Source organism: Macrosteles quadrilineatus, unplaced genomic scaffold, assembly GCF_028750875.1.
Source record: "Macrosteles quadrilineatus isolate MER2022 unplaced genomic scaffold, UCM_ALF_1.0 Scaffold_5__1_contigs__length_97177068, whole genome shotgun sequence".
Lineage (NCBI taxonomy): Eukaryota > Metazoa > Arthropoda > Insecta > Hemiptera > Cicadellidae > Macrosteles > Macrosteles quadrilineatus.
In genome coordinates, this window is record NW_026542598.1 from 2,841,155 (window position 1) to 2,913,243 (window position 72,089).

At 32.5% G+C, this 72,089-nt stretch overlaps 1 protein-coding gene across 2 annotated transcripts; it reads left to right on the forward strand.

Moving 5' to 3' along the window:
* Positions 1–22,298: 22,298 nt before the first annotated feature.
* Positions 22,299–55,273, forward strand: LOC128994701 (zwei Ig domain protein zig-8-like). 2 transcript variants are annotated; one of them, XM_054419428.1, is made up of 7 exons: positions 22,299–22,395; positions 44,570–44,909; positions 46,258–46,421; positions 47,565–47,775; positions 48,609–48,736; positions 52,145–52,313; positions 54,260–55,273. In XM_054419428.1, the coding sequence occupies exons 2-7, from the start codon at positions 44,867–44,869 to the stop codon at positions 54,376–54,378; spliced, it is 834 nt and encodes a 277-aa protein (XP_054275403.1). In that variant the 5' UTR covers positions 22,299–22,395; positions 44,570–44,866; the 3' UTR covers positions 54,379–55,273. The 2 variants fall into 2 exon arrangements, with proteins under 2 accessions (XP_054275403.1, XP_054275404.1); XM_054419429.1 differs by having other exon boundaries at positions 54,263–55,273.
* Positions 55,274–72,089: the final 16,816 nt, after the last annotated feature.

The window sequence follows — 72,089 nt, forward strand, 5'->3', positions numbered from 1 at the left end:
ATGCTTACGTAAAATATTTTCAGGAATACAGGTTTTCCTGAAATATAACATGCAGCAATAATTCAAGTTCCTGCGGGGGATTCCAAAGAGGTTTCGGCCCAAGTCAAGGGTCTATATAACAAGAGCCTCCCCCGTTATCACTGCTCCTTTATATGAACACAAATCCTTGTTCTCAAGGGTAAAATATATCATGTGCATATCCATTGTGTTTGATGACATTTCTAGACTGAAGCAAATGTTTTCATTAGTATTTGGACATTTTCTGTGTTTTTGAGCCCGATAAAAAGAATAATAAGCAGGTATTTATTGACGACAAATAAATTTTAAATGTAGGCTAATACATTTTTTATACAAAAGTTACAGTACGTTTTTAATTTAATTATTATGTAAATTCATTTTAGTTTTCACATGAAATACATTTTGTCATAACGTCAAAATGTAAGCTTATTCCTAACAATGTGTGCTCTGTGTCATAACATTTTATTTAATGATGAAATATTAAATTAGGTACAGTATGTGGTTTTATTTATAAACTGAATTTTGATAGAATAAGTATATGCTAAATCTGTTACTTTTTCATTCGAAATGTTTACATAAAGCTGCATTTGTTCATGCATAAGAATCTAACATTTATTGGAAATGTTGTATACCATCGGTGATATACACTCGTATATAAAACACGTTATTTTTATCCCTAATTTAGAGTTAAAATATTTTAATCTGGACAATAAGAAGCTATAACAATGATTGTTATTTTGAATCTAAATAAAAGGATTAACATCATAAAAATTATAATGGTTAATCAAATTTTACTTCTCTATACTTATTTAATACTCAAGCATATTTTTTGTGACAATTACTCCTTCGAAACTACTGAACCGATTAAAATGTTTTTGGTGTCATTGGAAAGAGCGCAACATGAAGTTGTGCAAGAAACATTTTTTTTTAAATAATTTAAGAGTAAAGCCTTGTGACCCTTTAAACTTTTTTATTTCTTCATAAGATTTACATGGGAAGCAAACATTGTTATGAAACTCCAGCTGTTGTCAGAAATTAAAAGTAAAAAGAAGATCATAATTGTAAACAGTCAATACGTTTTTACATCTTGCTACAAACATTTACTGACTTGGTTGAAATGAAATATTTACTATTTGAATTTGGATTTCATTTCTTGGTAATCATTGAAAGAGCCAATCTGCAATCTATGGAAACATAGGAAAGTTATGCAACACCACCAAGGAGAAGAAATAGAAATAATGTTTTTTTTTATTCATAATCGTTATTATAGACAACCTAATGCGGATATGAGTAAGGCTATTTGTAGAAAACACTAAAAAACAAGATCAGCTTTTGAAAAATTATAAGATATTATAAGAAATGTTGATTATATTGATCTGTTATGTACATTTGAGTATTTCCATAATCTTTGAGTCGAATCTTTTAAAGTCATTAGAAATTATGACTGTTATTCGCTTTAAAATAACGCCTGTAATACTTAACAAATGCTCGAATTCGAGCCACAGGGACACTAGTATTTCCCTAAAAATCAAACTAAGTTACTTTACTTATACTTTAAGTTACTTATAATGAAGAAAGTTTAAATTTTCTAAAATATATTGAAAACACATCTTAAAAGTATAATGTCTCACAGTCAAAGAGCATTCCCACCGTGGAGCATGTTTCTGCATCGGCTACATAACACACAACAAGAAAATAAAACAAAAATAACAAATCAAATATCTTCAATAGATAGAGGTCTTTAATATCAAGAGTTTGATTTGTAAAGACAAAGCATTGTGACTTTATTTCACCATAGTTAACGTAAATAGGTAGGTAATTTTGTAGAAGCCTTAAATGTTATTTTACATCACGAAGTTAACATGTATTTCAATTTACAAAAATAGTTGTTTACCGTTAAAGAGAATTTCCAACACGTTGAGCTTTGCCCTGTTTCAACTATTTTACGTTTGTAGCAGCGGTGGCTTAAATGGATTGAGTGTGAACAAAATCCAGTTTACGTTCTGGGAAGTACACATTGTAAATAACAAATATATATAAATCATATTGGTTGGTAACCTATTTCGATAGAATTCTGTCAAGTTTTATTTGTACCACATAATATTTTTTGTGCAACTTAATTATGTCATGAATCATTTTACTTTCTAGTTAAAAAATAAAACTACACATTCTCTTTCCCAGAATTATTATCATTGACTATTAAAACTTAACAGTTTATTAGCAAATGAAAATTCAGTTTTTACATAAGAACATTAATATATCACGAATTGTGGGGTGGCGAATAAACACGAAATAAACTGATAATTACAATAAACGTATTTTAATTTCAATAATATTTGCTAAAAACAACAAAAATAAAGTTCGAGAAATTTACTTGTAAATTATTATAAATCTATATGATGTAATCTATGTAATCTATAGAGAAATCTGTCAGAATCCAACATGATAAAAATATATCACAGCTGGCTTGTATTTATTGCTCAGTTTTATCATTTTAAAAACTTAATTTATCATCGACTTTGATCAAGTTGTTTGTGCTCCACAAAGCATTATTTCTAGGAAGTGACAGAGTATAAAATCGATGTAACCATTTAATCATCCACTTTCTGTTTGGTAAACAAAGGATTTAGTCTACGAAAACGACAAAGCAGGACCCAATTGGGATGATCTTATCACTGTCCTTTTTGTAATGGCCAGCATTATCCCCTTGCTTTCAACATTTGTCTTGCTTGTAGTTTTTCTTTTATCCTGTGTTTTGTAATCAATATGATTATTTTACAACTAATAACTGTCACTATATTATGCACAGGTTTTAAACAGCTGACTACAACCTATGAAATGGCTCCCTTATTTTTACAGTCTGAATGAGGCGTTGACTCAGCAAAACAAAACAAAAACTGAATATAGAGTAGATGTCAGTAAATTCTTTTGAAGATAAAAATAATTGGTGAGGTATTATCTCCGATTGTTGATTTTGCCCTGATCATAAAACGAGCCTTTACCTCTATAACCTCGATACGTTTTGACGAAGTTTACTTACTGAGCCGTGACTATTTCCACCGGGCGAATGTCACGACTCATGATCAATGGTTCAAGTGTTTTTTTTATAGTAGGCTAGTTCAGTGTTTCGCACTCCACGACCCCGAACAAGGCTGTGGGTTTTGTTCTTATTACTCCCACCGCCGACGATTCAGAGGCTCCGAGACTTTCGTTAGCGCTGCTTCGGCATAAATTTTGCATCGTCTTTCATCTTAATTTTGTAGTATGTTTGCGTTGTATTTTTGCCTTTTTATTACTTGTGTGAAGATATTCTCTACTATGCAGTAAATTAAGAGCGCCCAGCGCGCTTGATGGGTAAGTTTGGACTATTTTCTTATACTTAGGTTAGTGCACATGTTGCACTAGGTCTGGAACCTAGTCTTGGGGTCGTGGAAGACTTTTGATAGTTAGTTTCCCTGTTCTCTGTTGTTTTGTATAATTCAGGGCTTTGCCCGAAATGCTAGGCCTAGAATTGACTGAGAAATGTTTGTTGGAAAGCCGCTATTTGAGAGAAACTGCCAAGTCAGTTTTGGGTCCTTCTGACTGTTTTGTGGTAGGCCTAGGCTTACAATTTTTGCTCAGTAAATGTAATTGTCTTAGGCTACTACTCTGGTAGTCTTTTGTTTCTGTGTCCCGTACAATTTTTTAGTGTTGTTTTGTCTTGTAAAATGTTTAGTTTGTGTTACCCAGTCATGTAAGGTTAAAGTCTTTTATTTTGCTTTGTCCTTGCCAAACTAGTTAAATTAAGTTGAATTAACTGCTCTTAAAGCTCCCCAGAAAGTTTGAGTCATTTTACTCAAGTTTTAAGAAAGTTACAGTAATTTTTAGTTTGGCAATTCTCCATTCAGGTTTGAACTGGGTAACCAAAGGGCCTACTGGTTTCTGCCTTTGAGTTAAGGTTTGGGATGGTCTGGAGAAGCTGCTGGAACATTTCCCCCAGCTTTTAAGACCATTCCGAACAAATTCGGATCACAACTTTTGGAGAAATTAGCAAAAATACATGAGTCGTTGCGTTAGGCCTAAATTTTTGTATGGAACGTTTTTTGTCAATTTTAAAGTTTTTTTCTGTGTTTAAGTGTCAATTGTTCTCTGTTAACTTGTTCTTCTGGCCACTTTGGACCAGGCAATTTAAATATTTTCTCTCTATTGGTGAAATTTATCACTGTCACATACCCGTCTAGCCTGCTGACACCTTTACCGCAAATATTAATGTTACCGTTCTTGTACTGTTTAACCTGTTAATTGTTATGTTTAAAATATTGTTATTGTTTGAAATGTTTTATATTGATAGAGAGCTGTGATAGAGAGACAAACCTTTTAAAAAATTTAGAAACTTGAAAATGATATGTTAGGCCTAAAGCAGTGAAATATTGGAACTAAATGTAAATGGTGAAAGATGTGACAGTGAACCTTGCGGATATGGACTCAGTCTATTACTCTTACTACTGTGTTTCCTGGGTTTTGTCACTCAGGGCCCGTGAGGAGGAACATGGAGTACCGGTAGTCTGCATCAGCCTTGGCGGAGTGGGAATTACAACTCTTGGCCACCCCTGGATCTTGGCCCCCCTCTTCCGTCATGCCTGCTTCCCCTCCGGTGCTGCTCGCCCAGAAACATGAACTAGTACCGCAAATTCCGCAAGTTTTAGGCCTAATTAATTATTGCTAACCACCGTCCTGGACTTGGAGATTTCGTTACCTATTTGTTAATTTGTGCACAGAGATTTATTAATTGTTTTTCTTTTTAAATTTTAAATTCTTTAGCCTAGGCTACTTGTTGATCTTTTTTAAATTTTATAATTTTATTAAATATTCTATTGAATTCTAATTTGGGGCCCCTAAAGTTTCTATAGTTACCAGATGAAATGAATTTATTAAAAGAGTCATTATATATATCATGTTGTAATTTGTTAATTTAAAGTTTTTTGAAAGGTAAAAGCTAGTAAGATTTATTTTTGAAATTTAGCCTATTTGAAAATGATTAAAGAAATAATTGTAAGTTAGTAGGGTAAACGGGTATCAAAATTTTTAAAGTTTAATTGAGAGTATTTAATTCATGTATTATTGTTAATTATTGTTGTTGATGTTATTGTTGTGTTTTTTTTTTTTAAATGGTTAATTACAGCTCGTTTCTCTCAAATGGCGTGTTGTTCTTGAGCCTCCATCCATGGTTCTCATTTTGTTATGTAAAGTTTTGTGAGCCGCTCCTCGGGCCTGCGCATGGAACACGCTTCCTTTTCGTTAGTCTGGGTGCAGGCGCGAGGGCATGGTTCATCTGGTAGCAGAGCGTGGTTAGTGGGTTGCGTCCTGGGTGCCTTGTCGTGAAACTTGGTTTCACGACTTTGATACTTAGAGATGCGATCACTGTCCGCGTTCTGTTTTTTGTTTTGTTTTGAAGAGCCGTGGATGGATTGGTTTCTTGGAAATGTTCTGGCCTGGCAGTTTTGGAAAAAGGTCTTGTTGTTGTTGTGGTGGGGCGTAAACACATTTTTATTAGGAGCTCGCCCTTTGGCCGAGGCACCGGGTGGAATCGGTGGTAATGACTTGCATCCTTCGGGAGCAAGAGTGTCAAAAGCATGGTCATGTGTCAAAAAAAAAAAAACTTCGTCAAAACGTATCGAGGTTATAGAGGTAAAGGCTCGTTTTATGATCAGGGCAAAATCAACAATCGGAGATAATACCTCACCAATTATTAAGCCTGCAAAATGACAAACTACAACAAATTGTGTATTAAATGAATGTGATTTTTGATACCCGCTCGGGGTATGAAACTTCCAACGACGAGGACGTATGAAACTACAGTTTTGTCATAAAAAGCCATAGTAAATTAATGACTTGTATCTTTAGAAGATATAAGAAAACAACTTACCATTGATTAGAATACCTAACACAGTTTCATGATATTTTACCGTCAGTCAAACAAGTTATAGCTCACTAGGTTAAAGGATAGAAATTTCGTACTTTTTTGCATTACGTGTACCTATGGTAAGAATTTGAATTAACTTGTAAGTAAAAGGCAGATTTTGTCGAGGGAAAATTGCTTAGCACGCACCCATATATGTATTTAAACAATAACAACATTCATTTTATATTTAGAACCAAAAGTAAGTAGATATGAAGCTAAAGCTTCACAATATAAAATGTATGTTCATTTTAGCACTACATGTATTAGGATACTAAGGAGTAAAAACACGAATTTTACACGGGCGTAATGCTGGACAACCAATTCTAAAACCTAACCGTTTTAGAAACCGCTAAAGCCCCGTTCACAGCTTCACCAAACACACAACTAATTGAAAAGCTCCCAGACCTTTGCAACCCGCACTTTGTGTAATCTGTTTGTTGTTTTTAACTAAGTTGTTTACCATTTCATTCGTTACCTATTTTTCCGCTTAAACAAGCACAATATTTAATTTGTTTGTATGTTTAGAAAAAGTCATTACACATAGGCCTAACGAATTTTCCTTATTTGATTTAGTAATTATTGTGGCACAAAAATTTCTTATTTAATTTACTATTTTATATTATATATACTAATTATATATACTAATTTTATATTTACAATATAAGGCTATTAGTAGTAAATATGAGTAAATAATGGGTACTAATGACGTTTGAATGAAGAGTAAAACCTTTATAAATACTTCTTCTCAGTAATGTGGAGGTATGAAGTAGTTTAGGTGTTGCCCTGGTTCTGTAAATAAATCAAATTATTTATTTCTCTTTGTTGTCAAATATTTTTTACACCAAAATTAAATTAAGCTTAGGCAAAACACTTAGATTACTTTAAAAAAATGAATGTTTTATACTTTTATATTCATAAAATGAATACAAAAATAAAATACTCATCTAATGTCGTAATCCATATAGTTTATACAGATTTTTACCAAAACTAACCCAATTAAGCATCTTAGTTAATATTGTGCTCAACGGGTACGCATCTGGTACACTTAACTAAAATTGACATGCAACAATAAAAAACCTACGAATGAACAAAATATAATGATTTCCTCTCCAAGAACAGCAAAAACCTAATTAACTAGTGATATCTTAAAAAAAAAAAAAAAAATAGTTGAACATTCAAAGTCCAACTTATTGTTTATATGATTACTTTAAAACATTTAAATAATAATTTATTGGTGAATGTTGACTTATGAAATGACTCCACGTATAATAAATCGTTCACAGTTTAAGGGTTTTATCCCGTAGTAAGATATGGGATAAGGGTTGTTGGAATATGGCCAGTTGTAGAAGCCAAATGAACTTATCAGGCACCTATGGTTGATGCGTTAAAAATATTGTATGACAATAACATGAGACTATCAGTTTATGTTTTTAAAGTAAAAATATAATCATTTTGTATATTTTCATTTTGAAATTTCCATGCGGTTGCAAGTGCCGACCAGTTCTTTGTTTAAGATTTTTCGTTTTTATGGAAAGTAAGAGGTACACCATATTTATTTGGTGGTACAAAATGGATCAAAAGTTTAAAATAAAATATGATTTAAAATTATATTTTGATAAAAAGAACCTGGAGGGTCAGGTAGACAGAGCTGTTCTTCAATCAGATCAAAACCGATTCTCATCACATAGGCTTTGGGAGTTTTATTATGGCAAATTAAACGTAAAAAATAATTGTATATAGATAAATATCAAATAAGTACTGGGAATCAATGTGTTACATACCAATCCGAGAATCGTATATTTGACAATCGTTTTTGTGTGATAAAAACCACATGTTCCATATAGACCAAATATTTTTGGTATGATGATAAACGACCTGGTCGGTTTAGCCAAGCTCGGGGGCGTTCCTTTCAGTGAGGTTGAGGTGATACATTGCGAGAGGTAGGACGGTGTTTTTTATCAAAGTATTATTATAAATCCAACCGAACATATTTAACAATATAAGAACAATTAATACAAGGCCCTATTCCTTGCGTTTTTTGTACTCAAGTATGTTTGGTTAAATGATATAAATTATATAAACTACTTTCTATTACTACAAAAACAGTTTTGTCAGGCTTTCAATAACATTTGTATGAAAAGTTTAATGTGGAACATATGGTGTCAAACTTAAAATAAGTAGATGAATAAGCTTTTAGGGATTGAATTTATAATAAAACGGATTAAGAGAAATAAAATTACAAAATGCAGTTCCTAAAACTACTTTTTACTTAATCGTTTACCATTTTCACTATAAACTTATTTTTGTAAGAAATGAACAGACACACCTTTAAGCCCTCAACCGGTTAAGCAGTTCGGGTGGAAAGATTTTTGCGTCGAACTCGTAAACATTCAAAATATATAAAAAACAATTGGTATTATTATCATTTTTAGTGAATAGTATGTTGATTCAAATAGCAAACCAGTTTGCAACTTCAGCTTATTTATAGCTTCATTATTTGGGGAAATAACTCAGTTAATTGTTTATAGTTATTTATTTCTTTTAATTTATAAAATTTGTATTATATTCTTATTTTTTTGTTTGGTATTTTCATTTATGTAAGTTTGATTTTACATGCATTGCGATATGATTTGCAGATATATCTTTAATATAACTTTCATTTACACATCAATATTGTTATCATTAACCGCAAATGTAATTTCACTAGTTTGATATAAAGTAAGGATTGCAATTATACAATTAAGTTTTAACATTGTATACTATCCTTATTCTGAATTAACCTCTACTAAATTGTACATTTGTTATATAATATGTGTGATGCCACTCCACTGCCACAATTATTTCAATCACCTTATATGTTTTGTTTTATTATTAAAATTGTTTGATTATAATTTATTAGTCCCAGCAAACTAAGCCACAGCAGTTTTACTGATTTATAATCTAGTGGATGGCACTGAATTTCTTTCATGTAAATTCAATTACCTTTTTACCAGAATGATTCCTTTTAGTGCATCCATCCACAAGAAATGGTGCCCCAGACCATTGTTTCCTTAGTCAATGCCCAGACTAACACAATTTCTAATAGATGTATGTATTTTTACATCGGCTTTATTATTAATTTGATAATGTTCTGTTTATTTCAGTTACTAATTAACCACACAGAATACAGTTCATATAGCTTCTAAGGTATAAGTAGACCCAACGAAATAAAATAAATCCATTGACCATGAATTTAATGATATGATTGAAAAGTACAAAGTTGTAACAAACAACTCAAATATTTACTGAAAATACAGATTTTCTCAAGGATGCCATTGAGCCATAATTCAAGTTCCTGTGGGGGTTCCAAAGAGGTTTAGGTCCAAGTCATCTCCCGTTATCACTGCTCCTTTATGTGAACAAAAATCCTTGTTCGCATATAAAGATAAAACGTTTGCATTTTCGTTGTGTTTTTGAAATGTTTTTTTCGTGCTATCTGACTTTGTGTGGCTGTAGTAAGCGAACACGTATGACTTAAGTTATTTGCAGCGTTTAAAGGGGTTTATAATAGTTAATATTATTATAAAAAAATGAAAAACCTTAAAATGCAAAAACAAAAATGGTTTGTTAACGTATAATACATTTGCGAATTGAAAAGTGCGAAAATAGTTTTCACCGTCAAAGACAATTGCCAATACATTCGTTGAGCTTTGACTTGTTTCAATTCTTTGGAATTTGCAGCACAGGGTCTAATCGCAATCATATGTGGTTACAAATACCATTTATAATTTTGAAAACGAGCAGGAATGTTTGAAAATACCAACATATATAGACAGATTGTTGTGTCAAATTAGAATTTATACTGGTTAAATTCTGTTAGCTACTAATCGTATTGCAAAATGGTTTCTTTAGCTAAATTTAAGTATAACAATTGTACAGTAGAGATTTAAAATAAAACTATACCAATCTCTTTGAGATTATTATAAAAACTTAATTAATTCAAATAGCATTTTAGCGGGACTATGGCCCCGAGTAGTGACAACATAGCTTATTAAACTTCCATCATCAAATAAATAACTGCATTTTAAAATCTCCTTCGTAGTCGAATTTTTCTGAAGTTCGTTATGTTTAAGCAAAACATCCCTTGTGCTAGTTATTTTGACCTACATTTTATTTACTCAAATATTTAGTTGTATTACCATGTACATGTTGGATTGTGATAAAACTACGGAGTAATTTTGCTGTTATTTTAATCATTCCATATTACTTTAATGAAAACCTTTGAATGGCCATGAAATATCCGTAACTTTAGTACCTGAGTAGATATGTACTACCAAACACAGAAAAATAAATATCGGTTTACAGAAAGTTGTCTTTCACGATTGAAGTGATTAAAAATTATAAAATAAAACTACATATTACTTTAAAGCACCCTGCAAGTGGCAGTGGTAAAGATAGTGACAACTATTATTTATAGAAAATACTGCTCATATAATAGCAATCTGAGCAACATGGTTGAGAAAGAGTTCCACACAACTTCATCGCTATATAAAGCAGCAGTAAATGGATAAATTACTGTGAGAGTAGGCCAAATAACCTGAGTATATTAAACTAAACATTCCTTGGTTCACAAAACATGCGTTTTTTACATGCGGAATACATTATAATGACTAGTATTAAACAAATATAAAATAATAGCTATAAAATAATAGTGGTTTAGTTACCTTTACTTTCGTCATACGAAAGTAAAGGTAACTAAACCAATATTATTTTATATTTGTCTTACCAGTTCAGGGGCAAGCCACAACAATGACTATAGCATTAAACAATCACGTTATTTGCAGAGTAAAAAATAAATAGTGACTAAACAAACAAGGGATAGTAACAAAAAAGGGATAATGCCACCCACCACCCATTAGAGAAAGGAATGTGATTAGGTCAGCCTAATTGGGTCCGGCTACGTTGTTTTTGTAGTCTAAATGATACAATTACGTTCCAAACGAGTGACTAAAAATAACGTTTACTGGTTGTAAAGATTCGAACGATAATCCACCATTTATATTTTATACATTAACCCCAAAGGCATATGTAAAATATTAGCTGAGAACAAATAATAACTTGTTTGCATAATAAACTGATGAAATATTGTCATATAAAAAATAAAAGGCATTCAACGATCCATGTGTTTCCTTTGTTTGATATACATCCATAGCCCATCGTCCAACCCACTATTTTTACACACCAAATTTTACACTTAATATTAAGTCTTAGTATTTTTTGGGTAAATTTAGATTCAACAAGTGTTTTCAAATTTTTCTTTACTAAGAATCGTCAGTTTTTATGCTAATTACAAAAATTATTCAATGATAATTGTATGAAACGCAACAATGTTCTGCAATATGGATAAATGCGTAACTAACTATCATTAGTAGAAAAATAAACCTATAGTTTTAAGATTAACATTCATTTTTTGTAAATCAGGCCAATAAATACACATCAATAATAAAAGTTACTTCATCACGGATTTAGATGTGTTACAGTAAAAAAAAATACATTATGTCATAGTATTACATAGAACTAACTGTCTTACTTTGATTCAAATATCCAGCATATATTTTAATACCTTAAATCTTAGGTCATGTATTCACATTATCTCCTATGTGTGGTAATTCAGTTTCAAAATAACAATTAACAGATAGTTAGAATATTTACGTATAGTTTGTTTTCTGCAACAACACATTTTAAATCAACTATCTGTTACCCATGGGGTTCACCCCGTTTGACTCCATAAGTATTAATAAAACTATTGATTGATTAAGTTAAGCTGAAATAAACAAATCAGAATACAGTAATGCAAACAAATAATCACTCCTGATTTTAATAAGTTAGTAAATTGAAAGACTAACAAAAAAATTAAGTAAAGCTGAGGTATTTTTAACATTAGGTAGGGTATATGGAAAGTTCCCATTAGAAACAGATTAAGACCTCAAAGGTTTTATTTATTTAAGAAATAATGGATAGTTTTGCGCAAAGTTTCTCGTCATGACGTACATTTTAAGTACAGGGTGGCGCAGATGGATCAGGTGGTTTTAAAATACTTGTCAAACTGTCAATTTTAAAGGTATTGGATTGAAATAAAGTGCAAAGCGTGTAGTTACAATGGAAGTTTATTGACAAAAAATTGTTTAGTTAGTTTTTAAAAATTACATCCATCAAATAACTTCCTTCTCGAGCGACGCATTCTTGGAGTCGGTCCTTGAGGTTCCGCATTGCTCGCTCAAGCACATCACCAGGAATTGATGTGATTTCGTTGTGAATTGCAGCCTTCAACTCCTGAATGGTCCGGGGTTTGTTCATGTAGACCCTTGCTTCAATAATTTTTTGTCAATAAACTTCCATTGTAACTACACGTTTTGCACTTTATTTCAATCCAATACCTTTCAAATTGACAGTTTGACAAGTATTTTAAAACCACCCGATCCATCTGCGCCACCCTGTATATGGTTTATTGGGATGTGACTTTTAGTTTTCTAAAAAGTTCATGGGTACTTTGGGATTTATATATGGATAAAATTGCAACAGTACCGCAATAGCATATAGATATGTATTTCTGAATGGATCAAACTACTCACTACTTAATTCAAATACATCAACATAAATCTGTTCATTAATATTGAAACACCATTTTCCATACTCAATAAACTTATGTTCTGCTTAATTTATACAACTAAAATTTACTGTATAACTAAACATTATACACAGTACACGACACTAAAACTTTATTTGCTTTAGACATATTCCCTACCAAATATAAAAGTAAAGACGATTTTTCATATTCAAAGAGAATTTCCAACACATGCTTTGAGCTTTGAACTCTGACTATTTTGCATTTGTAGCAGCAGGGGCTAAACGCAATCAAACGATGCTCTAAATGCATTTTACGCTTTGTGTAACCATGAGGCGTGTTTGGAAATACCAACACAGACCAACAGTTCGTATTGGTCAATAATCCAGATAGTTAAATTGAGGTCAGGTTTTGTACTAACAGAGTATTTGAACAGATAGATTTAGGTTTCACTATTGGATGGTTAAATTTAATAGTAAAACATAACCCCCTCATCCTTTGAAAATGTTTTTTTTTTTTTTTTTTGCTTCTTATTAGTGTCATCGTTCAATCATTGTTTAAATTGGTGTCAGTACAAAAATACTATTCAGGGTGTTTAGAAACTTTCTCCCAAAACTCCGTGGACGTGTTCCTTTAAACAAAATAAAATATCATATAAACACATGCCCTATCTCGCTTTGTTTTCCGTCTGTCGGTTTGTATGTATTTTTTACATAACTTCCTATAACTTCGGAACCACTTGAGGTACCAAATTCAAACACGGTACGTGTATGATGACTAATCTTTTTCAAAGTATCAAGTTTATACTTTGTTTAATTTCAAAATGGTGGTTATTTCAATTTTTCAAACTTAAATAACCAAAAAAACATAGGATTTATAAAAGAGTTACGAAATTTTAAAAAGGAAGAAAGTTGAATTTTTTTTATAGAAACGTACTATTTGTATAGGGTCATAGCAATAATAACGGAGAAAAAATTATTTTTTTATAAAGGTAACAGCTTCTTATTTATTGAATCTTCTCCCATATTTCTTGTTTTAACTTCAGAAAATTCAATTTTTATCCGAAAGTTATTTTATTTTCCAACAAAATATCTTTCCTATGGGCCCTGTAACCTATGGGGACGGTATTTACACCGTAATAAATCATTTGTCAAATGTTTATTTTAAATTTAATAATGTTTAGTTATATTTCTATAGGCTTTACGTTTATTAACTAATTATCAATAAAGGCGTTATGTTTAAATAATGAAGTACATGATTGTATACCTTAAATATAGGCACCTAGTTTACTATATTTTTTACGTAATTTTGATACATATATAATTGAAAGAAATACTAGGTGATCGTGATGAAAGAAAGTTCCCTTATTTTCTTTTGTTTTCAACCTGCGACATTTATCATTCAAATTCATAACAAATGTTTAAGTTTGCAATGGTATGTTTATGACGCGTACTAAACATGTTTTTTCAACAGCCACATTATTGATGGAACGTAATGATAGTGGCAATATTAGTATTTATTGACATAACGTGTCATATATCACACCTCGGAGCTGTGAACATGTGGTTATGGAACAGTTCCAAGCAACTTCATTGCTCTGTAAATCATTAGTAACGGGATTACACCACTGCGAGAACATGCTAGTTAACCCATTAGTTCTTACACATTTATATATTATAATGTTTTATCCATGTACATACAAAGTACTTAATGAAGTTTTTTGTCCTAGGACGCTAGGCTTGAGCCTGGAATTGTTTTAACATTACTTCAGGCTAGACCTAGGGGTTGGGAATTTATCTCATTGATAAAATCCATTGGTGACTTGGCAGGATTTGAACCCGGGACCTCTGGAACCGAAGTCCCGCGCTCTAACCACTAGACCACCTCGCTCTCCCAAAGTACTTTATGAAGTAGAGAGATTATAATTAAATACTGTAAAATCATAATTTTATAAAATATAATTGTGCTTCAGGGAAATTCTACTAACTTTTATTGCATTTATAATATAACATTTTTTATATTATATTTATTTAAATATGCGTAGATTTAACATTTTCAAACGTTTTATCACATTCCTGATATATTTACAATCTTACTTGAAACTAATATAAATTCTTGAAAGTCTATTTTGTATGTTTGTTACAATAAAACTGTTAGTATAGCACACACAATATCACAAACTAAAGCTGCATATGCATTAAGATTTAATTATAAGCTGAATAACGTCAATATTTTGTTAAAAAGTAATAGTGAACTATGTAATCTAGTTAAACGGGAAAGTTTATTTTAAATTACGATGATTGTTATAACAATTTAGAATAATACGGATTAATTGTGGCTACAATAGTTTGGGAAAATATACATATGTATTTGATTGACAATTAAATGGTGAATTCATAATTTTACCATTTTAGTGGTACTAAACCACTAAAAAAAATGTTTCATAGTGTCTGATAACACATTCCTTTTGGCATTGTTTCATCAAATAAACTCAACTGACTCAGAAAAAAATATAACTTTAAATGTTTTTTTCAATAAACTGTACTAGAATGTTTTGGAGATAGTTGAAGCTCAGAAATAAAGTTTACAATATGTTTGTTCCCAGTGAGTCGGTACCAGCAAACATCAAACATTGCACACACATGCTACTTCTCTGAGTACAAAACTGTGTTTTCACCGGAAAGAGAGCTTTAAATTAAATACGAATTCTTACTACAAAACATTAGATTTTTAATTCCCCGCCAACCTATTACTTTTGTTTTGTGTGCTTAGTATCACATTAATTTCCATACTTAAAAAAGGCAAATACCACTGAGAGACAGATCTTCACTATATCGCACAAAAAACTATAACATTTGGTGAGATGTCCCTGTTAGGAGTAGATGGAAATCAAGTAGGGGACTTTATAAAATTCTAAATTAAAGGGGGTATAAATAATATAATTTTGTTATTTATAAAATTCATAGAGTAAAAAATTGTAAAAATGAGACTCTGGAAGCAAAGGGATAACACTGGCCGTTAGAGAGAAAAAGGGTAGTGATTAGGTCAGCCTAATTGGGTCCCACTTGGTTGTTTTTGTAGTTAAAATAATACTATTACCTTTCCAAACTCATGACAAGAATTATGTTTACTACTTTTTTTACAAACGGTATTGTCTTTTCTTTTTTTCCTATCCTTAAAAACAATCCTTACAAACTACCTTCTAAAATAAAGAGTAGCCTGAATTATATATTTTAAAAGTGATTTAATACTATAATCAGATAAAAAACCGACTGGTTAAATATGTTTTAAAAAATGTCTGTGATAATATAAATGTACAAAAATATTCATAACTTAGACTTTATTTGCCATCATTTTGTCCTTTTTTAAGGCCAAAAGCCGCTTCAAAATTTAGAGTTTTAAGTGATTTTGCAGCAGGTTGTACGTTTTTAGATGTAAGCCTACGTATGGTTACCAAACCATTAAGAAAATCGATTTAAAAATAATAATTAAAAAAAATTAGGTACTTTGGTATTATACGGAGGCCACTTATTTTACAGTGCGTTGAGGTGGTTATGTTAGGTTGGGTAATCATAAATATGTTTGTAGGACTTTCCTCGTTTTGTTATTAATTGACCGGTACCAGATGAGTCATACTTTTTATTTATGATAACTCAACCTAACATAACCGCTGCAGTGCGCTGTATAAGAGTGGCCTCCGTATAATACCTAAGTACCAAAAATTATTTACTTTAAAAATAATTTCATCTGTAAAGTTATCAATGCTTCTTTAATATATTTATTGCTATGGTAATATTTTTTCCTACAGTCGCCCGACAAAGTTGGTTTCCTTGTACTGTTTATAGTACAAAAAGCTGCCAATTGCTGCATATTGATACTTTGCCGTACGGTTTATACTTTGTCGTACGGTTTATACTTTGCCGTACATCATGATTCCAACGAAACAACACAAAACAGCGTGGTTCTATTATGCACGTAATCCGTGTACGCTTGGAAATAGGTTGGCAACACTTAAAGATAATAATACTATGAGCAGCTGATTGACTATTATAACTACAATTTAACCTGTCATTTCGTGTTTATCGTTTCGGTATTTCTGAACATTCTGGACTTTTTCTTTTAAACGTTTTTAAAACATTCCTACGATCTTAATAAACAAGAAAATGCCTTTAAAGCATTTTTTTTAGGCGCGGAAACCACTTTAAATTACAAAAACATACGGAACTATATTCTCAAAACGCGGAGCACATTTCTTGCCGAGGAAAAATAGCGGAGTGATACGGACCGCGGGTACTACTTTCACTAGGGCACCATTTGTGTTGCCAGCTGAACCTAAAAAACGTGTTGTATAGTGTTTGAAAGACTAATTATTTATATGCTTTATAGTGACTGTAGGAAAAATATAATGTGTCACACAAGTGAAAAAGGCCTTTGCCGCACTCGAGATCATTCCGCACTCGCCTGCGGCTTGTGCGTAAACATTGCTCTCGTGTGCAGCAAAGTGCCACTTTCACCACTAGTTACACAAATAACTATTAACAAATCGAAGAAAAAATTTTAAGATCTATCATGATATGGTATCTCCGTGGTAATATAATTCATTTTGCACGTAAGGCTTTGGACACATGTATAACCACAACCATGGAAGGTAACTAGCAAACTGATACACATCATTCCAAAGAATGACGTGGTCCAAAAATAGGTCCTAACAATTCATTGGACCTTCTAACCCCAAAATGTCGACAACAATCAAGTATTCATGATATAAAATAAACAAACATAAGGATTACGTGAAAATGAAACACCATGGGCAAATCTCGGTAAAGCCTCAACTATTTATTAAAAAAAAAACCTTTGATCCAACATTGGTTGAATAAAACTAAACCAAACTCAATGAATAATTCATAAAAAATATTTCTGAATACAGGATATACCCAAACTAGAGGTTCGCTAGTACAAATCCAGCGCTTGTGTAATTCAAAAGTATTCACTATACACTATTTTATATGGTGCAATATAAAATAGTGCAATATAGAACTTGACATTTCACAGCTCTTGTTAAATAACCCTACATAAATCATATTTTCCTTAAAAGTCCCTTTTTTGTTTGATAAAAACAACTCAATAAATATTCTTCCTAACGTGAGGTACATACAAACAAGTCTGGCAAAAAGGAAGAGGGCCAATAATTTAAAATTGTTCTACAACAAAACGAATTTAAACCAATTGCTTAATGTTTTAACAAATTTTAAAAGGATACGAAATCTTGATACTAAAGATTTTGCTTTTTTAGAAGGTGACATAGTTGTAAACTGTTAATGCGATGTTAAGATGATTGATAAGGTACAAATTATGATAACTCTATCGAGGATCTTTCTTATTTTGACTATTGGTGTAAGAAGAAAGTGAATTTTATCATCGCAAAGATAATTCTGTATCATCTGAGATGATAATTATTATAATATCAACTAACATGTTCTTGTTTGTCAAAAGACAAATCTTGTTTTTCATAAAATCTTACCTCGTTTTCGAAGAAGCCAAGTCAGGTATTCGTATTGATGTGGAGGTTAATTGGATCAGCAAACCTTAGCTTGCATACTGTGTCAGCTTCAAACTGGTAAGGTTACGGACATTGTTTGATTCACATAAAATGGAAATTCTAAAAAGTGTACACATGTTGAATAACCATGCTTATGTGTAAATAAATTCATGTTTTTGGTTTATTTTACCAGGGTTCAAATTAAATAAAAAGTACTTTACCTTTGTTTTATATGTAGTATAGAATAGGTTTGATGTGATCCATTTGCCATGTTATAGTTGTGGCTGGTAAATAACTTCAAAGAATAAGCTTTTTATATTGAAATTGAATTTGGTTTGAACATAATTTTTAATTGTAGTATTATAAAACTGTTTGTGATCCTTGTAGCAGAAAATCTACGCAGTCGCTGGGCTAGGAATGAAAGTACACATTCATAAAAATTCTATAAATAACAATAGCTTAGCAAAATACATGCTTTGAAATACAACCAACCCCAATTTATGTTAAATGTCAAATATGACCAATAATCATGTATTTGGGAACGGTGGCTAGGATTATTGAGTGTAATATCAGATACCAACCAAGAGAAGACTAACCACGTATTCCCCATAGATAGATACTAAGCCACACAATTTGTTGCATAACATAAGTTTGCATAACATGGTGTCCGTTGTACATAATAAATTCAAAACATCGATAGATCTCTATTTTAAAATTTACAAGACATATAAATATATATTACTTATAAATAAAAAATTTAAGGTATGTTTTTATATTGTTATCTACGAACATTCTAAGGTTGAAAATATAATCAGTGATTATAAATTAATCTAATACAATTTAAGCTTACTATTCTTACATCTCATAGCTAACCATTCACAAGAAAGAATATATCCTATTCTTTTGAATGAAGAGTATAAATAATAAGGTATAATACAAAGACATACACCCTACTATCTGCGTGTTCTTCAACTGCAGAGTTTGTTGTAAATGACGACAGTATTAAAGACAAGTTGCTGAACATTCCTCTCTCTCTTTCTCTCACTCTTGTGAAATTGTTTCATTTAAAATTAACTGTGATCACTAAGTTTTTGTGACGTTATTCCGTTATCCTCACATTTTATTAAAATGTTTTTAGATTTATTTGACGAATTGCAACTATTGCTCAAAATCGAGCAATTGATAAGTATTGCGGGACTTTTAAAATTGAGTGAATTTAATATAAATATAACTCGCAATTGAAGACTTTGTTATTAGACTCAACTTATTAATTGCGTATCTTCTATAAGTACTTACTCTGTTAATAAAAGATCCACAGCTCTTTTTTATAGACTATATGTAGGCTATTGTATATTTGTTGTAGCTTACCAGGAGCTGATTTTGTTCATTGGTGTTTTACAAAAATAGTTAAATCCCTCCAAAGTAATTTTCCTGACTAACAGTCGTATAAAGTTTTCCATATGAAAATGCAGGAAAGGTAATGTCCAACTGGTGATATTCATCTCTTGCTATGAACTGAACCTGAACTTTTAGGCTAAAATAAATGATAAATTATCAATTATGAATGGTAGGGTTAGAAAGATTTCAGGTTGATCTCTTAAAAATTGCACCGGACCTATGTCCATATGTTAACATTCCCTGAGGATGTAAAACAAGCTGGCAAAGTGTACGTAGGGTGATATTTAGCTGTGACCCAAGAACAGAGGCAAAGCTAAAGTAATAACAAAAATTCATTGTTGTAGCCCCGGAACTGTTATATATAAAATATTTGGTTTTACAATACCTTTATCAGTTCCAAATGTAACCTTCGTCAACGTGTTACATGTTTTGGCTTGTCAAACACGTTGACGAAGGTTACATTTGGAACTGATAAAGGTATTGTAAAACCAAATATTTTTTTAAAGTAACAACATCCTAATAAAATTTTCTTGAATCTGGGATGGATAAAAAAATATGCCTGCATCTACACTTAATCAAATGTTCAACTTTAATTATGAGAAGATTTTTACGTAAATGTTAAATATGAGTGCGTCAGATAATAGGTACGGTAACTACGTTAATAGTCATGAAAATGTGTTTACGGGATTACCATACGAGTCCGGTAAACACATTTTGGACGAGCGACGTACGATAGTTTATTACGCTATACCACTAAATCTGTACAAATCCTTATACAGGGTGTTTTTTTAAAAACTTGCATCTTTATTTATGTAAAAACCGCAATAGATAGAAATATGCAGTTTGCGGGAATCATCTATTGACGTAGGGGGACCAACTGTTTTGAATTCAACGTTACATTCACATTCCCCCCCTTTCCCCCCCCTGCCCCCAACTTATTTTTTTTAAATAGCAAGGTACCCCTTGTGACATATCAAATAAAAGAGCATGAAAAAAGAAAATTTTTGATGAAAAAAATTGAAAATCGTTTCATAAATTTGTGAGATATTCCCCCCCTCACCCCCCCGGAACTTAATTTTTTTAATAGCAAAGTACCCCTTGTGACATATCAAATGAAAGAGCATGAAAAAAGAAAAATTTTGGCGAAATTTATTTTTCATTTGATATGGCACAAGGGCGGGTACCTTGCTATTAAAAAACAAGTTATGGGTAGGGGAAAAGGGGGGTGATTATCTCACAAATTCATGAGCCGATTTTTTTTTCACCAAAAATTTTCTTTTTTCATGCTCTTTCATTTGATATGTCACAAGGGGTACTTTGCTGTTAAAAAAAAAATTAAGTTCCGGGGGGGTGAGGGGGGGAATATCTCACAAATTTATGAACCGATTTTCAATTTTTTTTCATCAAACATTTTCTTTTTTTATGCTCTTTTATTTGATATGTCACAAGGGGTACCTTGCTATTTAAAAAAAATAAGTTGGTGGCAGGGGGGGAAAGGGGGGAATGTGAATGTAACGTTGAATTCAAAACAATTGGTCCCCCTACGTCAATAGATGATTTGTAGATATTAGCCTAGACACCTATTTATTATGAGTATTTTTACCTTTTTTGGTAGCCTAAGGTGTCCAAAATCCTTATCTCCTGCGAGACGCCTAGGCCTACAGTAGGCCTACAACCTTGTGCGGTATCGCGTGTCGTCTCCCGCTCGCTTGATGTACAGTACGTGTGTGACCATGGTTGTAAAACTGTATATAAATATGTGTTTCGTGAACTGTGTTATATGTTTTGTAAATCGTGACAACCACTTCTGTGGGCAATGTTGAAACCTGACAATGACAGCGACTGAAGATGCATTGTAATTAATGCGAAACGCGTCTCGCAGGAGATAAGGATTTTGGACACCTTAGGCTACCAAAAAAGGTAAAAATACTCATAATAGATGATTCCCGCAAACTGCATATTTCTATCTATTGCGGTTTTTACATAAATAAAGATGCAAGTTTTTAAAAAAACACCCTGTATATTACCACCAACTAAAGGACTAACAATCACTAACCATATAATAACCTCTAAGAGAGGTTATGTTTTTGTTTATAGCTACTCATCGCCAAATACAGTATAATCAGCTGGTTGGTGTCATTACAATAGTACGTAATGAAACCCCATTTGATTGACCTGGTGGTAAACAGCTGTTTTCTAGACTAAATCTTTTGTAGGAAGTTGGTCAAAATAGTGTGGTGTGGTATAATTTCTTTAAGTTAAAGATTATAAACTAGTCTTGAACTGTATATACTGTAACTTTATGCTATACAAATATGTAACCATAAATATATATATGTTCTTCGTTAAGGCCTACACTAATTAAAGCACTAAAGAGGCTTGTCTCAAAGCCATATCAACCAGAATAATCTCCATATGCACAAATGAGTCATTTAACCCACTGAGCTTACTAATTGGCGAGTTTCTGCTACACGTGGCGTAGTTCGTTAATCAAGGCTGATTGGCTCTAATCGAATCCGATCCTCTGAGAAGTTATCCCTTACTATGTTTCTTCTAGAAAAACTTATTCGTGTTTAATGTATACAAACCGATAAAACTATTTTTGCATTTGCACAACCGTGAAAGTGTTAAGTATTTTGTAGAAACATGCTTATTATCAATATGCATATAACAATATAGAGTTATTTTAGAATTATTGCACAGTTGGTAGCACTGGTTTCCCTTCAGTTGGTATTGGTAAATCTCCCGGCCACCCCACTCCTCCCACATTCCGCGCGAAGATGGAATGGTGGGGGCCTCTCTCACTCAGTTCGCTGGTAGCGTTCACACGAAGCGTAAGTGGTTATAGTGGTCAGTGGTGGTTACAAATTGGATAACGTAAATATATTTATAGGGGTAAGTATTTTTTTCTGTTAAGATGTGTTTATGTAATTTTAATGGTAGTTTTTATTATTTAAAATGTTTAAAAACTGAAAATTTAGGATGGTTTAAAATTATGTAATAGATATTCTTTTTTTTATACATTCATAAATATTATATGAGGAGTTCATTAAACATGATGCTAAAACTTTTGGAGAAACATTTAATATGTTGATGGTACTTAAAAGGTGTTTGTTTATATATTTTCACCTATTTCTTGGTGTTTAGTTATACATTTATAAGTAAATTAATGTTATACAATTAAGAGTGCCTATATTAAAAGTATTGATGTATTATATACGGTTCTTATAAATGCATACATGTCGCTTGTCTAAGGCTAATCTGTTATTCCAAAATCGTGATAATAACGTAGGCCTATATATCGTCTCAGATAAAAAATAATCAATTACCGTTTCTTATGTTTCCAAATATTTCGACGCTTGTAATATTATGTGTTATCCTAAAAAAATTGTTTATTAAGATGTTTCCCAGTGTATTCAAGAGGTAATTTTACTCACCCTCGAATCCGAGGGTTAAATCTTAGAGTTGATTTATTTGTCGTATGGACTATAAATACATTACGATATTTTATTAAGTTTAAACGTTATATAGTTACAGGACCAGGGTGTAGACCGTTCCCGTACAACATAAAACAGCCACCAGTATAAACACCGCATACGGAGTTGCGATTTGTAATTTTCTGATGAGATGCTTTTTTATTGATTGCCAAGAATTTCCTGTACCATCTTTGTTGACGGAAAACACATCATTCAATCATCTTAAACAATCGATCAATCATGTATTAACGATTACACAATAGGAGCACATCTGTCATAGTAGGTAGGAGGTGGGAGGACCGCGTACTAGTTCATTTAACTCCACAATTTATTGTGTCTTTTTAATGATCCATCTGGCTAATTAAAATCCTATTTTGAAGTCGATTTATCGGTGTGGTCTGCATAATAACGTTACCAACCACGTTACGTCATGTGGTTTCGTTATTATTATTGTATAAATGGTGTTTACCGTTGAAATAAATGAAATGAAATGAAATACGTAGGTATCAAATACTTGAACGTAACCAATATTACATTAAAAATTTAACTTAAAGAACCGGCCTGAATGTTTTCATTGATAGTTATAAATAAAATCAAGCTTTGTATTGTGACGATTTGTAGGATAACATTATTTAATGATATTCCTTGTATTGTACTAAGAACATACGGGAAACATCTCACCTAATGTAGAACGTACCAGAAGATAACCTAAGGAATAATTGGAGTCATCAGTCAGTCTCCTGTTAGGGTTTAAGGAACCATCCTCAAGTCATCCATTATGATTTTGATCCCCACTTGAGGTTTTATATTCAATATTTCTCTTATTATCACTAAATGCTTATAGAGTTTTGTTTTGTCCCAAGAGTCGAAATCCCCTGTAGACATAAACCCTAGTTTCCTTGGGTTGAAAAAACCGCCTTAGGTGGCCTTTACTTAGTCACTTCTTTCTCTGAAGGGAAAGGACTTTTTACCATTAGAAAAATGTAGGGTATTTAATTTCAACACGCATGCAAGATCAGTGTAGAATGAAGTAAGATTTCTTTATCTTGTATTAATTACGAAGACGAAACACTAAGGAAGGCAAGGGTTAGGTTTTAAGTTAAAAAATTTAATTAATTTTTGGTTGACCAGTTTTTACAGTAGAGGGCAAAACTATTTACTTATCCTATTTACAATTTAGTAAAAAAAAAAAAATAAACAATTGTGGTACTTAAAAAGGTTGTCCTTATTGTTCAATTGTTCTTCTTGTTGGTTGTTCTCCCACAAAGAGATATTTCGCTATCTAATGTTGGTGCGTCACCTTTTGGGTGGTTATGAATCGATGCATAGTAAGCCATTGAACCTGGTTATGTTCTAAAATATGAGTTCAAGCCACTGGACCATTACCATGTCCCTACCATCGGAAATCACTTACTAGATTCATCTGAGGTATAACTAATACGAATTATACTTTTTCACACATGTTGGTAACAAACAGATTTTCAGACATGTTTGTACTTTTCATAACTAACTGAAAATAAATTAAACACATATAGCTTTAGTGAGACGAGCAAAAAAGGAATCGCCATTAATCAATACACTTAGGGTAATACCATTTCCAATCCTAAAAGAAGAAAAAACAGGATGTTGAGAAGAATAAACAAAAAGCTTTTTGGAATTCGTTTGAATGGTAAAAGCACCCCCTGAGGCTTTCAATTATCTTTTAAGACAACAAAAGTCCGCGCTTAACTAAACAAAACTCCATTTTAAAGATTGAAATTGAATTTGTTGTGTTTTAAAAGTAACTCTTGGTATTTTCTAGTTGCTAATATGATATTTATTAACATTTAAATAGTTGTTCAAAATACACTTAAAAAAATACTACAATTTGTTTTCATATAATGCATTTCAGTGCATGAATGGCCATACAGCTAGAACTCATACAGTTTTTTTTTCTTGCTTCTTTATTTATTTAAAAACTGCAATAGATAGAAAGATGCAATTTTCATGGTGAGGGAATTAAATGTTCCACAAAATACTCGTAAGTGTTTTCCGGAAATCGTACCCCCTCACCCCTCCCCTCACCTTCAAAATCGCCCTACTTCTAAAATTTGTAAAATTTCTCGGGGTTTTTACCGTTTTTTTATTGAACACCCATTTTTAAAGGTGTGACTAGCTGGCATGCTTGTAATTGACTAGGGGTACCTTGTAATTTTTAAATTGTAAGTTAAAGGTAGGGGGAGAAAGGGGGTGAATGGAAACTTCACATTAAATTCACAACAATGGCCCTTACGTCAATAGACGATTCCCGCAAACTCCATATTTCTATATATTGCGGTTTTTACATAAATAAAGAACTAACTTTAAAAAAAAAACACCCCGTATATATCATACATTGAAGGTATTTCAATTTGATGCAATATTTATTCAAAGTAATTACTATCGTATAGTTACTATAGTGTAGTTGTATTTGCATTTACTAAGCCTTGTAGTAACGTTGTATTTTTCAAGTCTTTCTAAGTTCTTTTCTTTATATTATCAATTGATCTTCCAAATTAAAAACATACACACAGTTAATAGCATTATAGTTTAAAATTTAAATAACAACAAGATCAATTTATCATAAAGGATAGAAACATGTAATTATCATTTTTAATGCTACTTACTAGCTATCAGAGACTATAAAAACTGTGTTTAAAACCACAACAAGGGCAACTATGGCATAAAGTTAGTGCAGGCTTAACCGTCATACCAACGGACTATTGGCTATGCACTATGCAGTTATTATGCATACACCCAAACATAATGCATACATTTGAGGCACTCTTTTAGCTTATAGTGTTTTGCAAAGTTGAACTATATACGGTTTCCTCTTAACCATTTAATTGAATGATTTATTGTGTTGAATCCTTTTATTTTACACAACTACTAAGTAAAAATTATCATTAAGAATTGAGTGAGTATTTTATTAAAATGTAGATTTGCTAAAACCGATCACAATATAACATTAAAAGCGTTCACTTTCATATGCTTTGTGGATCATGCTTCTTGATCCTTTCGTGTAGCAATACATACAAATCGTGTCAATTACGTTACATGACATTTTATTCGCGCATTAGTTAGTAATGACTGTAACAAGGAAACAGCATTAACTCAGATGATATTTTATACAGAATTTATCTGGTTTTCACAGGTGCTAAAGAACAATGAACATGTTGCTCAAATACTCAGTGCAAATAAACGTCACGCTTCTAATTAATTACATCGATTATTTCCTAGCGTCTCTTGTTTAGCTCTTAACCCTTGTCAATAATAACGCCTAACGTTCAGTTTTAAACATTTTTAATTATTGTCATCTAGGTTCATAATTATTTACAAGGTCCATAGAAATACAGTAAAAATATTTTTCCATCTACTCCATATGTGAGCTCATTTTAAAGTTATATTGTAAGGGTAATAATAAATAGCTCTTTGGTGAAAAATTTCCGAAAATCTAATCAAACTGGTCCTCTTGATCAAAAACGAATAATTGACAGGGTATTGGAAACTCCCGGTCAAAATGCAGTCTACTATGAATGTTCATCTGCTACCTGCGATTTTCAAGGAATTTATTTGTGTTACAGTGTTATAATCTGCACATTATTATAAATGACTTAAAAGGTAGACTTTAAAGTTGGAACATTACATTACATTCCCAAGTTTTGGCATACGAAAAGTGAATATATTAGCTACCATCTTACCTTAACCTTTACCTTATCGAGCCTATGTTAATACTTTGGAGTTTTAATGATTATAGCAAAAAGTTATGCAAGTTTACAATATCTGTTTTACGAGTGTGCTTTATTGGTATAGACTGAAGTTTATCTTTCCCTGTGTATGTTCATTGTGTTGTTACAAAAGTTATCCTCTGCAAACTTTCTGGCTTATGTGAAGTTACCATGATTGTTATACTGGATCGTTTTATGCAATAAAAATGGATGTTCGCCATCAATATTCCTGTTAATTAAAAATTAATAACACTATTTTTGCATACCGTACAACAACAAAAAACAGAAATAAGTGATTTTCTCTCACAAATATTTGCAATTAGTTGAATAAAATACATAACAGTTTTTAAGTTGTTTTTAGAAATGATTTAATCATACAAGATAATTAGACTAGGCCCGTTTTCAAAAAAAGGCAATGCAAGAAGCATTTCATGTAACAATTGGGGAAACAACGTTTTTAGGGTATTTCGACCCTGCTGAGTACGAATCTGCCTGTTGCCAACGCGAAATATGAACCGGAAGTGCGGTATCCAAGATGGCGGCCAAAACTCTTTTTGCCCCATATCTCCCTTGTTATTTGGCCTAAAATGATGGTTTAAACGTGCATATAGGGGTTTTTCAGATGCCAAACACATTACAATACTCAAAATTGACTTAAATTGAGTTTTGAGGGCATATCTTCCAAAATGGCGCCCAAGATGGCCACCAAAAACTATAATTTCCGCATATCTCCCTTGTTTTTTGGCTGAAAATAATTATTTAGACGTCTGCATAGGGGTTTTCTCGGATGCCAAACACAGTGCAACACCCAAAATTTACTTACATTAGGTTTTGGGGGCATATATTCTAAGATGGCACCCGAGATGGCCGCCAAACACTATTATTTCCGTATATATATATCTCTTGTTTATTTGCTTAAATTAATTATTTAAACGTCTACAAAGGTATTTTCTTCTGATTTTAATCACATTGCAACACTCATTATTTACTTCCATTGAGTTTAGATGACATATGTTTCTAAGATGGCAATATAAACTTTATTGTGCTTACGTGAGCTCCGTCCGTATTATTGTATTTAGTGTTTAAAACCAGTCAGATATCTATTAGTATGGCTGAATATGTGCTACTATTTTTGAAATACCAATTGAAATTTAGCAATCTTAAAGTAGAAGGCAAATTGTTTAATGTAGGCTACTCTGGTGGCACCGTAGATAACGCTAGTACAACAGAACCTGTAATTAAGGATTTTTTAGAATTAAGTGTGTATGATGTTGACGAATTTATCACTTATTTAAGGTGTCCAGTTATGTAAATAGATATTTATTGTAAAATATGACGATACCATACGTATTTTTATATGTTTTACAGCAATAAATAATTTGATTTGATCTGAACGTGTAGTCCAACAGAACCTGTAAAAATTATTTTTTAGACCATCCCTAAAATCCGCAATAAGTGGTGCATGTAAATTAAATTAAACAAAGGTACTTTATAACACATTAATAAATAATAATGAACGATTTGGTTATAATATTCAATGATACTGTACTTTTATATTGCATTGATCTTGTGGTACCACCCATCAATGGAGGTTTGTTTACCACGGGTCTCAATGGATAAAATAGATTTTTAAAGGGGTTTTTTATGGCAGCATGTTGGCCAAGCGTCTATAAAAGTTAATTTATGAAGAGAAAGTAAACAATTGTATACATGTGTACAAAATAATTGTTAATAAGGTAAAATCTTTTGGTTTCCAACCATCTATAAAAGTTTGTTTGTGAAGAGAAAGTAAACATTTATATGCATTTCTACGAAATAATTATTTAAGGTAAGTACAATTTGTATTAAATCTTTAGTTTATTCAAACTTAGCAATAGGGACGCAACACGTTATTTTCACATTTAACAAAGGAGAAAACATAACAAATAGCGTTTACCGTGATTATTTAACGAATTGTTCAAAAACTCTCTATTGCTAAGTTCAAATAAATTAAGGATTACATAGAATTTGTACTTACCTTAAATAATTATTTCGTAGAAATGCATATAAATGTTTACTTTCTCTTCACAAACAAACTTTTATAGACGGTTGGAAAACAAAAGATTTTACCTTATTAACAATTATTTTGTACACATGTATATAATTGTTTACTTACTCTTCATAAACTAACTTTTATATACGCTTGGCCAACATGCTGCCATAAAAAAACCCTTTAAAAATATATTTTATCCATTGAGACCCGTGGTAAACAAACCTCCATTGATGGGTGGTACCACAAGATCAATGCAATATAACAGTACAGTATCATTGTTAATATTATAACCTAATTGTTTATTATTATTTATTAATGTGTTATTAAGTACCTTTGTTTAATTTAATTTACATGCACCACTTCTTTCGGATTTTAGGGATGGTCTAAAACATAATTTTTACAGGTTCTGTTGGACTACACGTTCAGATCAAATCAAATTATTTATTGATGTAAAACATAAAAAAATACGTATGGTATCGTCATATTTTACAATAAATATCTATTTACATAACTGGACCTTTACATAACTCGCCTTAAATAAGTGATAAATTCGTCAACATCATACACACTTAATTCTAAAAAATCCTTAATTACAGGTTCTGTTGTACTAGCGTTATCTACGGTGCCACCAGAGTAGCCTACATTAAACAATTTGCCTTCTACTTTAAGATTGCTAAATTTCAATTGGTATTTCAAAAAAAGTAGCACATATTCAGCCATACTAATAGATATCTGACTGGTTTTAAACACTAAATACAATAATACGCACGGAGCTCACGTAAGCACAATGAAGTTTTTATTGCCACCTTAGAAACATATGTCATCTAAACTCAAAGGAAGTGAGTGTTGCAATGTGATTAACATCCGAGAAAATACCTTTTTAGACGTTTAAATAATTAATTTAAACAAACAAACAAGGGATATATATATATATACGGAAAAAAGCGTTTTTGGCGCCATTTTGGGTGCCATCTTGGAATATATGCCCCTAAAACTTAATGTAAGTAAATTTTGGGTGTTGCAATGTGTTTGGCATCCGAGAAAACCCCTATGCAGACGTCTAAATAATTATTTTCAGCCAAAAAACAAGGGAGATATGCGGAAATTAGAGTTTTTGGTGGCCATCTTGGGCGCCATTTTGGAAGATATGCCCTCAAAACTTAATTTAAGTCGATTTTGAGTGTTGTAATGTGTTTGGCATCTGAAAACCCCCTATATACACGTTTAAACCATCATTTTAGGCCAACTAACAGGGGAGATATGGGGCAAAAAGAGTTTTGGCCGCCATCTTGGATACCGCACTTCCGGTTCAAATTTCGCGTTGGCAACAGGCAGATTCGTGCTCAGCAGGGTCGAAATACCCTAAAAACGTTGTTTCCCCAATTGTTACATGAAATGCTTCTTGCACGTTATAGAGAGGGATTTTATAATTATGGGCCTGATCTAAATACGTTGGGTTAAACTTCAGAAATACTAGTATTGTAGAATACATTTATTCACAGTTTATCTTTTGTATCCCTTGCTTCATCGAGGTAATGGAGTGCACTCGTTACTCAAATTTATTTTCAAGGCTATTTCACGCAAGATTTCCATGACTTGTACTATAATAAAAATTGTCAACTATACTGGGTGTTTTACCTTATGTGAACCAAAAACTAACTTTTTTACTATAAGAAGGGCAGTTCGCTCATTATAAGGATCTGACCTTTATTTTTAGATATCTTTTTTTGGAATATTTAGAATTTAAGAAACATTTAACACCATTTTACGAAATGACAGATAACTTGAATTTTTTTATGTCTTTTTAGAACGTAAATGGAGTTTTATTACTTATTTAATCCTCGCATTTTCTCTCTAACCTTACTCATTTTAGAGACGAAGATGCATAATGTAAACTAAAAGGCAAATTATCTTGTGTAACGTGCTTTAACTCCTCAACAAGTAGCTTTGGAAAATAATTTGAAGTATAAATCGTTTTAAAACTGCATTTACATTTTTAAACCAATAATAAAATGTACGATGTCCAAAAATAAGTATTTAAATTGTCAGCCATTTCTACAAAAAATAGGAACCATACCAAACAAAATTTCTTAAAATAAAGGGGAGTGCCCCAAATGAAGTTAACTGTCCCTCTCATAATAAAAATGTTAGATATTGGTTCACTTTACGTGAGACTAAAGTAATGCAAGTAAAGTCATATTTTGCTACTGCAATTTAGTTTTTATCAAGTCATGAATCAAAAAGTACTAAAAACATTTATATTATTTTAAAAAATCTGCAATTTATGAGCAAATAAAAGTATTTAAATAATTGATATTAAAAGGCTGGTCCTATTTTATTGAACCAAAATTACTATGGTAAGGCCTTATAATATAAATTAACATACAAGCAATCCAGAGACTAAAATGATTGATACTTTAAATAGCTATAGTATCTTAAAAACTAATTTAGTTTGTGAAAGTCAACACATTAGCAAACTTTATCCTTTACAATTAGCACTTAAAAATTAAAAGAAACATACCTAATAGGTTGCATAGAAACTAATAGAAATTATATTTCATCAAATAAAGTGTTTACTCTGGAAAACCTTATCCTTAATATAACATAAAACAGTTCAATAAAATGTTATTTTAAGTAGAGTGGGTAGTGCACGGTAGTTGAGAATCATTTTGAGCGTAACCACTCGACATTTTATTGCCCTGGCTCACCTCTAAGCTCCGAATGAGATACACTTGCCTTAACTTTAACAATTGAATGTCTTTATTAAAATATAAAAACAGTATTTTTTTTAATTACAGGAATTATTACTTATAAATCCTTAGAAAATTGTGTTTTTGTTAAACAATAACACACATAAAAAGTGCTTTATCTACATAACTATTATTACATGTTTAAAATATATTTTCCGAAAGAAAATACCGGGTGTCCATTAAATATTCACTGGGGTTTAAAATACTTTATTGAACTTACAAACACATAATACTACTTTAAATATAATTCATTAAAAGATAATACTCTCAACTCATTGTTCTTAAATTATTGTGGACGGACTCATCAATTTTGATGTTTATTTGTTTTCACGTCCAGTGCCTTTGGATGACTGAAATCTGTCATCGCATGCTGATTGGTTCCTGGAATCTGGAACCCAACTTCAGCTGTCTCTAGTAGACATTTCTGAATTTCGATATGACTAATCAAAGTCATTTTAAACTTAATTGAGGTATAATTAATAATATACATAGTCTCTGTGAAATCTTGAAAAGTAGGGCACTCTTGACATTGTGGATTGCTAAATTCTTCCACTGTCACACAGAGTTTGTAAAAGCGAGTCGAACGCTCGTACTGCCCAGTGAATGCTGGAATCTCGTAATGAACATGTTCCACGCAAATCACATTTACTGTTGTCTGGTAGTGGTCCTCGGACCTATCTACCACTGAAGAGACTAAACAAAGTCGAAACAACAGAGCACACTTCTATCCTTGAAGGCGGATAGTCGTATTTGACTTAGCGCAGGCTCAATCAAATTTTGAATCCTCAAACCACACACTACACATGGATCGGTCACACCCGAGACGGTATGTGTGACGATTCCGATGCTCGGAGAGGTCGGGATTTTGGTATTGAGATTTAAAAGATACATTCTGAGTGAATGTAATTCTTAAATTGGCAAGGGGTTCGTCCCCATTTACCTTCTAAAATGATAACCTGTAATTGAGCGCTAGTCAGAACGGGAACAATATCACGCGTATCCGGGTTGAAAGACGTAGGGCAACGCTGATCTTAATTGCAGCTATCAACCACATAAAGCTTAACGCTGTGGGAACCCTCACGATCGCCGGTCAGGCAGATGCCGCCATACACGAATTGTGTCCACGAGCCTAAACGTGCTTCTGTTTGATGATATCAGTGATTCTAAAATTGCAGTCTGATTGAGAAGACTGACCAGCTCCGCTGGATTTGCAACTACATCACCTGTCACAATCACTTTAACCAATTAATAATTTTGAGTGACTTGTAACATTAGGTGCAAGTGTTTGGCTTCGCAACCTTCTAAAATTCTAAATTAATTTTGCAGGTTAGATGTATTGGTCACGAAACTCGTTCTTGGGGTTATACGTGCGAAAAGACGCCCTAGTGGCGGAATCACTCTTGCAACGTAAAAGGTGCGATTATACGCATAACGATATCATCTGTTTCGGTCTCAGGGCTAGATAGCCCATACCTCATCAGGTGCACACTTTAGTGCACGACAGATTGAATTATAATGTGTTAAGGACGGATTAAATTTTTCATCGTCCAACTGAAATTTTGAATTTTGATGTTTCTAAATTTTGAAAAGATGAAATTGTCAACTTAGAGTTGACCAGGCACACCTGAGTATTTACTCATTGTTCTTAAATTATTGTGGACGGACTCATCAATTTTGATGTTTATTTGTTTTCACGTCCAGTGCCTTTGGATGACTGAAATCTGTCATCGCATGCTGATTGGTTCCTGGAATCTGGAACCCAACTTCAGCTGTCTCTAGTAGACATTTCTGAATTTCGATATGACTAATCAAAGTCATTTTAAACTTAATTGAGGTATAATTAATAATATACATAGTCTCTGTGAAATCTTGAAAAGTAGGGCACTCTTGACATTGTGGATTGCTAAATTCTTCCACTGTCACACAGAGTTTGTAAAAGCGAGTCGAACGCTCGTACTGCCCAGTGAATGCTGGAATCTCGTAATGAACATGTTCCACGCAAATCACATTTACTGTTGTCTGGTAGTGGTCTTCGGACCTATCTACCACTGAAGAGACTAAACAAAGTCGAAACAACAGAGCACACTTCTATCCTTGAAGGCGGATAGTCGTATTTGACTTAGCGCAGGCTCAATCAAATTTTGAATCCTCAAACCACACACTACACATGGATCGGTCACACCCGAGACGGTATGTGTGACGATTCCGATGCTCGGAGAGGTCGGGATTTTGGTATTGAGATTTAAAAGATACATTCTGAGTGAATGTAATTCTTAAATTGGCAAGGGGTTCGTCCCCATTTACCTTCTAAAATGATAACCTGTAATTGAGCGCTAGTCAGAACGGGAACAATATCACGCGTATCCGGGTTGAAAGACGTAGGGCAACGCTGATCTTAATTGCAGCTATCAACCACATAAAGCTTAACGCTGTGGGAACCCTCACGATCGCCGGTCAGGCAGATGCCGCCATACACGAATTGTGTCCACGAGCCTAAACGTGCTTCTGTTTGATGATATCAGTGATTCTAAAATTGCAGTCTGATTGAGAAGACTGACCAGCTCCGCTGGATTTGCAACTACATCACCTGTCACAATCACTTTAACCAATTAATAATTTTGAGTGACTTGTAACATTAGGTGCAAGTGTTTGGCTTCGCAACCTTCTAAAATTCTAAATTAATTTTGCAGGTTAGATGTATTGGTCACGAAACTCGTTCTTGGGGTTATACGTGCGAAAAGACGCCCTAGTGGCGGAATCACTCTTGCAACGTAAAAGGTGCGATTATACGCATAACGATATCATCTGTTTCGGTCTCAGGGCTAGATAGCCCATACCTCATCAGGTGCACACTTTAGTGCACGACAGATTGAATTATAATGTGTTAAGGACGGATTAAATTTTTCATCGTCCAACTGAAATTTTGAATTTTGATGTTTCTAAATTTTGAAAAGATGAAATTGTCAACTTAGAGTTGACCAGGCACACCTGAGTATTTACTCATTGTTCTTAAATTATTGTGGACGGACTCATCAATTTTGATGTTTATTTGTTTTCACGTCCAGTGCCTTTGGATGACTGAAATCTGTCATCGCATGCTGATTGGTTCCTGGAATCTGGAACCCAACTTCAGCTGTCTCTAGTAGACATTTCTGAATTTCGATATGACTAATCAAAGTCATTTTAAACTTAATTGAGGTATAATTAATAATATACATAGTCTCTGTGAAATCTTGAAAAGTAGGGCACTCTTGACATTGTGGATTGCTAAATTCTTCCACTGTCACACAGAGTTTGTAAAAGCGAGTCGAACGCTCGTACTGCCCAGTGAATGCTGGAATCTCGTAATGAACATGTTCCACGCAAATCACATTTACTGTTGTCTGGTAGTGGTCTTCGGACCTATCTACCACTGAAGAGACTAAACAAAGTCGAAACAACAGAGCACACTTCTATCCTTGAAGGCGGATAGTCGTATTTGACTTAGCGCAGGCTCAATCAAATTTTGAATCCTCAAACCACACACTACACATGGATCGGTCACACCCGAGACGGTATGTGTGACGATTCCGATGCTCGGAGAGGTCGGGATTTTGGTATTGAGATTTAAAAGATACATTCTGAGTGAATGTAATTCTTAAATTGGCAAGGGGTTCGTCCCCATTTACCTTCTAAAATGATAACCTGTAATTGAGCGCTAGTCAGAACGGGAACAATATCACGCGTATCCGGGTTGAAAGACGTAGGGCAACGCTGATCTTAATTGCAGCTATCAACCACATAAAGCTTAACGCTGTGGGAACCCTCACGATCGCCGGTCAGGCAGATGCCGCCATACACGAATTGTGTCCACGAGCCTAAACGTGCTTCTGTTTGATGATATCAGTGATTCTAAAATTGCAGTCTGATTGAGAAGACTGACCAGCTCCGCTGGATTTGCAACTACATCACCTGTCACAATCACTTTAACCAATTAATAATTTTGAGTGACTTGTAACATTAGGTGCAAGTGTTTGGCTTCGCAACCTTCTAAAATTCTAAATTAATTTTGCAGGTTAGATGTATTGGTCACGAAACTCGTTCTTGGGGTTATACGTGCGAAAAGACGCCCTAGTGGCGGAATCACTCTTGCAACGTAAAAGGTGCGATTATACGCATAACGATATCATCTGTTTCGGTCTCAGTCTTTTCGGTCTCTGCCCTACGTCTTTCAACCCGGATACGCGTGATATTGTTCCCGTTCTGACTAGCGCTCAATTACAGGTTATCATTTTAGAAGGTAAATGGGGACGAACCCCTTGCCAATTTAAGAATTACATTCACTCAGAATGTATCTTTTAAATCTCAATACCAAAATCCCGACCTCTCCGAGCATCGGAATCGTCACACATACCGTCTCGGGTGTGACCGATCCATGTGTAGTGTGTGGTTTGAGGATTCAAAATTTGATTGAGCCTGCGCTAAGTCAAATACGACTATCCGCCTTCAAGGATAGAAGTGTGCTCTGTTGTTTCGACTTTGTTTAGTCTCTTCAGTGGTAGATAGGTCCGAAGACCACTACCAGACAACAGTAAATGTGATTTGCGTGGAACATGTTCATTACGAGATTCCAGCATTCACTGGGCAGTACGAGCGTTCGACTCGCTTTTACAAACTCTGTGTGACAGTGGAAGAATTTAGCAATCCACAATGTCAAGAGTGCCCTACTTTTCAAGATTTCACAGAGACTATGTATATTATTAATTATACCTCAATTAAGTTTAAAATGACTTTGATTAGTCATATCGAAATTCAGAAATGTCTACTAGAGACAGCTGAAGTTGGGTTCCAGATTCCAGGAACCAATCAGCATGCGATGACAGATTTCAGTCATCCAAAGGCACTGGACGTGAAAACAAATAAACATCAAAATTGATGAGTCCGTCCACAATAATTTAAGAACAATGAGTAAATACTCAGGTGTGCCTGGTCAACTCTAAGTTGACAATTTCATCTTTTCAAAATTTAGAAACATCAAAATTCAAAATTTCAGTTGGACGATGAAAAATTTAATCCGTCCTTAACACATTATAATTCAATCTGTCGTGCACTAAAGTGTGCACCTGATGAGGTATGGGCTATCTAGCCCTGAGACCGAAACAGATGATATCGTTATGCGTATAATCGCACCTTTTACGTTGCAAGAGTGATTCCGCCACTAGGGCGTCTTTTCGCACGTATAACCCCAAGAACGAGTTTCGTGACCAATACATCTAACCTGCAAAATTAATTTAGAATTTTAGAAGGTTGCGAAGCCAAACACTTGCACCTAATGTTACAAGTCACTCAAAATTATTAATTGGTTAAAGTGATTGTGACAGGTGATGTAGTTGCAAATCCAGCGGAGCTGGTCAGTCTTCTCAATCAGACTGCAATTTTAGAATCACTGATATCATCAAACAGAAGCACGTTTAGGCTCGTGGACACAATTCGTGTATGGCGGCATCTGCCTGACCGGCGATCGTGAGGGTTCCCACAGCGTTAAGCTTTATGTGGTTGATAGCTGCAATTAAGATCAGCGTTGCCCTACGTCTTTCAACCCGGATACGCGTGATATTGTTCCCGTTCTGACTAGCGCTCAATTACAGGTTATCATTTTAGAAGGTAAATGGGGACGAACCCCTTGCCAATTTAAGAATTACATTCACTCAGAATGTATCTTTTAAATCTCAATACCAAAATCCCGACCTCTCCGAGCATCGGAATCGTCACACATACCGTCTCGGGTGTGACCGATCCATGTGTAGTGTGTGGTTTGAGGATTCAAAATTTGATTGAGCCTGCGCTAAGTCAAATACGACTATCCGCCTTCAAGGATAGAAGTGTGCTCTGTTGTTTCGACTTTGTTTAGTCTCTTCAGTGGTAGATAGGTCCGAAGACCACTACCAGACAACAGTAAATGTGATTTGCGTGGAACATGTTCATTACGAGATTCCAGCATTCACTGGGCAGTACGAGCGTTCGACTCGCTTTTACAAACTCTGTGTGACAGTGGAAGAATTTAGCAATCCACAATGTCAAGAGTGCCCTACTTTTCAAGATTTCACAGAGACTATGTATATTATTAATTATACCTCAATTAAGTTTAAAATGACTTTGATTAGTCATATCGAAATTCAGAAATGTCTACTAGAGACAGCTGAAGTTGGGTTCCAGATTCCAGGAACCAATCAGCATGCGATGACAGATTTCAGTCATCCAAAGGCACTGGACGTGAAAACAAATAAACATCAAAATTGATGAGTCCGTCCACAATAATTTAAGAACAATGAGTAAATACTCAGGTGTGCCTGGTCAACTCTAAGTTGACAATTTCATCTTTTCAAAATTTAGAAACATCAAAATTCAAAATTTCAGTTGGACGATGAAAAATTTAATCCGTCCTTAACACATTATAATTCAATCTGTCGTGCACTAAAGTGTGCACCTGATGAGGTATGGGCTATCTAGCCCTGAGACCGAAACAGATGATATCGTTATGCGTATAATCGCACCTTTTACGTTGCAAGAGTGATTCCGCCACTAGGGCGTCTTTTCGCACGTATAACCCCAAGAACGAGTTTCGTGACCAATACATCTAACCTGCAAAATTAATTTAGAATTTTAGAAGGTTGCGAAGCCAAACACTTGCACCTAATGTTACAAGTCACTCAAAATTATTAATTGGTTAAAGTGATTGTGACAGGTGATGTAGTTGCAAATCCAGCGGAGCTGGTCAGTCTTCTCAATCAGACTGCAATTTTAGAATCACTGATATCATCAAACAGAAGCACGTTTAGGCTCGTGGACACAATTCGTGTATGGCGGCATCTGCCTGACCGGCGATCGTGAGGGTTCCCACAGCGTTAAGCTTTATGTGGTTGATAGCTGCAATTAAGATCAGCGTTGCCCTACGTCTTTCAACCCGGATACGCGTGATATTGTTCCCGTTCTGACTAGCGCTCAATTACAGGTTATCATTTTAGAAGGTAAATGGGGACGAACCCCTTGCCAATTTAAGAATTACATTCACTCAGAATGTATCTTTTAAATCTCAATACCAAAATCCCGACCTCTCCGAGCATCGGAATCGTCACACATACCGTCTCGGGTGTGACCGATCCATGTGTAGTGTGTGGTTTGAGGATTCAAAATTTGATTGAGCCTGCGCTAAGTCAAATACGACTATCCGCCTTCAAGGATAGAAGTGTGCTCTGTTGTTTCGACTTTGTTTAGTCTCTTCAGTGGTAGATAGGTCCGAAGACCACTACCAGACAACAGTAAATGTGATTTGCGTGGAACATGTTCATTACGAGATTCCAGCATTCACTGGGCAGTACGAGCGTTCGACTCGCTTTTACAAACTCTGTGTGACAGTGGAAGAATTTAGCAATCCACAATGTCAAGAGTGCCCTACTTTTCAAGATTTCACAGAGACTATGTATATTATTAATTATACCTCAATTAAGTTTAAAATGACTTTGATTAGTCATATCGAAATTCAGAAATGTCTACTAGAGACAGCTGAAGTTGGGTTCCAGATTCCAGGAACCAATCAGCATGCGATGACAGATTTCAGTCATCCAAAGGCACTGGACGTGAAAACAAATAAACATCAAAATACTCTCAAGTTTTGTTTGATATCACTTAAGTTGCTCAATGTGTTGTCCGTTTTCAGCAAAACATGTTTCCAGGTTATGTTGCAATTATGCCCAATCGTTGATATGAATATCTTGGCTTACTGTTAGCACTGCATTGTGAATCCCTCCTCTGATCTCTATCAGGGTGTGAGCTAATGATAGAGAGTCCCCGTCCTTCACATTGCCCCGGAAAAATCGGCTTATGTATTTTATAAATCTTCATCTTTCTCATATTAGTTTTGTAAAAAAAAAAAAAATTCCAAATAGCTATTTAGGTCATAGATAGTTTTTTTGTATAAAGAAAACCCGAAATGTATTAAATCTTAATCTACAAATAGTTAAACGATTGATCATTTTTGGTTATTGGAACGATGGTAAATCGCTTAAAAAAATTTTTCTATGAACCCTACAATCACTGATTTTAGTTATTTTAAAGAATGGTTCTAGTACGTTTCTACGAAAAGAAAGAATCTACAGAAAAATGTTAGTTTTTTGGATATTTTAATTTGCACTTTAGGGTTTTAGTTAGTAAACTGAAACACCAGACGTAGATGTATATTATTCTTCTCTTTATATTTTATTCATCACAAAGTAACACAGCCAATCTGCCTAAGCTAAAGTTAGTAATTTGTCAATAAATAACGTTCTAGCCCAAGAAACTGCGGAATAAACCAACATGAACTAAAACTGATGTGATTTATCCACCAAAACTACCCTCTAAACTTCCTTGCACCATGAACACTTTATTCTTTTAACATTTATCAAAAATGGCGGACATACAATCTATTGAATAACTGCCAAATTATAAATAATCAAGTTTTAGTTACATGTTATATATCATACTTTTATTAAAAATATCATTATCAGTTTTGCTTTCACGAAATAAAAAAAAATCCTTTAAATTATTGGTCACTATGTGATGTAAATGTTTTATAACATAAATAAAATATTTCTAAATTTTAAGGGAAGTTTATTTTTATGATATCTGTAAACTATTTTTGTGATATTTCATAGGTGTTGTATAGAGTTATTTATACGAGAATTAAAGTTATTACTATGTAACTTGAATTTACAATGATTAATTAATTAATTATTAATTGATTTATATATAGGGTGTCCCACGAAGGGGTTTAAATGTTTGATTTTATATTACGTGCCCATTCATACACCGAACTTTTTTAAACTTTACACAGTTTACAAAGTAGGTTCTAAAAATATTCTGGAACAATTTCAACTCCCTAACCTTATTAGAAACAAAATGGCGGCATATTGAAAACAATACTTTAAAAACTAAAAAAAAGGTATTTTTGGTTTTATAAAATATTAATATCAGTGTGTTGCTGTGGATGGGTTACGGTTTCAATAATTTTGGACATTAAAGCTTTCCATTAGGCTATGTTCTAGTTTTTTTTTATTTAAAAGTCATATTGCCCTAGAAAATAACGATAAAAATATTTTATAAAACCAAAAATACCTTTTTTAATGTTATTAAAGTATTGTGTTTCAATATGCCGCCATTTTGTTTCTACTAATGTTAGGGATCTGAAATTTTTCCTGAATAATTTTCGAATCTACTTTGTAAACTGTGTAAAGTTTAAAAAAGTTTGGTGCATAAATGGGCACGTAATATAAAATCAAACGTTTAAACCCCTTCGTGGGACACCCATACATTAAAGATCTGTCATAAAGACGCTGGTGTGTGGAAATTACTTCAATCATGCTTAAAAATATGTTGTAAATATTTTTTCTAGTGATTTTTATTTATTCATATGTACAGCTAAACATCAACGATATACATTCAAAGACATGGTTTCAGTTCACATGTTTGTTTCCCATAGTATGATATTGATATATACTATTCAGGCTTTTTTAATAGGTTCAACAACAAGGTTTTTTGGTAAATATAATAAAAATTAAATATTTTCTATTATGAATGTTTTTTGGTTATTTTGGTTAGGTTTTAAGCTACAACCTTCAATTATCCATTACATACCATATTCTATCTTATGTTTTCCATTAGAAAAGCTCTTAAGATTATTAAGTTGGGGAACGAAACCATGAAATTATATAAGGTTCACTTCGTCTGTCAGTGGAATTTTTTATAAGTTTAATTTAAAATTATTATTATGAAATACAATACTTATCAAAACAATAAAATAAGGGTATCCTAGGGAAATATATTTTACATTTTTAGTAGGTGTAGAATTTGAAACATAACAAGCAAAGTGTTGCTATTTATAAATATATACATATTTTTGCTTAAATCATCGGTACTATAATTGATCTGAACTTATAAAGATATTATAACCACAAGCCATGAATATAGGGTCCCCAAAACTGGATTGAAGAGTATCAGTTAAAATTTGAATTCATTGTCCTACTTTTGGATATTGCTTTATATTAATTAAATTATTATTGTTACCTTACAATATCCGTTTAGTGTTGGTAGATAAACAACAAGAACATGTACACCAACATACCCGTTGAGGAATCTATTGCAATACTCGAGAAACGATTGACAGAAAACAACACGTTATGCCAAAACAAAATCAAAGAATTGATAGACCTAACCAAAGTAATATCACAACAAAATTACTTTGAATACAAAGGCAATTACTACATACAGAAGAGAGGGTTAGCAATGGGTTCACCATTATCCAGCATATTAGCCGAATTGTTTCTTAACGACTTTGAAACTAAGCATATCATCAACGAAACGTCAAAATATAAAGATAAAGTTATATTCTATCAGAGGTATGCTGACGACGCAATATGCGTATTCAAAGGCAATGCCAGACAAATCGATCTTTTCACCAAATTTCTGAATGACAAACACCCAAAAATCAAATTTAAAAATGAAATAGAACAGGACAGAAAAATTAATTATCTTGACTTAACCATCACACGCAATAGTGACAAATTCCAATACAGTATTTACCGCAAGCCTACCCAATCCAGCCAAGTAATTCATGCATCTTCACACCATCCAACCTCACACAAAATGGCAGCATTCAACTCATTTATACATAGATTGAAAACCGTCCCAATGAATGAAGACGATTACAAAAAAGAACTAGAGATTATTAAATACATAGCAGCCGACAATGGCTACGACCCCACACTGCTCGACAAAATACTGCATAGAAAGAAAAATGTACGCCCAAATGCAAATAGGGAAAAACGGTATGTTACTCTCAGTTACGATAACCAATTATGCCACAAATTTTCAAACATTTTGAAGAAAAGAAATTACAAAATTTCTTACAAGACCACAAACAAACTAGAAAGCATTTTAAACAAAAAGCCACAAATAAAAAATAAATACGAACCATGCGGGGTGTACAAAATAGCCTGCAACGACTGCCCAAAATTTTACATTGGACAAACTAGGAGGTCTTTGAAAACACGGTTCAATAAACACCTGCCTAAAAACAAAGTAACTCAAACTTCAAATTATGCTGAACATTTAATTAACACCAACCATAATTATTCTACAATAGATGAAAACCTACAAATTCTCCATAGATGCAACAACAGAAACAGAATAACAGCATTAGAAAATTACGAAATTTACAAAGCAGCAAAATCCGTCGGCAACAACCTTTTAAATGATAAATTAAATACCCAGGCCAACGCATTGTTTGACACAATAATTAGAGTAAACCAGGAATCAGCTGATCGACGCGTCACGTGACCCTGAACTGGTCACTGCAATGCCAGTCGCCGCCGGCCCGACCAAATGCGTGCACGCACCGTGACGGTACCAAAGTAAATGTAATGTGTTTTTCTACGTGTGTTCTGTGTTTTATATTTTAAATTGATGACGAATCTGAGAAGAGGATACCTGAGGATGTGGCAGTCGCCACGAAACATGTAGTTGTTTATCTACCAACACTAAACTGATATTGCAAGGTAACAATAATAATTTAATTAGTTAAAATTAGTTAGAAGATTCACATAAATTCCATGTCAGCAGATATTGTAAAAAAATCTGTTAATGAAAAGGTATAATATTTAATTTTGATAAAAAAGCATAATTTTTTAAATTACATTGAATACAAATTTACTTTTGTAGTCTTGGTCTTGCAAAGAGTGGCTTTTATCTTAGGTTTCTGTGGTCGTCTTTGGAACGCAAATAATATTCGTAAAAAGACAGGTTCACATTCGTCAGTTAACATCAAGTCAAGATTAAATACGGACTAATCAATAACATAATAAATAACCGTATTGTATAATTTTGTCAAGCTATGCATTATTGTCTTAATACTGCTCGACTTGCTTTTTTATTGGCAGTAAGGTAATTGTTTATTCCCTATGAAAAATATTTATTTTATATAATACACAAAATGAAACGAAGTTAGTGTTGGAAAATTTTATGTGTTAAACTGCTATATATTAGCAATGCAAGCCAAATCATTGAGAAAAACAATTATTATAAACGTTATTTAAAATTGTTAAAGAATGGATATTTCTTTTGTAGAAAAAAATTAGAAGAAACCAAATAAATTGTATTGTGAATACAAAACTGAAAACTGGATGCAAAATGCTTTGAGTTTTAATCCTACATAAAGCTAGGGGTTGTGTGTTTTGTGATGGAATGAGGCGCAGAGAGGACAAAGACTTTGTGATATCAAAGGGGCCTTGAACTGCTGCTGTCACTCTAATACCCATATACTACTTTCTCCCGCTTATAAATGTAAATTCAAAGGACATCGCACTTTCATGATAAACTGCGTTTATAATCCAACTAATAAGCGAAGGTTACATGGATAGAAATTAGATTTTCTTTGTATCATGTGAACGGTTTAATGAGTATGAGGGCCGGACTTCAACTTACTAAGGAGTTCCTTAGATAAACAATAGTTTTTAATAAGATTTTAAATAATAATTACTGAACCTCAATATTTTCCTTATTGTGATTCACGGATTTGTTTTATATCTCAAAGCTTAACTAATCCTTTTACAAACTTTTATTAAGAACGCCCTGTTGTACTTAGACAAAATTTTCCTTCACATAGTAATGTGCAATTTAATAGCATTTGTATTGTTATATTTTATTTTGATTGCAATTTAAAAGTGTCATAGTTCAAATTTTAAATGTTATTGCGCTTGTGTATTCATATCTTCCTTATGCTTTCCATTAACGTATACACTTTAAGGTTGTATATTTAACGAAATCTACCGTGTCATGTATTGTGTTATTTAACCCTTTACTCCATTAAAAAGTACAGTTTTAGAACAAAATCTAGTTATTTTACCAAACATTTCGTAGCCTTAAGGTTTCAACTCAATTAGATTTAATTGCCGTCGCATATTCTTTGTTAGCTATAAGAAGTAATATTTAATTGAATTTCGTTATTAAATATATAAGATGTACGTTGAAATTTTGTATTTTATTTTGTTTCAGGTTCGAGTTCAGTATGAACAAGTCATCACCTCAGCAATTTTAATATTCAGCTTACAATACTCTTTGGTTTAAAGAAACCGAATGTTAGATGTGTAAAAGATAACAAGTTTTAAAGGCGCGCCTTAATTGAATATGACTTTCATCTCACACACATTCAAAAGTGCTCACCTAACGTTTTGTAATGATCATACCGTTATATGTAGTTTAACATTTCATGGACTTTAATCGATGGTTTAGCATGTGACACAATGATTGCAAATAGTGCCACGCCATGGAATGATATAATACATTTATTCAATGGAACTTAACATTTTCGTCCTTCTTTTCCTCTCCCAACAAGGTAAGGACTTATTTACTTACGTCTAACGTGCTTTAAAATTAGTTCTCATTGAAGGGTTTTCAATGAATATTTCTTTTCTGAATACTTTCTAAAAATATGAAGTTTTACACAAATGAAGAAGTTTTAACTTTACTGCCCAAAGTATGTCATCGTGAAAGTTATTTTAAGAGTAAGCCATAAGGTAACTGACCCACTATAATTTGTTGAGATACTAATTATATGCTGTTTGACTTCTTCAACAAGAAATATCAATAACATTTGTTTTGTGTATGAGAAAATATCATTAGACTGATTTTAGCATTTAGTGGCTAAGCAGTTGTTATAGACAGGACGACTCAGGATAGTCCCATGCAAATATTCGTGGGTAAAATATGAGCGTCATTCTACATTCAAATAATTAACTTTTTTTAAAGTTTGTATTTATTTTTTTCGTACTTTTAGCTTGCAAATCCAGTATTATTGAAGTATAAGTTTCAGTACGCATAGACAGTGCCTAGATAGTAAAACTAGGGTTTACAATATCTAAGCTATTTGTATAGCCTAAATGTAAAAAAATAACACTAAATTACTTTTACAGTGTTTTTTATTTAATTGTTTAAAAGGATATAAGGATTAAATTTTCTTGTTTTGCGCAGTAATGGTTTGAAAATTTTCCTAAACAGCATTTTGATATCTATACTTATAAATTTATTTTATGTTTACGAATCATACTGTTTTAATTTTCCAAATAATTCCTTTTATTTTATAGCATTATTTTTTTCAAATTTAAATAAACTTACGATTGATATAAAAAATATCTCGGATAATTAATATATATTGTACCAATATCCATTTATACTATATAAAATAAACGAACCAAATTTTTATTAGTTTTTAAATCTGTATCCATGAAGTATTGACAAACTAAATTGGGATTGCATTACGATTGATTATAGTTTTAGTAATTTATCGGTGATGTTGTGCTATATTGATTTAATATCACCCCTAATGCATTAAAGAGTGAGAATATTAAATTCCATTTTGTAGCCCCTGAACTGCGTAGTATAGACTAAACTTTACGTACCTCGTCTTGCAGTTCAAAAATAGTGTATGAGGTCCACTACATATGTTTCGCCATATATGGCATTCTCAAGTGGTTCAACAGAAACATTTTATCCAATTTGGACTCGTCAACATTTGAATTAACATGTTGACGAGTCCAAATTGGATAAAATGTTTCTGTTGAACCACTTGAGAATGCCATATATGGCGAAACATATGTAGTGGACCTAATACACTATTTTTGAACTGCAAGACGAGGTACGTAAAGTTTAGTCTAGTGAGAATATCTTAGTTATTTTTTTTGTAGTTTCTTCAAGCACAAGAAAGTACGCAATGAATGATCTCCAGCAAGAGTTGTCTACTCCAGGGACAGGACCGACTTTTGACACTTCTGTTCCTGGCAACCTGACGGGTCTGGTAGGCAAGACAGCTTACCTAAACTGTCGAGTCAAGAACCTAGGAAACCGAACGGTTAGTCTCACTTACAATGCACATAATTAAAAAAATAAGAAAAAAATTTTATTTTCTAATTTTTTTATATGATTGATAAAGAGTATTTTCGTAGAAAATTGGGATAGTATTAATTCCACAGAATACATCTCAAATCTATATTTGATTTGCTTAAACCTTGTGCGAGTCTTTAGCCAACTCAATATTAGTTTAATAGCATTATATGTATGCTAATAAGGAAAAATATATGCATAGACAGTTTTCCGAATGTGTATTTTGGAGGGAGTCAAATGATAAATAGTAAACCGTTATGAAAATAACTACATACAAAAAAAAACTTACAAAAACATCACGTAAGAGTGATACTGTTTACTTTTGGCCGAAAGAAAAACTTAAAAGTTAACACAATTCCAACAGCCAGTGATAGAAAATTTTACAGGAAAATGATGTAACAAGTATCCTTACTCTTGGTGACCGTTTTACGCGAGGCCAGTAGGAAGGCAGGTTATGGGGAAGTTTACTTGCCTATAAGTATTTCAAACTACTCGAGCCAATAAAACCACAATCCTACTGGATTCATCTCAACATGGATTAGTTGCTAAAGGATTACAATTGACGTTTGGAATGGGAAAATAATATGTAATTATTACAGTTTTTGAGACTAAATGAATATTTGAAAACACAAAAATTACCAAATGATATCGTATATTTATGGAATAAACTGTATTTTGTACCTTATCGCTCTATATTATTTTTGTTCTTTTTTATTTTTAGCTGCTCTTACAGTAATTTTGAAGATATTCACTTCATAATGCTCTAAGTGCCATTTTTGTATTTTTTTAAATCTTCACTCTATAATGATCAAAAGTCTATTCGCCAATGCATTACAAAGTGATCTATGTGCCATTTTGGTGTCTGTAGTTTGCTCTGCGTCCTACAGAATGAGCAGTGTATAAGTCCAGGAGTCAGTGAAATACAAAATAATCTAAGTCCCAGCTGACGACTCGGTCACACAATACTGCCTCAAGGTTGACAAACACGTGGTTATCTGGAGTGAGATAATTTTGAAATGAATATCTTCACTAGTGAACACGTGTCTTTGTATACCTCTACATTCAAGTATGATAATTTTAAAACTTTTAACTGGTTTTCTCCTACGGCTAGGTATCCTGGGTACGACACAAGGATATTCACCTATTGACGGTGGGTAGATATACATACACTAGTGATCAGAGGTTCGAGTCCGTGCATTCACCTCACACAGAAGACTGGACACTACGGATACGATATCCTCAGAAGGAAGACTCAGGGACATACGAGTGCCAGATCAGCACAACGCCTCCCATAGGTCATCCTGTGTATCTTAGTATAGTTGGTAAGTAATGTTTTACCACTACTGACCGAGGTATTTACCACTATTTACAACCTAAAAGCCGCAAAGTAGTCTAAAATGATTCAATTTATTGTTAATTATCTAAAGAGAGAACTTGGAGTGATTAGGTAAAGTTATCAACTAGTATTTGAAAATAATATACATAGTTGAAACATATACTTACCCATATATGCACATATCCAAATAAAAGATTTACGATAAATAAATAAATAATGACTAGAATTGTCCAGAGATATTAGAACAGAAAAGGTATAGATCATTAGCCTATACAAATGACGACACTGGCCTGAATCTTACGCTAAAAATGTTAACATATGGTTTGGGCGTCATTTGATAGTGCCTTTTAAATAACACTACAACCCTGTTTGCTTTTGGGCCAGTGACGTTATTTGTTATGTTTATGACCAATACAATTGTTTTATAATATTCGTGAAACTTTCATTGCACAGAATAACTACAAGCTAAAGATAACGGTGACTTTATATGTCTTGTTATTGTTTAATTCTGTAATGTCATTTTGTAATCCCCTATCTATTTTGTCTGAAATTAAATGTTTAGCACCATATACAACGTGATTGAACTTTCGAAATCTCTGGTAGGATGAACCTAAAACTATACTAGAGGGGAGATGGGGTTAATTTTTGCTCGGTTGTTTAATCTCAGAAAAGTATGTTATTTTTATTATTATGAATGTGAGTACAAATTAGGCCAAGATTTCAAATTTTTTATGAACACCTTGTATATTATCAAAGGTTTACATAATTCAGTTCCCTGTTGATTGTATATTATATGTTAATACCACCCTCTGACGTCAGAGCCGACGACGGAGATCCTGGGCGGTCCTGAGATGTTTATCAACATCGGCAGTACAATCAACCTCACATGTATCGTATCCTTCACCCCTGAGCCCCCGCCTACAATATTATGGAGACATGACAGAAAGGTAAATTAATCACCTACTTTAAAAACAATGGATTATTTACCTCCGTGGTTATCGTGGATGTATTTTAATATTGTTTGAAGCTAAATGTTTTGTTAATTATCTTTTTTAGCGAATTTCCCTATAGGGAAGTAGCTATTACCGTAGGTGGCATGGTAAGACCTAGGCCCGGGACCGATTTACTTTTTCATTTTGATGTCCCCAGAGGCCAAAAACACCATTCGTTCAAATTTTTATATATGTATATATATATATATATATATATATATATATATATATATATATACAGGGCGACAAAAAAGTCTGGAAACGGCTTGATATCTTTTTAACTAAATTTGTTAGAAAATTCAAACCTTTCACATCAACTTATATGTATGAAAACTACTTTTTGCAAGTATTACCATTTTTTTACCTTCACCAGGGGACGGCCCACGAGGAGTAGGTACATAATCTTTAATGTAAGCATAGGTTGATATGCACATCATTTTAAAGGTCTGGTCAAGTGGAGTTTATTGCCGGAAACCGCGTCAAAAAAGGTTCATTCGTTACAAAATGGCGGCATTTCAAAGTTCTTGCGGAATATACCTGCACAGGCCTTAGTAATGGTAAATACTCATAGTCAAAATTAGCCGGGAAATCTGAAACCCGTTTAAATTTGTTTTGAAGATTGAATAAACTTAGTCTATGGGCTAGTTGACTTTAAAATACAATTTCAGCTCTCAAGATAATGTTTAATACGAGTATTTACCAATATTAAGGCCTGTAAAGGTATATTCCACAAGAACTTTTAAATGCCGCCATTTTGTAACGAATGAACCTTTTGAGATGCGGTTTCCGGCAATAAACTCCACTTGACCAGACCTTTAAAATGGTGTGCATATCAACCTATGCTTACATTAAAGATTTTGTACCTACTCCTTACGGGTCGTCCCCTAGTGGAGGTAAAAACATGAAAATGCTTGGAAAAAGTAGTTTTTATACATGTTAGTTGATGTTAAAAGTTTGACTTTTCTAACGGATTTAGTTAAAAAGATATTAAGCCGTTTCCAGACTTTTTTGTCACCTTGTATATATATGTGTCCGTGAACACGATAACTTGAGTAATTTTTATCCGATTTTCATGAAATTTGGTTTGAAGGTGTAAGGCAGGATAAACTTGAATGAGTTCGCGAACCAGCATGATCAGACCATGGGAACGGGGTTTTACGGGGGGTTTATGGGGTAAAAATTGGTTTTTCTAATTTTTGACCCTCCAAACGCAAAATTTCCCAATTTCTCTTCAGACCTTCTTAAAGAGCTCAAAAAAACAAATAATTTAGTATATCAAAGTGTTTTTGTACTATTATTAGTTACGGAGAAAATTCAAATAATTGTTATTTTAAAATTCCCATGTTATTCTTATGGGGAATATTGTAAAATGTTGTAGTCTGCTTGTTTATGGATATATTTTGATCAAACTTGGTAAATTTATTCATTTTATACTAAGTTATTAATATTTCTCTAAAAAACACACTTTTTATCCTCCCTGTAGCAGCAAGCCTATGTACTCATAAAAATTAATGTTAATTAAATACATTTAATTGAAAATCAATTCAGGCAACTGGAAATTCGCTTAGTTGGCAGGTTTGCTGCGGCTGGGGTATTTTACTTTTGTTCAGGAAGATAAATTAAATAATAATTGGGAAAATATGTGATGCTTGGGAACCGTGTTTTTAAATATTTCCGGAAAGGGTACTCTGCAAATAAATTGAATTGCATAAATTACAATCAACACGGATATATCCACGTGGCAATGTTCCATTTTCAATGTATCCAATATATCGGAAAGTGCTTTCAGTTGGATGTGATTTAATTACTAAACTGAATTACAAACTGTACATTACTCTAAAATAAATTTATATTTATAAAATGTTATTTGAATGTAGCATACAGAAAATTTTAGTTATAGTTTCTTTGCTCTTTTATGAACTATACCAAAGCTAATAAGTAGTTACCAATATAAGGGGATATTTTAGTTACAGTAAATTTGTGAAGTAGTACCTTATATTTTAGTTGAAACCACAATCTATGTTTTGTTTCATATATAAGTAATGACGAAATAAAATAAATGTTTGAATGTTTCTTAAGTCATTTTGTGGTATAGTTTATCGAGAATTATGTTTTAAATCTCCCAAATTTTATCAAAGCAGTAATTTGTAGCAAATAATGTATATTACATTATGAAAATATTAAATCTTTCTGACTCAGGGTCATATTTATTTCGATTATTCAAGTCATGTCCATAGGTTGAGAAAAATAACCAAATATTTGTTTACAGATTGAAATTTATATTGTATTGAGTATGTTAAATCTATTCAAGAAACAGAATACAATGCTCCAAATACACAATATGTGAGCGTACAATAGACGTTGGTCTTGATTTGTTCGATCCATTGAGCAATGTGGCCAATATCATCTTGGTTGTACCGTTGTGAGTCAAAGGCTATTGTTGGCAAGTTCTTCTGGACTATGTATCTATAGTGAAAAAGAATTCTTTGTGGTAGTGCGTTTGCATATCCCTAAAAATAACTTCTAGAATTTAAAAATAGTTTAAATTGTTTATCAATTATTCGTCATTTGTAGTTGAGCAACCCATGATTAATTATGGCTTTACGCTATATATTTTAACTTGTGTGTAATATAACTTAAGCGATTTCTCACTTATTTTCAAATTGCAATAGTTGAATAAAAGACGAAACTGATAATAAGTATAGTTTTAAAACGGTTATAGTGCATTTAGTATATTTTAGGTAAGGCTTATTTTTTACTATCATCATATTATTTTTGAGACTAATGCATTTGCAGATGGCATGGAAACATAGGAGCTTTTTCACAATTCAGCTTAAAGACAAACGAAAATAAAAATGTTCAAGTAGTTACAACAGTAGAAAAAAGCTTCAAACCACAATTCCAACAGCTAATTAATACCGGGAAAAATATTCATTCGAAGAAACTCACTGAAAGATAAAAATGTTGAGAGTAAAGCATGTGGGGATGTCCCAGATTATTTCAGAACCGATTAAAAGTCTTAAAAAACCAGTATATTTACTTTTTCCTACAGTTGCCTAACAATGTACATGTTCTCTCACTGATTTGAGAAAGCAAAGTGGCCAATTCGCTCATCAGTGAGACAATGTTAACATTGTCTCACTCCAGATTTGCAACGTGAAGGCACGAAAGTGGCCAACAGTGAGAAAATGTTAACATTGTCTCTCTCTAATTACTTTGTCTCACTCCAGTTTTGCAACGGGAAGGCACGTTTCTTTACCAATTTATTTGTTTTATGGTAACTGTAGGAAAATATAATGTGCGACTCAGTCGCACAAATAACTATAGTTGGTAGAACTGATTAAATATCATTTTTTTTTACAGCTGATCAATTTCGAGAACAGCCGAGGAGGAATCAGTTTAGTCACAGAGAAGGGAGCAGTCACAAGAAGTAGACTGTTGATCCAGAAGGCCGACAAGGCGGACAATGGTCTTTACTCCTGCGATCCTACCACAGCAGCAGCCAACACTATACACGTCCATATACTAAATGGTAATTTACTTATAGTTATAATATCAAATTATGTGTAAAGCCGGGTTTTCCTAGGCACGGAATCGGCGGGCGGAGAGAGGAACGCGGAGGGCGGACTCCACTTGTCTTAGGCAATTTAATGTTAGGTCTACTGTTTTCCTAGAAGCGGAGCGGAATGCCATGTTAATTTCAATTCCGCTCTCCGCGTTCCTCTCTCCACTCTCCGCTTCCGCGCCTAGGAAAAAACAGCTTAACAGATTGGCAATCCGCTTAAGTTGCACACATGCAATAAGGTTGGTGTGTTTTAGGCAGCCCTTAAAACATTTTTTTAATTCACGTTGACATTATAATTGGGTTTGTACCGATGTAAATGAATTGTGATTAATCATAACTAGTTGTTTTACCCATGCTTCGCAACGGCAGTCCAGTCAAAATATACAAATTCATGACCCAACCTCCAAAAAAAATGTTGGAAACTTGCATACATATTTCTAGGTACCTAACGAAAATTATACCAAAAATTCCCACAAATATGAAGCGAGCTCTACTAGTGGCAATTAGTAAAAACACGGCACATTTTTTTTTTTTTTTTGGCTGAAATTCCGAGAACCATCGATCGGAGTTAAAAGTGACTATATACCAAATAAAAGATCATTACGTTTTCTACAAAAAAGGTATTTACACTTTTATTTTATTCCTAATGGTTACCAAGTTTATGGTATAGGACACTAAAATATGGCGTCTTTCTCAACGAAATACCTACTTTAGTACGCACCATTGTTTGCAACCCGACAGTTTGAGAAAAAAACGCCATATTTTAGCGCCATATAACTCGGTAACCATTAGGAATAAAGTAAAATTATTGTAAATATAATTTTTATAGAAAATTTAATGATATTTCATTTGGTACATAGTTACTTTTAACTCTGATACACGGATCTCAAGATGTTAGCTAAAAACCAAAAAAGGTGCTCTGTTTTCACTAATTGTCACTAGAGCTCGCTTAATGTTTATGGGGACGTTTGGTATGATCTTCCCTAGGTACCTAAAAATAGGTTAAGGTTTCAAAACTTTTAGAATTTTTCGGAGGTTAAACCTCTTCTTGACTGGGCTACGTTGCAAGATAATTAGGATTAATTAGGTTAATAATTAGGAGAATAATGTGGGACTCTTTTTCATAAAAACCAGTTACACTCGTGCGTATTGCTTGTTTTAATGAAAATCTCCTGTGTATTTGTATTAACTGTGTGGCAGAATATAAACCAATACCTTTATCGTAATGTAGATTTATATTTTTGAATTCAAAATATTAAATCAGGGAAAAGTAAACGAACAAACAATAAATAAATAAAATTTGACAGCTCAAATGTCTTCAATTTCCTTCAATATTATCATCAGTATTTTTTAAAGTGATAAAATACAGCTCTTCATTGAGTTTTGTTCCCTTAACAGATGGTTTATAGAAAGATTTATACTTTTTTTCTCAGAACGTTTCATTCAAGTATGTGGTAGGCGTGCAGCTGGGGGGTTTTCAAATGTTTGTTATCCTTAATAACTTTGTACACGGATACATATTCCAAAAGACAAGAATTAATAAAGGTATAACGTTTTGAACAGTTTCAGTATAAATTGTACATTATCCCTAGTTATGTTTATTATGTTTCTTTTGTGCAATTTGAATGAGCTAGAAAAACAATGAATCATTTCTAAGTACTGTACAACATAATGACGTCGATTTCTTTTTAGTAGATCGGGCATCGTAGTTTGTTCGTGTTTATGAAAACCCTTACAAGTTATTTAAAGCCATTTAACTTTGGATGTAAAACCAGCATAAAAAATCAAAACTACTAATGTTTAACTCCGTAAATAAATTAAAAACCACATTATTTCTAAATTTTTTTTATCTTTTTTTACTAATCTAAGACTTTGTTGCCAGTATTGTTACTGAGGTACTGCCTTTGTTCAAGGAGAGCACCCAGCAGCCATGCACCATGGCCACGGCAGTAGTCACTTCGGTCCTCCGGTGTTCGCAGCACTGCTACTGTCATTGTTGTCCAACGTCCTCGTCTACCCATTGATGCTGTGAGGTCGTTAAGAAGTGGCCACTGGCCTGCCACTACTGCAGTTCTGGACCTTCCTCAGTGTCAAGTCACCAGCCACTACAACACGTCTGGGCCTAAGAGATTGTCATGTCATGAGCCACTAATGCAGTTTTGGGGTCAAGAGATTGTCAAGTCATCAGCCACTACTTTCATTCTGGTCCTGCATAACGTTTTGTCAAGAAATTAGGCACTGCTAAAATTTTTTGGCATACATCAGTCATGGGTCGTTGTCAGGATTCAAACCCCATTGTCAACCCACTTATCTTTATCACAGTTTTGGACCTACATATTCCTAATGTCAAAAACCAAAAAATAAAGTTATTGAAGTGCTGAATCGTAAAAGCTAAGAAACCTGCAATTTCTACAAATCTTCTAGGCCTTACAGTTTGTCAAAGTCCTACAAATCGTCCTTATGAAAATTCAATATGCTTCATTTTGTTAATATATTTATCGTAAAGCATTAAAATCTGAGTCATGTAACAACAAAACCAAGTTTAATTTTTTTTCAATTACAAAACAATGTAAGCTTGTCAATTATAACTTTTTTCTATGTTTAACTAACGGCGTCCCCATTTTCTTGACAAATAATCTTGCTAATTGGCCTTTAAATCACAATTGACTAAATTATATGTTGTGACTTACATGGACTCGAACCTAAGACGGAAGAGACAATTTAGCAGAAACCTAGCAGAAGTTTATCCAATCAGTTCGTTAAGGATAAATAGGATATTATAAACAACTATAAACTGAAAGGCCTAAAATAAAATTGAAAACACCTTAAAAGTTTTATGGTGAATTGTTGTGGTAAAATGGACAGTGAACAAACCTTTTGCTAACTACTCAATGTTTAGTTATGAACTTTGACATTTGACACTTTTGATTGTGATCAAGGTTTTATCAGTAAACTAGTTTATTTGTACTAATAAAATATTTTAAAATCTCTAGTCTTTTAATAAAATCCGCTGAATCCTATTAGATATTATATCAAACATAAAAAAGATCCTCTATGTCGTTTTCACCCCATGCTTTTAGATGACGTGCAACTATTGCATCATCTAGATTGAACCAGTTGCCTTTGCAATGGTAGTCTTAGCATAACTGCAAATAAGTCTTAAGGAATTGTCGTTATAAAAGCTATAGCTGGTATTGGTTCCACGGAGATGATGATTGGTAATGTATAAAGGAAATTCACGGCTTGAAAATGGATTTCTGCAATGCATTGATAAAATTGTTTGTGTTACTTGATAACTCAAGTAGGTGACAACACCCAGTTTATGTTTAAGCAACTATCTACAAATTTAAAATAATAAAAAAAATTAGAAAAAGATTAGCATTTTCCTAAACAATAAAAACTTGCTTATAAACGAATCATAGCTAATATGAGGTAATATGACAGTGTTTTTCATCGGACGAAATTATGCAAGTCCTAAAAAGTGTACAAGTGCATCACAAAATAACCCCCTATTCAACAAACAAAAAATACTGAACAATAAGCTTAAGTCAAGTAAAACTGCTTTTATATTAATATTTCAGTCCCCATACGAGCAGTACGAAATAACATCACTCAAGCTCATTATACATCTAATCTAATTTTAATTAGTGAAAATAGCTCTATTATATGCTCTTCCAAAGAAATGAATATAATGCTGGTAAAAATATACATTATTAGAAAGATTATCGTTTTATTCGTCGAAGTGTACCCTTAATATAGCAAAGAATGATATACAAATAACAAAATATACTTGTTTACCCACAGTTTTCCCAAAGGAATATTTTGGGTTATAAAACGAACACAAGGTTGGAGAAAAGTTGAAAGTTCTAGCCTTATTTATCATAAAAATGGAAATTCAAGTACACTTCTTACCGCTCGTCAACTTATACCCCAGAGCGGAAAGTGACGTCATTTCTGAGAACCCTTGGATACTTGTCCTGGAACTGCTTGAGAAAGTTTTATTTTGATAATATTAGAAGGAACATTGGCAATATTTATTTATATTTGTTGTGACTTTAGAACAACCCGAAATAACTACAGAATAAAATAGTTTAATTAAGCAACGAGAAAAACTTTTCAATTTCATTAATGCGGACAACAATGTGAAATGGTAGAATAAATACAATTTTAGAATTAAGGTTTACTTTTTGTGCCTAAAAATATAATTATAAATATAATTCTTCTCAGACCCTATATTTAATATAATTAATTTCCAAATCTAGTATAAGTATACGTATTTTAAGTAGTTAAAATAAAAAATAAAATACTTGTCTAATTAAATAATCACCTTCTAATTATCAGCCATATTTGTAAATATTCCTTTTAAAAATATAAAGTCTTAAAGTGTGATAGATGTTGTTGTAAAATCATGCATATATTATGAAATATAAAATATTTTTCCGCTACATGTTAATTGTATTGTTAAATATATTTTGTCAACACAATCTTCCTAAACTATTTTTATGTATTAGGTATTATCATGATTGAATCATCATGTTTATTAATTGCATTAAACATTACTCTCACCAAGATGTTTAAGTATAGTTTACAGCCTTTACTGCATGTGTTGCTAATCTCAAAACTTCCTCCAACAAGCAGGTGTTCCCTTCCTGGTTTTAACAAATTACTTGAGTGTTTACATGAAATACATATTCTCACAATAAATAGCACGTCAATGCTCCATACTCTGTAGTTATAATTTAAAGCGAATAACGAAACTAACAGGTGTATTACCAAGTAATTAAAATTATTTACTCGGGAACTTGTTTATCGAAACTAAACTCAATTTGAAATTCGGTAAACGTTTACTACAATTAAGTATGAAGTTATAAGGCTTAAATTATATCTGTTCTAAAATAAATTAAATATACTAACAACGAATTAATCGCGTATGCAACAAAAGAGTGTTTTACCTACTACCGTTTGCTTAACTAGCCGTTTTAGTTAATTTCTTAGAATTGAAAAGATGCACTTAATAGCATTGTTTATATTAACAACACAAGAAACGGACCAATGAGCAAAGCTCATGAGCTATGAGGTTCAAGGGTTAAGATAAAACTAGTAAAATTGTAATGCTCCGAACTTCAACTATTATTTTACTTAGACCAATTTAATTGTGGGTGGTGCAATGAGTCGTTACATCAATGTCAGTGGCGGGGTTATAAACGAAAACATATCCTCTCTTAGAAGTTATGAGTAGTGATTGTTAGTAATTAAAAAAACTGTCGTAGGTAAAGTAGTGTACGCAGCTCGCGTAAATAGTCTTTCTGACACTCGTAGAAGTTTTTAAGGCACTCGCCAAGGTTCGTACCTTTAAATTACATTTTTACTGGTGTTGTTAAAATTATTTTTACGTGCTTGTTGTGAAAAAAATATTAAATTATTATTCCTATTTCTTAACATTTTATATTTAATACTGTAAAGGCTTTGTACATCAACATAATTTTAGAATGTGACTCTTACACCAGATAATATAATACAGTACAAGGTATCTTTTATCAATCCCGACTTGCACAGCACTACTTAACGCAATGATTTATTATGTAATTGTGGCTTCTAAGAGACACCCTCTATTAGAAATGATTGACCTAAGCTAGAGTGTGAAATTCGTTATCTTCATAATAATTACTATAACCACAGTCATATAAACGTAAAAATATAAATACATATTACTTTATATACATATATATATATATATTTCTCGATATATATATATATTTATATACAATTACGAACTAATGAAATTATGATTGATACCAATTAGTGAAATTTGAACTAAAAAGGAGTTAAATTATCTTAGTCTCCATTTATTAATATATAGAACACAAAAGCTAATTAACTATAACTATAACCCTTATTAAGATAAACATCTATTACTCGTCATTGAAATAATTATAATTTTCAAAATGTCTTATAATGTTCATCTATTTACCATTCATTTACTTTCTTCCAAACAATGATGACCTTTTATTGGTTTGTGGTATTTTAAAACAGTCAACAAAAAATGTATCCTTAAATATGCATTTGATTTATTTGGAGTTTCTTTTAACCGGAAGTATAATCTGATAAAAGCTTTTGATAGAGATGCAATGTTTCTTCCTAGCTTCTGAAATTGCCAATCGGTAGTTGACAAGTACTTGGTATTGGGGTTAATATTGCCGCTAGCAACTTTGTTCGATGTTAGCCAAAGTAATGTCCTGCCATCACTATTGTCTACGTTAAGTGTAAACAGCCCATTTATGATTCTTCCCTCACTAACCTATCTTTGTTCATGGATCTAAGCATTTTTCATATCAATTATTAAATTAAGTTACCTTTTCATTTGTTGTTTACCTGTTCTTAAAGTTCAATTTATTCACTGATGTGCTTTAACCAAGGTGTGTGACATTTTTAGCGCCCTACTATAAGATAACACCACATTCTACTATTTGCAAGTGGTTTTTGAGTCACTCACATTACTTGGATTACAGGTTAAGCAAAGCAAGGTGGTAGCAAGTGTAGCTCAAGAGTTTTTGGAGGTTCACTTCCAACAATCTGACATAAATGTTAAAGGACCATTCTTAATCACATTAAGGATTCTCATTAAATTTATTGGATTTTTCAGTCGTTATACATAAGGTAGTAAGATAATGCATAACGAAGTTTATAATTACGATATTTTAAAAGTTCTGACTAGATGTATTTTACATTTATATTTTAATTTGATTATAACTAACTATTAAAACTTAGTGATTATTATTTGATATATAAATATATTTCTCATTATTAAAGTTAAGAAAAAAATATAGGTGACGGCTAGAAATCCGATCTATTTTCTGTAGCGCACTGTTCATCTACAGATCGTCTGGGGATTGTGGGAGTAGGCTCTTTAGAAAGCGTACAAAATGCAATTCTTTAGTCATAGAGTATTGGTCCCCTAAGCTACGTGCAGTTGTTATCGAGTCGTTTAAAAAGGTTTTGTGAGTCAATCATTACAACTCAGCGGCTATTACGTGCATTCATTTAATTAGGTCCACATCGATGTCGACACGGAGATTTTCCGTCATGATTATCTGTATGGGTAACAAAATTAAACAGATTGTTATTATAAATAATCCGTAGGGATGAATTAACCTAAAAACTCGTGTAACTGAGCGGTCAGAAATGTTCAAGGCACCCACATAATTTCGGGCAGTCCTACGAGGACTGTTTTACACAGGTGGACGTTAGTTGTCTGGCGTCCAATCTGACTTTGGACGGCCTGTCAACTTCTTTTTGAACGCAGAAGCTTTGTTCTAAAGTTAGTAACCCACTTCATAATTGTGCTACGCAACGAAACTTCTCCATGTCATCTTAATTGATAGAATGCATGAAATTGCAATGAATGAATTCACTACTTTTTAAATACGACTTAATAACAAACGCACGTAACTCAGCCTATCCCTGATTTATGACTGCATATAATAGCATTGTTTATGATTTTCAATAAGCCTACCCCCTCCACCCTCAAACGGCCTGTCGCTAAACAGTTCGCTGTAAAAGATGGATCATTTTTTTGCCACACCCTGTATAAGTTCAAAATGTTTCATAGCAAACTGTATCTACTGTCTTATAATTACATGAATACAAATAGTCTTTGCATTAAATCAAAAGCATGAATTCAATTTTGTTTATATTTTATATCGATTTGAGCATTTTTCCACTCAATTTTCACATTTATCATAGGAAGAGAAATCACCTACAATTATTCCGATCCAATTATTTATTTGTTCATTATGAGTCCTCAATAAAAAGCTTTTAAACAGCTTAATAATCCATTCATGTTTTTGAAATGTTATGGTAAGATATGCCTTGGAGTTAGGTCGAATGAGATGGGTGAATAATTATTTAGAATTATTAGTGGTTATTTGGAGTGGGACAGTTTCGTAGTAAAATTGTCATACTTTACTGGTATTGTGATCAGTTAGCAATTATCTGTTAAACAATATTTGGGAAAACTACACGATTAGTTTTGTCAATAATATTTTAACTTTTTTTATAAAATCTACAAATTATTTATATTAAATAATAGTTTTAACTGCTTTAATTATAGTTTGGTGAGAATAGTATTAAAAGCCAATAAAGTTCAGTTTTTACATACACAATTATATGATAATTAATTTTATAAAAGAATTTAAGATGCGAACTTCTTAAATTTTATGGGTTTCAGTTGATTGATTAACTGTATAAGGTTGAGTTACTAGAACCGAAATAAGTAAAATATGACGACATTGCATTCAAACTACACAAACTTTAACTCCAAGAACCTAAGGCAATAACACATTTCCTTTAAGCAGTAACAATTTCAACAATGACTTAGGTTAGTAAGGTCTTAACTGTCGAACTAAATGACAGTTGGCAATGCTGATGGTATGCTTTGCTCAAGCTTTTAAGGCTTAGGGTACTTTAAGTATACTTATTTACATTTATGACTTCTTTACTGTTTAAACCATGGCATTATTTGTCTTATAAATTACACGAATAAAAATAATCTTTGAATACAAATCTTTATGGATTATATGCATATTTAGTTTTAAAATATACCTATTGGAATCTAATAAGTATAACCACATACCCTATTGAACAAGGTTGACTTAACCTCGCGATCACTTTGTATAGTCCTTTTACTAGAATGAGGATGGCTTACTAAAAATGGAATTGGTATAGAAATTTAACGACAAAATAATAAAATTGTTTAATAGCCTGGATCTGATTACTATCATAAAAATATTAACATGATGTGAAAGTGGTTATGTTACGCTTATGATATTTTTGAATGTTAAATATTAATATTTAACATTGACAAAACAGTTTGCTATAGACATATTTGTTTATTAAATACAAATATTCGGTAACAAAACAACAATCCTTTCTGTTCGTAAGAATACTATAATATAAAAATAAACTAAGGAAAAACTTTGACATTTACTGTCCAGCTAACAAAAACTATTTTTTTTTACTACCTATACATCTAGGACGTAATATAGTTTATAAAGTTCCAGCAATGTAGCCATTATGCTAAATAGTGACTTGTATATACAGTTTATCTGTTGAATTTGTGCTTTATCAAGGTAATGGAGTACACTTATTACTCACCTTTATTTATCTATTTCAAATTTCTTTCACACAACAACCCATTGTGAATAGAACATACCACATAAAATAAATAGTAAAGATTGCTTCAACAAGTTTGTTTTCCAAAACCAGTGTGACCACTATGCAACGTTAAAGTGTATTTAAATTATATATATATATATATATATATATGTATATATATATATGTATATATATATATGAGGCACTAACCAAGTGGCATCAAAGTCCAGATTATATCTTGTTTGGAATCGAATTGGTGACCTATGAATTTGAAGGTGAGCAATATGAAAATTAATTTTAAAACTAGATACATCTAAATGTATAGGTTCTATATTATTGTCTTTTGATAAAACAACAAGAGCTTCGAGTAAGGGTGGCTGACTTAGATACCAACAACATTATGTGCATTATACCCTTTCCTACTGATTCCCTAAACGGTAACACTATAAATCTATCTAAGGTTATGTTGCTAATTTGTCTATAAATCATGTTCCGACCCAAGAAACAAGGGTATAAATCAAGAACGAGAACCAAAATTGATGGGATTTATGTGCCAAAACAACCGTCTAAAATGTCTAGTGTCCTAGTTGTCTGCGTAGCCGGGTGGAGCGCTCGCTTTCAAATCTGAAAATCGCTAGATCAATTCCAACCAAGATTTTTCTAGACCTTTTTTGTCATTCGGCTATAAATATTTTGATGCTATCCAACAAAATAAAGGTCGACATTGCAAAACCAGGGTTCGCACAACTTCCTTTCAAAATATTAAAAAATATTTCATTGGCTTGGATAAAAAAAAAACATAAATACTGCTAAACCACAATGTTGATGCTCTATATGGAATATATTCACGATGTTCTTTTAATTTATAAATCATCAATAATGAACTAAAACATATTGAAAAGCAATGGATGATGCACAATCAAACAAATATGAGGACACCTACCGAAATCAACATAATATATGTTAAGAACCTTTATTGCTAAAACTAATATTTTCTTTATGTTAATGTTTGATTTCGTTGTACAAGAATATTTGTATACCTTAAAACTGAATTATAAAGTGGTAACCCAAATAAAAAATAAAAATCCTTTTATTTATTGAATTTTTAGTATGATGTATTGATGAACTCAGCCTTATCTGCAAAATCTTACAAAATAACCAGCACTCATGAAACTTGGGTCTTTAGAACTGGGTTAAGGAGTATCGGCACTGATTTATCAGTAAGCAAGTTTACATATTCTGGTCAGCGCATTTTAAAAGAAGGTATTTTGAAAAATAGTAATTTCATTACCTTATAAAAAAAACACTTTTTTAACAAAACAATTAAACTACAGTTACGTATTTTGGTATGGAGCGGACTTTGAGCTAATCATTATATTTTCCTTTTCAAGCGCAATATGTATTTAATGTACATAATTTTTATACATATTGGTATAAGTATTGTTAAAGTTATTTCCTGAAAGGTTTATCCACAACAAGAGTTTATACATAGCATACTCAAACATAACAGATGACTATATTTTATTGCAATTATTGGTTATGACTATGTGACATGCCCAATTATATATTGACTTAAGAGTAATAATTATTAATCGTTGTTGTAGACATTTTTATAGACAGTAAGGCAAGAAGATATTGCTTGTAGCAAATATTTTTTTTATGATGTAATGCTTATGATTTATGTAAACCACACTTTTTGAACAATACATCTGTTTAAATGCTGTAATCTGTCTGTAAAACAACTTAAATACCGACGTTATAGTTATCACGCGTGCGGAACTGGAAAACATGCGATTTGCTTTGTGCTTTGGGCACACCCATTAACAGAGCTTGGATTGTGTGCTTTGTGATGGCATGAGGAAAAGCAGAGACTAAAACTTCATGATTTCAAAAGGGGTTTGAACAACAGCTTTCATATCTAAAGCCAGACACTACTCTTACTCCCTCATTCAATGGGCATTCATACCATTGAGAGTTTTTATCCAATTTAATACTCGCATTTCAAATTGAATATTGGACAATTAATGAGATACGAAGGTAATGTGTATGTAAGACTTGGTCCAGGGTCAGCAAGGCCAGCTGAATGCTACTTGAAGCTGCTACAACATCAAATGCGTGCCTAACTAAAACATTTTACTTCGGCTTCACAAACTGTTACAGACTGTCGACGCAACGTCCCAGAGTTCTGGGTGAAGTACTAAATCTTTATCGGCACCGGAAGTTACAATCATCGTCTGCAGGCCTTCCGCAGTGTCATAAATTAGAAGGCAGAACCGGAGGTAGTCCTCAATACGCATAAGGAATGACGAAACGAGGAAGGTGTTCCCTAGTGTATTCCACATATTATACCTCATCAAAAGCTATACCTTTTTTTCGATTATCGAGTGTTAAAAGTAGCACAACCCGATGACAGTAGTGAATCCTCAGCTCTTTTAAAGAAACTAATATAAATCCAAATATTACAAAATCATTCATTTTGATTTAATTACTTATTTTTATTACAACTACTATACTGCATATACCATATTATCTATTATATTATATTATCTATATATATATTATATATATTATATTATCTAGTTTTTATCGCTAAAATTATAGACTTATTATATTTTATAACAAATTTTTTACTGTAAACACTAAAAAGGATAAGAATGCTGGCGTACTTTGGATTCAAAACTAGTATACAAAGTGTTTTGGTGTATGATCGCGTCTTGACAGTGGGACTTCTCTTGTCCTGAATCTCTGTTTTAAAACCCGCCAATCACAGTGTTTTAAGTTTTCCAATAATTCCACTAATCGGGGAGTAAAACTCCTCTACCACATTGTATTTCCTTATATTAATTATAACAATATATCCTTATATTGTTCCTTTAATTGTTTTTACTCCCAGTGGAGGAATTTTGCATAACATTATTGACAAATTCAGAATTAATGACATAAAAAAAACATAACAAGTAAACTGGATGAATTCAGGTATTGCAAAACGTGTAGTGCATTTTAACTACCCATTTATTAAATTACTAACTGTACTTTTATTTTCAGTATAATGAAAACTCAGTTAACTATATTTGAGATGCAAACAATAAACGCTTAATTCTAACACCAAATTGTGACACGTGTATGTTGAAATAACAGAATATAGTATAACAAGGCTATATTGTTTTCAGTTTGAAAGCACTAGCAGAGTTGTATTTAGGTCAATAACGTGAACTCATATAACTAAACATCATACACAATGAGTATCAGTCCTGTCTGTCATCGAGCTTTTCATTGTAATTTGATATTAATTTGGGAACCTATTGCATTCGTTCAATATGTTTTTGAGTGGATCTGTAGTTTTTTCAATACTTTAAGTGAATTTTCGATAGGGAATTTTAAGATATAACCGTAGCTCACGTACAAAGACTAGACCCGGGACCGATTTACTTATTTTCTTTTTGAGCTCCCCAGAGGCCAAAAACACCCTCCGTTTGAATATAAGAATATTTATTTATATATATGTCCGTGAGCGCGATAACTCGAGCAAACATTATCCAATTTTGATTAAATTTGGTACAAAACGTTTAAACCTACGTTTATTCGTACGAGTTCGCGAACCAGCATGATTGGACTATGGGAACGGGGTTTTATGGTGTAAAAAATGGGTTTTCCTATTTTGGCCCTTAAAACACAAAATTTAATAATTTATTTTCAAACCAGTTTCTAGAGCTTAAAAAAAATAATTTTGTATATGGAAAGATTGTTGTATGCCTAACGGTTACGGAGATAATTAAACAAATGTAAATTTAAAATTCCCATGTTATTCTTTCATGTGGAGAATAAAGAAATCGTTGTAATTTAATTGTTTATGAATATTTTTAATCGAATTTGGCATTTTTTTTCTATAAGTACCACATTAGTATTTAAAGCAATTAAAGTCTCCAACATTCCACATTTGATGTAACACACTAAAGTGGATGGCAAAAATATTCTGCTTGTTGTTCGTCACCTCAAGTGCCTTCATAAATGTTAAAGCCTATGGTCAATAACTTGACTTGTGAATAGCTGTTATTTAATGTATAATGAATTATTTCCTCAAGATTATAAAAATTATCATGGTTAAAGCAGCTACCAACATCTTGTACGAACTAAGAAAACGACACGTTATGAAATATGGTTTTAATATGAATTATATTAGTTTTTTTTCTGCAGTCAGAAAAAGCATTTTTTACAATTTTGAAATGACTATTATAAGGGAATATGATATTGCTCACAAGTGCCTTGTGCCTAGTTGTTAAGTTTAATATTCAAAGCGATGTTTCTCGTTTCTCAGTTACTAACCATACGTCTGCTGGAGTTCCACTTTCACTTTATTATATTTTACTTCAGAAACCCTTATTGTTGAAGTTAAAATTTTCCTGTAAATATTTATTAAAACTATACTGTATTATAATAACTTTATTAAAATATAAAAAATAATCTAATATTAAATAAAGAGTGGGTAAACATATAAATACGAGTAAATTTATAGTGAAACTATGATTTGTCTATAAACTATTACTTTTTATAAACGAGTGCTTGGAAGAAATAATATATATTACCAATTCATAATCATAGAAAAATGTTGCTAGAACTCTTGTGGTTGCCTTGTTATGCCAGTTATTTTTTAATTATTAATTGTTGAATAGGTATTGTTTATTATTTAATTACCATTACATTATCTTATACTCTTAAATAACTTAATAATACTACGATTTTACAAGATAAAGCTATCGTAGAAAAAATTATAATTTTTTAAAGTTAATAGTTTACACATGCGATTATTTTAACAATTAATACTATGAAAATATTTTTAAGTTCAACAATATTGTCTACCAAGACGTCCTATGTATAAATATAATTTAGTTAACAAAAGCTGGTAGGTGAGTTACCAAAAACCAAATATTATTATTTACTCGTAACCAACACACCAACATCAATTTGGCGTCTAGTGAGGTTTTCTCTCACAATGTGCAAATGCTTCAAAAGCAATATATTCACAAGAGTGTCATATCGTTTCATTCTGCGAGACACTTTTAATAATGAAAATTATGTTAATTTTAGAACATCAAATTTATAATTTTCTTGATTTTTACGGTTGAAGATAACTCGTTGCTGGACAATATTCGTCAAACCTTAAGAAAGAATATTTTATTCGGGGGTCGTTGTAAACGGTGATAGGAAACTTATTTACAAAACTGTAATCAAACTATTAATTTTAGAAGATTTGAATTTTCTTAAAAACCGTTTGTAACCGAATGTAATCTGAATAGGACTTAGATAAAACAAATAACAGTGTGAAATCTTGATTGAATCTACGAATCGCGAAGTGGCTGTAGGCAATCTACAGAGGATTTACTTATCAGAGGCAGTTTTTTACTACAATCTTCCTAAACGGGTGCAAAGATTACCAACATTCTTGAAATCCGTGTACACATACTGTAGAGGGTGCCCACAAAAGATTTGTACAATTTCACAGACGTTACACACGATGTTCTACCTTTTTTTGTTGTATTGGCTACATGTTTAAGTTAAGTTTTACTTATTTGTTTTTGCCAAATTTGTTCATCCGAATAGATGTTGTGACCTTAAATAGAAAATATTTACTAGAATATTTAATAGAAAGGTTGAGATACTGGCTTCCTAGTTTGTTGACATCACTCGGTGTGTTTTCTGCTTAATGGGTGAATGAAAGACATTGTCCACTTGTCAAAAACATATAAGATAATAAATTAAGAGAGGAAATTATTTAAGACTTTCTCCAGGATTCAAAATAACACCATTACCATTGAAAAAAATAGTTTTTTTTCCATTGTTTTAATTTAAGTGAAATGTTTACATTATTTTCATCCTTAATTAATCAACAGAAAACTTTTGTCTGCTGCATTGTATCGTTTCAATTAACCTGCGATTTTAAAAGACGTAATGGTTATTGTTTTAATTTTGATGCCTCAGTTATTTTTAAGATTTATCTATGCTTGTTTTTAAGATTTTCAACCTACTTCATTTGGGCCTTACCCTATAGATAACATAATCAAGCATACAAAAAAGTTAGCTTACTATTACCAGTAATGATATGCTGAATTTGGTTGTGATTTCTCTTTTCGTTTCAAAGTTGTAATGTCGTCCTAAAAGACTTAATTATCACCCCGTATTTGTTTAAATACTTATTAGAACTATAAATAAAGAATCAATGTCCCAGCTTGTGCGGTTTTGGCATCATAATGAGGTTACTAAAATTTTTATTAAATTTTCTAGAAAAGAAATACAACTAATAATCAGCAAACTATAGAAAAGAAATTGCATTATTACGTTTAAATGTTTCCCCAGAGTCGTATATTTTTTTGTAAACAGCTTATTTCAATCGAAGGAAACAATAGTGAACACACCTTTACACAGAGTGTAACCATATGTTCAAATTTTGCTCGTTCAACTGCATGTATGTACCCTTAGTTGAGTTTTCAGTGTGTGTATGTTACTTAATTACATTACATTTCTTTTATAAAATTGTATTTAACGAATTTTCCAAATGTAAAGTATATACTATCTGCCAAATGGTTAACCGGAAGAACTCTAAAGCCGGAAAGACTAGTTTCACATATTGAGTGAGAAAAAAAAACCACTGCATTAATGAAAAATAATATTTTTTTCCATTTGGCCTTTTTCAAATGAAATTACGAATAAAATAATTACAAGTTTAGTTTATTAGTTTACTTAATAATACTTGTTACTTTATATCACCCACTGATGAAACTTGCGTAGGCTAGAGCGTTCTGCTTAAGTACTTTTGGTACTAATGACAGTTTGGTCCTGACAGCCCACTAGTGGCTACTGAGATATAACCTACCCTTATTGCATCTTGGTGGTCATATGGTTTTATATAAATCAGGCAACTAAACAAAGCAATCATTTGAAACTATTTTTATCTACTACACCAGCAAATTGGTATGTTACTAATCTTTATAAAAATAGTTTACAAAATTTGTAAGATTTTGAAAAAATTTAACAAACAACTTTCTTAAAATAATATTAACAGAAGTACTAGAAGATCGATTTATTCTCAGCCATTAATGTACCTGCACAAACTACCCTTGAAGTAGAATACAACACGCAAACTCTTGTAAAATATTGATCCCACCCTTCATCAAAATTATTGGTGTAGTTTAAGGTTCACGTTGTATAAAATGCTTACTGAAGCTACAAATCCTGGTTTAATTACCACTGGTTCTAGTTAACCTGGTCAGGGCTGTTATATTGTTTGTTTATTTTTCCCTCTTCTTTTATTTTTACGAGTAGACTCATTAAATTGATAATACAATTATAAACTACTTCTTATGATCGCAGTGTGATCCATTATAAAATTACATGTAAACTACATCGATCTTCTTATACATTCTGGAAGACGCAAAAAAAGATTAAGCTTGCTAAACGCATCTAAAATTTCTAATCATATTAAAAGCAATACATATATAAAATAAAACTAAAGCATACCGCTACGTAATTAATTAAATGAAACAAATCCTTTATCATTGATATCTATTGGTTATGTTTTTGTATTTAACATAGGTCATGATATTCTTAGATTTTGTGTTTGTAGTTAAATACATGTTGATTACCCCTAAATATGTAGGTAGACAACTGGTTAGAACTAAAGCGGGGTGGATTCTGTATCTAAATGCAATTTTCACTAACCTATTACTTATTTGAATAAATAATTACGGATACCTAGTGTATAAGTTATGTTAATGTAAAGTATTTTTTAAAACCATGACAGATATTTCGGTAAAGTTTTTTTGGGTAGTTTCTGGTAGTCCGAGTAGCACTTAAACAACAGATATTGGACTATTCTTAAAAATACAACCTTAAAAAAGTACTGATATCATTGAAGCATACAATATGTAGATAAACATGTTATAAGAGAAGGAAAAATGTGAATATCTGCAACAAACTGACTCTATCTGTTATATTGTAGGATGACTTGTATCCGCAGTTAATCTTTTGTATCCCGTGCTTCATTAAGGTAATGGAGTGCACTTATTACTTACCTTTCTTTTTATATTTTCATGTTTCTTTTCACAACAGTTACATTGTACTAGGTTATGAAGAATAATAGTAAATGCATATACACTGTTTATTGTGGCTTGACATTTCATTGGCATAATGTATATATCACTATTAATATAATTTTGCATTTTAAGTTTGGTTGTCATCATAACTTATAGTATACTTAAATATATTTTTATCCATACCAATCAAAACAGAATTCAAACATAATCTGCTTCAATAAGAGTTTATTTTCGTTTATAATGATGCCGCAAGTAAAAACAAAATGTACAAAAGTCAAGATATGCAATTTTTTTTTTTATTTGATGAGTCCTAGTGAGTAATACAGAACAAACTCGATTTAACATTTTATCCAACAACATTTTCTTATGTCCAATTGTAATAGTTTTGACATTGAACTTATTTCAATTTTAGTTCTTGCAATAATGTGTGATGGTAAAATAATTAAAAAGTAATACTTTTACATACAAAATACTCGAATATGTTATACCTATACATTATCAAATTTAACTGTATAGTACAACAAATTAAGTATTTAGTTGACCTTTTTACGAATTGATAATGAAATTTCATGGTTCATAAAACTAACTTTATATATATTTTAATCGTATAGGATCAAGCAAAGAATCTTAAATTCTTGCTAAATTTAGAATTAGTAATATTACTTTTAAATTAAGAACACCAGTCTAGTTAAATAAACGTTATAACTATTAAATTAAGCGTATTTTAAACATAGCACAGTAATTTATGTTGTAAACTAAAATGGTTCAGTTAAAAAAATTCACATATATCAGCATTATATTTATATTTACTATAAAAAAAAGGTATGTAGAATAAGGCCCCTACACTGTGAGATCATAATATTTCATAGTACAGTAGTTCTGTAACTGTTTTGCAAGGGAGTCCATGGAGGCTAACGCCAATCTTGGATTTGTCTGCCATAAGAGCAATGTTAATTTTGTTAATCTAAAACAACCACTGAAGAGTCTTTTATCATATCAAAATATTTTTGGAAATACCAATGTGATTGTAATTTAAATATCTAGTACACTGTGGGATTAGAAAATGGTCCTACTTTTGCAATTGTTTTATGAGTTATAACGTCTTGGCTCCAATGTCTCTTAACTACTAGTTTATAGATATTAAATTTTAATGTAGTATTTTAAAAATTACAATGGTTTACATACAGCTGTTTCAGTTAGTTCGTCCTTTTTAGTAACAACAGAAATGTGGATATTCCTTGAGAAACACAGCATACTATTTAAAAGTCAGCACGACATTGTTATAAACAAATCGACGACAAGCGCAATTCTCAGTCTCATAAACGGAATTGTAAAAGATATGGATTCTAGACTAGCAGTAGCTGGTATGTTTTTTGATTTCAGTAAGGCTTTTGACCTCGTAAACCATAGACTTCTCCTTAGCAAAATGAATGACATGGGCATTAGAGGCACAGCTCTCGACTGGTTTTCGTCCTATCTTGAAGGTAGAAGGCAGACTGTAATCATACCTGCAGTTGATAACACGGGCTATCTGCGGAACCATGTCTCTTCTGAGGCTATAGTGAAGAGGGGTGTGTCACAGGGGTCCGTCCTAGGGCCGATCCTTTTCCTTCTGTTCATTAATGACCTGCCATCTAGCGTAAATGAGGCAAATGTATGCCTATTCGTGGACGACACTTCCCTAACTGTGTCCAGACCGAGTATGGAGGAACTGGAACTTGTCACCTTTCTGGAATCAAACTCCATTCTTCAGTGGTGTGAAGAAAATTACCTAATCTTGAAAACCCAAAAAACCCAAATAGTCAAATTTTCCATTTCTAACCGGTCAAAACGGTCCCACTATGACTTGAACAATCTCCTCGACGATAACACTATCTCCCCTTCTTCAGAAGTAAAATTCCTCGGTCTTGTCCTGGATGAAAACCTCAAATTCCACAGCCACATCGAGCACGTCAGCAAGAAAGTATCGGTGGGTATATTTATGCTGAGAGTTCTGAGCCAATCAGCCACCACTGATGTCCTGTTATCAGCCTATTATGGGCTTGTCTACCCTCATCTGACTTATGCGGTTCCTGTTTGGGGGTGCGAAAGTGAGAGGACTAGGTTCTTGTTTAGGCTTCAGAGAAGGGCAATTCGAATTGTGTTTTCTATTCCCAAACAACAACCATGCAGAGATTATTTCAGAGAATTTAAAATTTTAACTTTCCCATCTTTTTCCATCCTCGAAACTCTATCTTTCCATAGCAAAAATACTTCCTTTTTCTCATCTGCAAAATATTCCAGGTATCCATTGCACAATACTTTAAATCCACCAATTCCCCGGCATTCCACTTCTTTCTTTCAAAGAAACTTCCATTACAATTCCGTAAAACGATTTAATAGACTTCCACCTCAATTGAAGGCCGAACAAGATCCAAAAAGGTTCAGAACAGGTCTAAAGTCCATGTTGTTAGACAGATCATTTTACAGCGTCCGTGAATACCTACTTTAGTGGTCATTCACA

Excerpts from the sequence above, each read along its gene's own strand:
- LOC128994701 (XM_054419428.1), top strand. The coding sequence starts at position 44,867 with ATGGAACTTAACATTTTCGTCCTTCTTTTCCTCTCCCAACAAG. Across the intron at positions 44,910-46,257 it reads TCTTTTCCTCTCCCAACAAG|TTTCTTCAAGCACAAGAAAG; the intron begins GTAAGGACTTAT and ends TTTTTTTTGTAG. Across the intron at positions 52,314-54,259 it reads ACACGTCCATATACTAAATG|GAGAGCACCCAGCAGCCATG; the intron begins GTAATTTACTTA and ends CCTTTGTTCAAG.